General features: G+C 42.8%; 3 protein-coding genes and 2 long non-coding RNA genes across 5 annotated transcripts; all 5 read left to right on the top strand.

Annotated features, from left to right (window-relative positions):
- Window positions 1-15,535: 15,535 nt before the first annotated feature.
- LOC146755077 (kinesin-like protein KIF20B) lies at window positions 15,536-29,009 on the top strand. The gene is made up of 8 exons (XM_085526446.1): window positions 15,536-15,586; window positions 16,219-16,412; window positions 17,066-17,177; window positions 17,629-17,700; window positions 18,163-18,309; window positions 20,101-20,263; window positions 27,968-28,235; window positions 28,731-29,009. Exons 4-8 carry the CDS (start codon window positions 17,675-17,677, stop codon window positions 28,829-28,831), a joined length of 705 nt encoding a protein of 234 aa, XP_085382572.1. The 5' UTR covers window positions 15,536-15,586; window positions 16,219-16,412; window positions 17,066-17,177; window positions 17,629-17,674; the 3' UTR covers window positions 28,832-29,009.
- Window positions 29,010-29,817: 808 nt separating this feature from the next.
- Window positions 29,818-32,567, top strand: LOC146755076 (uncharacterized). The gene is made up of 2 exons (XR_014938459.1): window positions 29,818-30,007; window positions 32,457-32,567. It is a non-coding gene; the product is annotated as an uncharacterized LOC146755076 (long non-coding RNA).
- Window positions 32,568-33,497: 930 nt separating this feature from the next.
- LOC146755075 (kinesin-like protein KIF20B) lies at window positions 33,498-35,230 on the top strand. The gene is made up of 3 exons (XM_085526444.1): window positions 33,498-33,661; window positions 34,102-34,240; window positions 34,970-35,230. Exons 1-3 carry the CDS (start codon window positions 33,573-33,575, stop codon window positions 35,123-35,125), a joined length of 384 nt encoding a protein of 127 aa, XP_085382570.1. The 5' UTR covers window positions 33,498-33,572; the 3' UTR covers window positions 35,126-35,230.
- Window positions 35,231-37,403: 2,173 nt separating this feature from the next.
- On the top strand, window positions 37,404-39,185 carry LOC146755074 (uncharacterized). The gene is made up of 2 exons (XR_014938458.1): window positions 37,404-37,517; window positions 39,026-39,185. It is a non-coding gene; the product is annotated as an uncharacterized LOC146755074 (long non-coding RNA).
- A 21,793-nt stretch (window positions 39,186-60,978) lies between these two features.
- On the top strand, window positions 60,979-61,944 carry LOC146755073 (olfactory receptor 14J1-like). The gene has a single exon (XM_085526413.1). The coding sequence runs from the start codon at window positions 60,979-60,981 to the stop codon at window positions 61,942-61,944; it is 966 nt and encodes a 321-aa protein (XP_085382539.1).
- Window positions 61,945-71,426: the final 9,482 nt, after the last annotated feature.

Below are 71,426 nucleotides of genomic sequence, written 5' to 3'. Positions count from 1 at the left end.
TATTTGTAGCTGCACTCTACTGGTTTTTGCTCATAAGTCAACTTGTTCTCTGTTAACTTTACAGTTCTCGTCTTGTATTCTGAGCTGATCAGGACAGGGAATCTGTTTTCTCCTCTTCTTTCTTATGGCAGTGAACACATTGGAGCTTAATCCTGGTCAAGGTTTGGCATTTGATCAGCTATGTGGAGGAGCAACTGTACTGGGAGTCTACTGCCTTTCTGCTCACGCAGACCTGGTGTCCTTGCAGGGCATAGCTTGCGTTCTGTTCCCTTGTAAAGGTTGCAGTCTTTGCTCTCTCCATCTTGGGGCATTCTGCTCCTTCAGTCCCTGGTGTGCAATATATCTCTGCTCCTGTAGTAGACAGTTTTGCTGCTGCCTGTGGTGTAGACTCTAAACTATCAGCTTTTACGTTTCCCACACCATGTGGATGTGATTCTGGGGCCTTTGGATCTGTTCCGTGAGTTGTGTAGCTCATGCTTTTGGCTCAGGAAACTGGCAGTTTCAGCAAAGAGTGGATTACAGAAAGGGTAGATTTGGGAGGTATCTGTCAGAGAAAATGAAATATGAACGATTACAGAAAGACTATGGCAACAGCTGGAATCAACCAAGTTAATCCTCAGCAGCCAAAGCCAGCCCACATCTTATTGCAGAGGCGTAGGGAGAAAACCCAGCAATGTAGTGCTTTTACACTTGAATTTTGCTAGCTGAGGGCTATTATTAGCTGTTTGCCTCAGAAACCAAAGGTTTTCTGTTCTCTTTCAGACCGGATGAGCTCATGGCTGCACAGGGTAATGTAATACTTCCTCCTCTGCCATACGTGGAGAGTGCTTGCCTAGCTACCGTTGCTGTATTTCTCATGTTTACCACTGTAACATGACGTGCAAGTCCAGCACTCACTGCAAAATGATGTGGTGTGAAAGTCAGGAGGGATTATGAGTACTCTTGGAGTGGTTGGCTCTTTCACTACAGAAATCCTCATCTTACTAGCTTCTCCCAAAGTGCAATGGCTTCCTGAGTCTTAATTTCTCCTCTTACCATTGCACTCAGAAAGATTTTCAGGGTTCCTCTACCCCACGGTTCCACTGGTAGCACAGAACAATCCCATTTTAAGGACATGTTGAATGTTAGGTGCTGAGTGTTGAGCATTATGGGATGCAGATTAGACCTTCTTGCTTAAAAGAAACAAGTGCTGCACACCTTGGAAACCTATAGAAAACGAGAGTAAAAAGGGCTGATTCTGCCATCTCATTATCTCAGTATTTGTGGTGCACGCTGAAATCCTTATTTGAAGTGGGCCAAAGCTCCATTGCATTTGTGAGAAGTTTTGCATCACCTGGTTGGTCTAGGCCATGTTTGTTGTCTTGCTAATAAGCAAGCCTTCTGATCTTCATCAAATCATTGCGGTTGGAAAAGACCACAAAGATCCCCACATCCAGCCTCACCCCATCCCACCATGCACACTGCCCACGTCCCTCAGTGCCACATCTCCATGGTTATTGAACACTCCCAGGGATGGTGACCCCACCACCTCCCTGCAAAGCTGTGCCACCACATCACCACTCCTCTTCAGAAGAAGTTTTTCTTAACATCCAACTTGAACCTCCCCTGAAAACCATCAGTCAGAACAGGGGCTGTTGAAGATGGGTGGAGAGAATGATGCTTCTGCAGTCAATACAAGCAGGGAGGTCAAATGTAGAGTGTATCAACTGCATTCTTGCATTGGCTTGCTGCCCTGCTCCCTCGCCTTCAGTGGACTGCAGTGCTGGTGGTAGAGCTGTGGTGTGAATCCTGGGATTGCACGTACTGCAACGGTCAGCAGCACAGGAACTTGAGCTGAACTTACCCTCCTGGGCAGCTGCTGCCACTCAGAATTCAGACAGCATGCAGAGGAGAAAGTCATGAAGGAAGGGAAAGGGATGGCAGCAGAAGGCTTCACAGAGTTACAGCGGGGAGGAAGGAGATAGGGGACAGGTCATGGAAGGGTTTGCCATGACTGCTGGGGAGCAGGAGCCTTCCCGGTCACCTGAGCTGGGTATGCCTGAAGATGCTTGCATGAATGATCTGAATGAGTGGTCTTCCATGTCTCCACTGCAAATAAAAGGCAATGTCAATCCCCCTCACACCTGCTAGTCCTGCATTCATGCTTGGAGCCTCTGTCTTGGTATCAACATCAGGACCCTGGGATCTTTCCTGGGACCCAAACAAGCATAGGAAGCTTATTCAAAATTGCTCTGCTGTTAGAAGCTGGCTAGCACTAGAGAAGTCCATGATGTAAGTGCATCATAAATATTCTGCACTTCTACAGCCTTTTGTAGGGCAAACCATGGAATAGAAATGGAAGCCCATTTATTTAGGGTTTATCTGTTCTCCCACGCCTCAAATAGGAGCTAGCATGAACGCTCTCAGCGACCAGTTGTTGGTAAAAGGAGAATCAGATAAAACAGTCATTAAAGTAATCAATAAAAGATTCAATGTATCAATCGATCCCACTTAGCAAAGTGATTAACTGAATCCCCTTAACTGAAGTGTGTATGCCTAACTAATTATACTTGCTATCTTTCTGATGCTAACTCCATTTATTGACACAAAGGGTAAGGTGGGCTTTAAACACTTTATTCTATATGTGTTAGGTATTAAGAGGAGATGACCTCAGCCAGTTCTCTGAAGAATCAGGGGTTGCTGAGAGTAGAAAACCATGCTTTATGCATAAAACCGAGCTACAAAACCTAATGTAGGCCAAGTATTCACAATATTAAGGGCTATATCACTGCCATATGGTAGAGTCAAAAGATGGTTTTCTGCTCTTAAATTTCTATGGTTTCCTGATTTTGAGGTCTTCATAATTGAGCTGTATTTGGCTGCTCTCCAGCATAGAGTGGAGCAATATCAAAAAGACACACAGATGAAGATCTGTCATTGTCTTCATTAAAAGAAATCTGAAAATTAGGAGTCCTAGCTGATAGTAAAGACTACCCAGAGGGATGGGATGACCATAGGGACTGTGCTGAGATGCATTATAATGTGTGATAAACACTGTGAAGCAGTGTTGCTCCAGGAAATGGTCCAATACAACATAGAAGCAACTTTTAATGTCTTCCAGTCACAAGTTGTTCATATGTAATGTATATTTTACCCAGTGTTTTCCAGTTCCAGAAGCAGAGGATGCCTTTATCAACAAGCAGAAGGTGCAGAAGGAGGTGAAGGCTGTACTGACTCAAAATGCCACGCTGAGCTGCAAGGTGACCCAGGAGAAGATGGAGGTGAAGTGGTACAAGGAGGGGAAACTGATCACCTGGAGCAAGAAGTTCAAGGTGGAGTCAGAGGGCAAACAGCGTCGGCTGGTGGTGAGCCAGGTGGAGAAGAAAGATGCAGGGGAGTACAGCTGCGAGGCTGCTGGCCAGAAACTCACCTTCAAGATTCATGTCACAGGTGAGAGAAATTGTTTTGACTGTATTGAACCCCCCAACAAAGAAGGAGGGGAAAGTTAAGTGGTTTGACACATTCAACCCCAGCATTCAGTGATGTAGACGGTGCTTAAATTCTGTTTAATTTGTGTACATTCCTGTTTGCCTTCTGAAGCTATGAACACAGAGGACTTGGGTAGCCTCAGCTTAAGACAGGCTGGAAATAATTCGGGAATTTCCCTGGGGATCTCAAGTAGATGCAATGATAGCAAAATGAGAAGTCAATAATTACAGGGGAAATTAAAGAATATTAAAGGTATCTTCAGGGCACAAGCACACCCCTGCAAATGCTTCTTCCTAAATAGTCTCAGAGACAGCATTTGGTCACAATGCTAGACGGCAGCATTGGTGGTTTCTATTAAATTAAAGAAACCTGCAACTAAAAAGGTTTTCCCGTATTTTCTTTTGTTTTCTTCTCTATAGCAGGTACAAAAGAAATGCTTAAAAATAGAAAGGCTTCAAGCTGGTGCTTTTCTTTCCAGAAACGGAGGAAGACAGGCGTTCATTTATTAGGAGAGTCTGATAAGAAAGTGGAAAAAGGCTATTTACCAGGGTCTATAGCAACATAACAAGGGGCAATGGTTTCAAAAGTGAAGAGGGTAGACTCAGTTTGGACATGAGAAAAGTTCTTTATGATGAGGGTAGTGATACACTGGAACAGATTGTCCAGTGAAGGTTGTGGGTGACTCATCATTGGAGTGTCCAAGGCCAGGCTGGATGGGGACCCTGGGCAGCCTCATTTAGTGAATGATGTCCCTGACCACGGCAAGAGGTTGGACTGGATGATCTTTAAAGCTTCCTTCTATACCCAAACCGTTCTATGATTCCATAGGGGAAACCATTTTATTACTGCCTCTGAAAACTCAGGAGATATTAGAATTGTTTTCAGAAATAAGTAGGTGAGAAAAATACATTTCCTCACTATGACTTAATCACAAACAGAATTTAACCTTGACCCTCACCTGGCTTTTGCTGGCAAAGCAACTTACAGCTGTCAGCTTGTTTGAACAATGTAATGCCTGTCCCCTTGTAAGAAACAGACTTTTCAATGACTGCGTATGCTGGTGTGCTGCTGGACAGTGGGGAAAGGGGTGTTGTTTTCTTTTTGAAGATTTTGGAACATGTTACTGGTGGAAATGAAAACAAGTTTAGGGCTATCTAAGCTGTTTTGGTCTGGCAGGGAGGAAGTTCTTCACTGGCAATTGATATAGTTCAGATGTTGGCATTCAGTTCATAGCACTGTCAGGAAATGTGAGTGATAAAGCTGTCCTCAACGGTACAGTCCAAAGACTAATTTGGGCATTTGGGGAAGGCTGTGTAGAAAAGATTCATGTCTTAAATGTGCCCATTTGCCTTCAATTCCAGAAGCAGAAGATGCTTTATCAACAAGGATAAGGCGCAGAAGGAGGTGAAGGCTGCACCAACAGAAAATGCCACGCTGAGCTGCACAGGTAAGACAGGTGTTGTCTGAAATACAGCAGAGAACAGTAAAGTAAAATCTAGTTTCTATTATACAGTGATCCAGGTGCAGTAGTCTGTGCTGAGGTTTTTTCCCTATACTTGATTGCCTGGGTTTGTAGCAAGTATTTGGTTTTAGTATGGCACAAAGACCTGTTTCAGTCTGTCTGTAGAATAATAATTACTGATATATGTACAATGGAAGCAATATTCAAGATATTATTCAAATCTCTCCTGTGCCTGAGATCCCAAACTGTAATTCTTGTTCACCGAAACATTTGACTAAGAGAAGTATGTGCAGTGAGGCTGGAGTGCATGTTCTACGTGCAGCCTTTCGTGGCAGGAGAAGCAGGAACTTCTCCTAGTAGTACATTGCCTTTTTACTATGCCTTTATGTTGGAGGCTGCATCTGGATAGGTGAGTCTGCTACTCACAGTAAGAGACCTGGTAGAGCTGACTATTCCCAGAGCTCAAAGTAAGATAGATATCTGCAAATCACACACAAAGAACAAAGGACTGCATTGGTGAGCATATTTCCTTTGTGCCTTTGACAGTCACAGTTGTGGCAATGGTAGAGGCCATGAGGAGTCTGTTCAGGAAGCCAGGAGTACTGTTCTGGGTCATGAAAAGGCAGCCAGTGGTTTGACTATCACATGTTTATGTGTTTTGATGTTTCACAGTGGGTTTTAAGTAAAAGGAACTCAGGTTTTGGTTGCCTTCAGGACAGATGTTCTTTTGGGTTCAATATGCTTGCATAGTGACTTGCAACCATGGGACTGGTGTTCAAGGACCCTCTTGGTTCCTTCAGTTCCTAGGTTCTTTCTTGCCTAGATTTGACACTTTGTTTCAACAGAAGAGCTGATATTCTCTAGTGAAGGCTATTAGTTTGGGCACAAGTGATAACCTAAACCTGTTCCAAGCTGTACATACAGACCTGCAAGTTGGTCTCATTTCAGTCCCTCAGTCAATACTTTCTCTTTTCTTCCCTCAGAGCCAAAACCTGTGTTTATAAACCAGGAGAAGGTGCAGAAAGAGGTGAGTGCTGCCCTGGCAGCAAGTGCCTCCCTCAGCTGTGAAGTAGCACAGGATAAAACCGAAGTAAAATGGTACAAGGATGGAAGACTGCTTGCCTCCTCCAGAAAGTTCAGAATGGAATCTGTGGGCAAAACACGGCGTCTGGTTGTGGAGCAGCTGGAGAAGAAAGATGCTGGAGAATACATCTGTGAGGCTGCTGGCCAGAAGATGACCTTCAAGTTGGAAACAACTTGTGAGCATTCACTTTGGGAGCACTAAGCAGCTGTTTATGTGGCTTAGAGGAAGACTGGCTGTCTTCTACCCTGTGGGCACGGAACAGCCACAATTCCCCCCGGAACAACATCAATGACCCACACCACAAGTTGGATTCTCCTTTTTAATGTAGTGGTAGCGAGGTGAAAATCTGGCTGTGGACTACTTTTGACTAAGGAAATTCTACTTTAATTTCTAGATGCACTGAATTACCCTCTAGAGTGTCTTTCTGAATATATAAGCAACCACGGGTGACTATGATCCTGATTTATATCTAGGTTCTGGCTTACTTTTTCAGTTAGGTTAGATGAATAGTTCCGGAGAAGATAGGGAAATACAGCAGTTCACTGATACCACGTGTCAGAAGAATGCAGCTCAGTGCTGGGCAGTTTGCTGCTTCATTCACTCTTACAAGTTGCACCCAAGGCTGGAAAAGACCACTGAGATAGCTGAGTCCAACCCCTGCCCACCCTCACTGGACTTACTAACCACGTCCCCAGTGCCACATACCCGTGGCTCTTGAGCACCTCCAGTGACTGTGGTATATCAGTGTGGTTGCTTCAGTTGTGTGAGTTTTCAGCCACTGGCTGTTGTTCTAGCGAGACAAAAAACCAAAACTGATGGAACAGTGTCTATACAGGAAGCAACTGGCTGTCCTGATGGCTGCCAACAGTTTTGCACAAGGTGTGTCATGCAAGCCTGCATGAGTCTGGTTTAAAAACTTGCTGTTCTGATGGAAGGAGAGGATGTTGGTACAGGATAACTGCGGGATTTGTGCTCTCCCGACATCCAGTTGCAATCACAGCTTATTGTTGCTATAGAAAACAGCTTATCTGTAGACAAATTGAGTTAGTTCCATTAAGTGGCTGAAGCCCTAAGTGATCCAAGGTGAAGCATGATCCAAACTGGAATTTAGCTAATTGTACTAGGGAATCCAAGCCTTAATGAGATGAGTTATTTAAAATATGAGTCCTCCATCTAAAACAGTGTCACGGAGTTCTCTCTAGAGCTCACTCCGGGACAGTGGGCACAAACCCGGGGCAGCAGGAACAAAAGCCCCCCCCCCTTTTCTCTGTCCCTTCGAAACCTGAGGGTATCAGAGTGCACTGTGCACCGGTATCCACCAGTGCTTTATATTTTTGTGGTTCTGATGTGCCAGGCCACCGAATCCACACAGTCCAATACACTCTATTATCCCTTTCCCCCCCCTGGCTGAGGGCAGGGCCCCTCTATTGGTTGTCTGCAGCGGTAGAGGCAACCTCAGTAGTGGCTGACCTCTTTTGTAATTTTCTTACCCGTGCTCGCAGTACAAAATTGGGTTCGTCATGCCACTTCTTCATATCCTCTCCATGGTCACGCAGGTAGTTCCACATGGCACCACGTGACATAGGCTCACTGCGGTCCTTCACTCGGACAGGTGTGCGTTTGCGTCTGACAGCTGAGACTGCCACAGGTTCACTGTGGTTCCTTGCCGCAGACCAGCTCTTCTGCATGTTGTCCTGTCTTTTCTCCATTCGGTCCATTCTATCCACCATTTTACAGATGGCTGCGATGGTGGTACTGTGTGGCAGTAGTGAGTATTCGATATTTTGCAGTGAAAGGATGAGCTCAAAAATTTCAGGTCTCCTATCCAGCTCATCATACCTGTTAGAGTTCGTTAATAGTACACTGGAATACTTCACTGGTGCTGACCGTATGAGTTTCTTGCATATTTCCGGAGTACCGCTCACCTTTTCTGGGTCATGGTAATCCTCTGGGTCCCCAGGGACAAACGTGGGATCGAACAGCATTTCTGCCACAGCCATTTCTCTCAGGTACTGGATACCTTCCTCAGCTGTACTCCATTTTTCCAGTACAGGCTCCAAATCACTTTTGAGAAGACAGGTTGCCTTTACAGCTGATAGAATCCTCTCCCAGAGATTGGCGACTCCATCGAGACATCTGCTGATCCCTCTATCAATAGATGAGTCTCGAGCGATGTTTCCTAATTGACGAGCCTCATCGCAGCTTAGGGACATGCAGGAGGCCCCATTGTCCCAACACCGGAGCAGCCAAGTGACAAGGCGTTCACCTGGGAGTCGGTCAAACTCCTTTCTCGCACTTTGGATTTCAGTAATTTTCAGAGGTTTACGAGTAGAGGAAGCAGTGACTTTTCCCTCATCATCACTATCTTCTCCGCGTCTGTTAGTCTTCTGGGTTGCCTTCCTTGGTGGTTTTGGGGAGGGTCCCTCGCCCGGATCTTCCTCTACTTCCTCCATCCGTTCCAGATGTGAGGACACACGTTCCCATCTCTGGCCTTCCACTGGGGCGACTGACACTGATGCTGGTGCTTCCTGTGGTCGGCTGGGATTAACTTGTTGCCTTCCCCTTAGGATTTGGATCTCATTCTCGAGACTCTCTATCTTTTTCATAAGCCATTCGTTCTGAGATCCCCCTGATCTCCCACACTCACTCAGGGGTTCTATTAATTTCCCAAGGTCCCTCTGGTGTTCAGGGGTGAGATTACCTGATACTGGGGGTCCCGATGCTTCTGGCCCTTTTCCTGAGTCTCTCTGCACTATTCTTTGCAAGTCTCTCTGCAATTTATAGTAAACTACTACAATTAGAGAGACTAACAACACAGTATTCCAATTGACACCCCAGTCATACTTAAGGAATTCAGAGCATTCGTGAGCCAGTTCAAGCACGGTGCCTGTGATGTTCGTTAGTCTGGAAGGGAGCCAGGCAGATATCTCTATCCCTGCCAGCCATCGGCTTAATAAATCTACCCCTACCCCCAACATCAGGAAGTCCTTAAGCCAGGACCACAGGAACCTACGGACTATCAGTCCTACATACAGGGCTGCTGAAAAAAACCACCTAATTACTGCCCAAAACATTGCCCAGAGCTCTGCCCGCATTCTCCACCAAAAATGTCACGGAGTTCTCTCTAGAGCTCACTCCGGGACAGTGGGCACAAACCCGGGGCAGCAGGAACAAAAGCCCCCCCCCCTTTTCTCTAGCGGCACGGCGGCGCGGCCCGGCGCGGCCCAGCCACGTGCGTTTAGGGAGACGGGGAAGGGAAGGGAGATTGCGATTAGGTCTAACAAAAAAATGAGGGAGGAAAAAGGTGATCTGAGAACGAATGGCAGTTTAATAACCTAATAACACTAAACAACAACAAGAGAGTTTCAACAAAGAGAATACCAAGTCCCCAATCTCACCGATGGAGCTGTGGAAGGCAGGAAGGTCTGACCACATTGTCTCCTCACAGGGAGCCGGTCCAGCAACGCTGTCCCCTTCCTCCCTTCCCTTCCGGTGCCCCACCCCACATGCTCATTAAGGCAGTTCACAGAAAAAAAAACTTGTCCCCTTTACTCCCATTATTAGGCATGGTGCTCTGATGTGGAATACCAACACCAACCAAATTGCAAAACCATAACAAACAGCATTGAACTGTTACCCTGGTTTATGATAGAAGTGAGAGTTTAACAGCAGAAATCTGAAGTTATGCTCCATATTTCTCATCACTCAAGAGAATATTTGAATATATGAATTCCTTTGGCTATGTTAGAGCTCATAATGAGGTCAGCTGATGTTCTTTAAATGCTCGGAGTCTAGCAATGTGGGCAAGTGGACTGCTATTTGCTGTTGAGCTTTAGGCTGAGAAGCCTGATTTTAGAGGACCGTGGACTTCCCCTTTCCCTTCCCCTCTCCTCGCCTTCTCCCTGGACTGATCCTGCATGGTTTGAGAATGATTTCAGAGCAAGGTAAATGAGGAATAGCCATGTGAAAACCTGTTGTTTTACTGCACTGTAAAAGACACTTAGTCAAAAGACAAGTGTGTGTTCCAAGGTTAAGACTGCAGGAGATCCTAGAAACAACTCAGCTGCTCAAACCTGTAGTCTGGCTGAATATTTGATTGGCAGTTATGGTCAGGAGGAGATGCTTGAGTAAGACAAATAAGAGGTCATGGGTAAGTTGGTCCTTCTTGTGATATTCTTCTAGGCTTTCATCAGGGAAAAGCTTAATTAGTCCAAATAATTATAGCAGAAACACCACACCAAGAACATGTGAGTGATATTTCAAATTTCTTGACGTGAAGGTAAACTTTACCTGGTTCTGCCATTCCCCAAATGTTTGTTTCCTTATGACAAGAAGAACTTTGCAAAAGTAATTTTATTTTTTTTTCAGTCTTGTGTGCAACACAAAAAGGGGTAAAATCTAGGAGGCTACCTGAAATGTTTTTTCCATCTGGAAGGATCCATTTAAGAGCACCCATGGACCTGGTTATGAACAAGTTTTCTTCTTTGCAAAGGCTGTTGCTTAATTAGCAGATACTGTACCTGGGAGAGGAAGAGGGAAGTAACTTGTTTTGGAAGTCCTGATGCTATTCAAGCATTCAAGGCCAGGCTGGATGGGGCTTTGTGCAATCTGGTGTAGAGGGAAGCATCCCTGCCTTCAGCAGGGGGTTTGGAACTGGGTGATCTCAAAGGTCCCTTCCAACCTAAACCTTTCTCTGATTCCTTTGATGATTCTATTTCTCAGCTGCTGGTGTGAGATCTCCAGCCTGTCCCCGTTGTCTTTCAGTGCGCAGATGAAGCTGGTGAAAGGTCTGCAGCCCCTGGAATTCCCTGAGAAGGGAACTGTCATCTTTACGGTGGAGGTGTCCCATGAGGATGTGGAAGGGACTTGGCAGAAGGACGGCGTGCGGCTGAAGCCTGCACCAAATATCACGATGGGTGTCCAGGGTAAGAAACATTCCTTGACACTTTCTTCTGTGACCCTTGAAGATGCAGGACTCATTTCCGTTAAAGCAGAAGGCATTAATTCATCGGGGAGGCTCACTGTGACAGGTATTGGTTGGTGCAAGGTGTCATTATCTGCTCCTGTCCCAGATTACTTGAACAGCAGAACCAGCTTTCCTTCCAGCTGCAAAGAATGTTTTGCACTGGGCCATTGCCACCAGAGTATCCCTCAGATATCAAGAGGATTGTTGGAACGTTATTGTCCCTAGCACAAGTAATGATAATGTGCTCAAAACAATAGGTTTTTTTGTTGTCAATTACAAGTTCTAGTAAGCATGGAGAGTAGGCACTGCCTTTCATTATTCCTTCTGCCAGATGCTCCTAGAGACCTCATTCCCAACTAAATCCACATCCTTCTTTCTCCTTCTCAGAATTGCCTGTGAAAATCAGCAAACCATCGGCAGACATTAGCGTCACTCAGAAGGACAAGGTCACATTTGAGTGTGAGCTGTCCAGGCCCAAGGTGGACGTCAAGTGGTTCAAGGTATGGCATGTAATGGTATTTTCCTTTCTGACTTCTCTGGAAATGAATGAGAGCCTTTAATTTCACTTCCAAGGGATGCGAGTCTGAGCTTTTGCTTGATAGCTTTTGCATTGCTCTGTTTTCTTAGTGCTCTTTTACTTGCCCAGATCAGCACTCTTTGTTATTATGTCCTGAGTTCATTTATCAAGTTGAACTTGATATCAAGTTGTTTTGGGTTTATTGTGAACTCCTGAGGTCTTGCTTCTCAAAATATTGTTGGTTGGAGCACAGTCTTGAGCTTCAACTCTAACACAGAAATTCTCAGCCAGGATTTTGTAGCCTTGTTGTGAACTGGGTTTTAGGGTGAAATCTGAGTTTTCTTTGCACCTGACAGTGTGAGAATTTGCTCTGGCACTTTGTGTACCTCCCCGGTGCTCAGCTGTTCCTTCCCTTACTTGAGGATAACGTCATTTATTCAAGGTGATGTCCAAACGAGCTTGTTAACAGTCCTCCACAGTGCTTTAAGCTGTCATAAGTCAGCCAGAATTTATGCAAGTTCTATAGCCATTCCTACATGTTGAAAACACTGCACTGTGCTTAAGCTTCAGCATATGTTCCAGTAAGCACAGTTCCATTAATTCTAGGGGAGTGGGTGAATTAAGCATAGATCTGAAGGCTCCCTTTGCTCAGTGCAGAGATGGAAGGACTCATGGAGATCTGACTTGATATTTTCCCTTCTAGGATTGGAAGGAGCTCCGTCAAAGTAAAAGAAGTGGGCATTACTTCCCAGGGAAATAAGGGAAGTCTTATTATTCACTAGTGTGAATATGAAAATCAGGGAACATGCACATGCCAAGCAGCTGAAGACAAGACATCAGCTACCCTAAAGGTTCATGGTATGTTTAACTGAAAGAGCAAATAAATCCTATTGTGGTATTTTGCACCACAGGAAGAAATGCTTCATGGGCAGTTTGGGCACTTCTTGGTTAGTCCTTTTGGATACCTTTCACTTTCTTCTTTATGCTCAAGACAGATTTTCCCTCCATGTGTTGCATTGGTTAAACCCCAGTTTGTAGCTCATCACCGGGCTCTGAAGCATCAGACTGGTTACTGAACACACGGGTCTGCTTTGCCCTGGTAGATTCCACCTTCCTAAGGGACGTCTGAAAGGATGCTTTTTTTCTGATTTCCTACTAGCTGCTGTCCTCATGTGGCCACTTGGGTTCAGTGTTAGCATGAACATGAACATGTGTCCTGTCCCATGACTTTGGTGAACTCTCATTTTCTCTCTCAGTCTGCAACCAGGTTGGGTTGCTGTTTCAGTACTGGCTGTTTTATGCAGGAACTCTGCTCCTGAGGTTAATCTAAGTTGTATCCAGGCCCTTCAGAAGGAAAGGGAAATAGCAGCACAGAAATATGGTCTGATTCTGACGTAAATAAGTGCAGACCTGGAGAGTTAAAAGGGATTGTGTGATGTTCAAGGGATTTTGAAGCAAAGATGTCCCCTAGGTAAGATTTGTGGCTGACATTCCCCATACACTGTGGGCACACAAGCTAAGGAGAGACTAGTGATGAGCATGCAGAGAAGCCAATGATTCAGACAGGTTTGTAGTGACACGACATTGTAGAGTTCTGTCTAGTTCTCCTTGGCATAGTTTGGAAAATGAAGATGAGGAGATTGGTGGTAACCAATATGGCTTCCTCAAATTCAAGACATGCCTGACAAACTTGGTGGCCTTTCATGATGGAGTAACAGCATCAGTGGATAATGGGAGAGCAACTGACATCATCTACTTGGACTTGTGCAGAGCATTTGATCCCGTCCTGCATGACATCCTGGTCACCAAACTGGAGAAAAATGGTTTTGATGGATGGACCAGTTGCAGGATAGGGAACTGGCTGGATGGTCACACTCAGAGAGCTGCAGTCAATAGCTCAGTGTCAAGGTGGAGGGTGGTGTTGGGACCAGTGTTATTTAACATTTTTGTAGGCAACATGGACAGTGGAATCAAATGAACCCTCAGCAAGTTTGCAGATGACACCAAGCTGAGCGGTGCTGTTAATGTGCTAGAGGGAAGACTTGTAGATATTTATAAATAGGGTTTGTGGGACGAACGGAATGTTGTAGCAGAGACATCACTCTGGTTGTTATTTCAGGGTTGTTTCAGAGCGGGAAGGGAGCCTGGTAAACAGTTGAAAATCTGCACGTCTGTTAAATGTGGGAGTTTGCTGTGGGTTATTTTTTCTGCTTAAGGCTAAGCTTATGCAGAATATTCTGGCTGTTTTAAAGTGATGCCCTGTAATGTCTAAGGAATGGGATGTGAGCTGTTGCTTAAAGCCAGTATTTTTCAGGGAACAGTCTAGTAACACTGCAAACATTGCTTCAGACTGTAACTGGCCTCTAAATTCTTTGTGTATACTTTGAGATTAGAATCAGTTATCTTTGTCTTCATTTATGTTTATATGTTGCTTACAATAGTAACCTGGCCCTTCTTTTGTGTATTGCTTACAGGGACAGAAGATGATGTTGGTATTTTGCCAAGGACGATGGATATGTGGTTTAAAACTGTTGGAGGAAGGCTATACACAAAAATGGATCTGAAACCTATTCGGTGGAGAGATTACGTAAAACTGACTAATGACAAAGTGAGAGAAGAAATTGCTCTTAAAAATTCGTTGCTTCGTCTGACAAAAGAGGTAGGAAACTACTTTATAAAGAAATGATGAGTACATGCATCTTGTGATAGTTCAGTGTTATCCTTTCCATTCTGTAATGAAAGAGGGTTCTGTATTTACACACAGTTTTCTATTTGTCTTTCTGTTCCTGCTGAAAAAGAATGAAGCATCTTATTAGTGGTGTGCTACACCGCACTGGGGTATTTTAGTTGTGGAGTATGTTAACTTGATCTTACTGATGAGTTGGTTAAGTGTGGACTTCACAGTGTGAAAGGCAGGTGGCAGTAAAATTCCTTCTGAATTATTTCAAGAGCACAGCTGAGTATGAAGTCCGGCTCCAATGATCTTTAAGTATTTCGGGGAAAAACAACACCTGTCTTCTACATGAACCAAAGATGTGTAAAACTGTTTTAGGTTTAGTGAGTATGTGGAAAGAAAATGCAGTGGACAGCTATATGCTGATCTCATCCTACTCCATTAGAGAGTTAAGATGTGATCGTGCGATATAGGTGCCTCCTCTAGTTTCAAGAACCGTGTTCCTAGGTAAAATACTTGACCTTATAAGCTAAGTAGGTACAAGCTTTGCTGACTATACAAAGCCAGATCTGGGTGAGTGTCATGTAGATGAAAACTTCTATGTTAGAAGTTTTACTTCTAAGCATACTGTATCTGGTAGGTGAGATTCCTCCTCTTCAGTAGATGAGAATTTCTTTCTACTTTTGTGCTCTATAAAAAAGCAACACAACCTGAAGCCTGGGAACTGAGTATACATCTATGAACATCATGAGATCTACATATTGGGAGCTATTCTGTATTTTCTATGACCAAACTACTTAAAAATATTATATTTACAAAATTTAGTCATAACTTCATTTGTGTAACACTTTGATAGCCTGAGTTAAGAAATAATAAGCTGCTTATCTACATTAAGTGATCGAGTATTCTACCTTAACTTCCTTTTCTGAGAGTTGACCTAATAAGCCATAGGATATGGAAGTCCTGAATTAAGAAAATCCCAATAAGAAAAATATTTCAGGAGTCCAAGATTCATGAAGGGTAAAATGCAGATTATAAATGGGCTATTGAAAATCATCTTATTAAATAACTCCTTTTCCTGTTGGGGATTCTCTCCCTATTTGTTCTTTTTCTTTCTGAATCAGGAAGCTGAAGTGCATCAGATCTTATAGTAAAGGAATTGTCAGAAATGAGTAGTAAGGTGAAACCAGTCAAAATGTGTAGCCAGGATTTTTGTGTTGGCACCTTGGAACTATACTGTATTGTTTTGTGGTAGAGCAATACAGCAGCTTTAAAAAAATAAATAAATAAATAAATAAAAGCAACCAGTGGTGTATTGGTGCTGTACATCAATAATAAATCCTAAAGTCTCTGTTTTCTTTCGTAGGTAGACCATCACAACAGCACTAATGACAAATCCCCAGCTGATTCTAAGGGTATGTTTTATATTAAACAGTAGCAATTAGAAAAGCTTCTGTAAGGTAAACGACTGGCTTTTTGGCTAATGCTGAAAATAAAAGGATTATTTAGCTTTTATTTGTAACAGAACGGAATAATGGGCAGGACATCTGGGCAGAAAACAGAAGGAATAAAATGGCTAGGAGACTACTGGGACATCTATCATAACCTGGTTTTATGAGGTGAAAGTAAAACAAAGAAAAAGAGTATGATTTGTGATAAGATCCCTAGTGGTTTTCCGACAGGCCTTTAGGGCACTTAAGAACTCACTAAATACTTTTTTTTCCCTAAAAAGTCAGAACGAAGTGTCCTTACTAGTTCAGTTCTCTATATTGTAAAGACTGAAGAGTTCTGAATATTTCTAACCCAACTATAGATGTTAGATTGGGTTTTGGAAGTGAAAAAGCAAGCTTTATAGCAGGCGTGTCTTTGCAAATGTGTAGGGCAAGCGTCTTGACTTCCAGATACTTGGTGTTTGTATGAGAGGTGGGGGTTCTCTGTGTTTATGTTCAGGGAAAAGTTTTAAGCTGTAAGCTTAACTATTACTTATTTTTAAATGCAGCTATTTTTACTGTCTCTACATTGACTTGTAATATTTTCTACTTTGCAGGTGCAGAAAATCTCTCAGAAGGATCAGACCAACTTAGCAGATTATCTATAGATGATTTTGTGAAGTTCTCTGGGTTTCATTTTTTGAGATTTACAATGAATGTTTTTATGATTTACTGGCTCCTTTATCAAATGACAGAAAAAAAAGGACACTTCGCCTTGCTCAAGACATCAAGGGATATTCTTACGTAAAAGGTAACTAGAATACTTTGCAAACTGCCAAGCTTGTCATGGAATAGTGTAACAATGTTTCTTCTGAGATAGAAAACTCTTAAATGTGTTCAGTGTAGCTCTAGAAGTGTCTGCTTGAATGCGAAGGCAACAAGCTACATGTACGTATCTGCATCTTCAACAGTATTCTCCTTATTCCTGTACTTTGCCCATAAAGCCTGTGTGAACTCCACTGCCTTCATCATCCTTGAAAATGAGAGCCATACAGTCGTTATAATGCAGACAAAATCCAGATAACCCATCCCCAATAAAAACTACAAGCTAAAACAAAAAACTTCTCAGATTGACTTCTGCACCAGTGAATACAAACTTTGGGCTTCTGTAGTTTAAGAACTTAGCTTTTGTACTTTCAGTACTAAGGCTGCTTGCTTAATTTGGATGGAGCATACTTTAGTATACTGGTAGGATAAACTGTTGTGCTATACTATACCTTGCCCTTTTCTGTGGGAGGAAGAATCTTAGTCTTATCTGCCATCAGCTTGTCGTATGTTTGAGGCAGAGTTAATGAAGTATTTTATTGTCTTAACTAAATGTTCTTAGTTTGTATACCTTATTTCTTGTTCACTTTCTCTTTTGCTAACGAAGCTTGCAAAAATCACTTTTCCTTCTTTTGAAAGGTTTGCAGTGGGTTCAGATTTCTGATTCTAAAGAAGCTTACAGACTTTTTAAACTGGGACAGAAACACCAGAGTTTTGCAAGCACAAAGCTAAATACTTGCTCCAGCTGAAGGTGGGAACTTTCACTAACATTGGGTGTAACATAGTGTGGGGAAGAGGGATGAATGAAAATATTGTTTATGGCTTTTTTTCGGGGAAGAGGCTTTAAAAAGGCTTGATATCTAGTGTTCCATGTGATATTTTGCGACAGTTTGTGATTCTAGTGCTTTAAACTAGAAGGATTAGTCCTTCAAGCAGATAAGTGCATACAAAAGCTAAGTGTTTTATCAAAAACTCTCAACAAAACAACTAAGCCTTCTTCCATGTAAGTAATGGTGGTTCATGAGGGGGAAGAAAAGCAAAATAAACCAAGAAAGAATGTGTCTTTAAAAGGTTTAATGCATCTAGTAGAATTACTGTTAATTGAATCTGGAATAAATCCAGCAGTGTTTTGAACAGATGTTACAGATTTTAGAAAATGTGTGTATTTCTGGCTATTGACCTTGCTTCATTTCTCCTTTTAGCCACAGTATATTTACAATTAAGGTACTAAGAATCGGAGACCTTGAAATGCCACGAGTGACACGAGTCAATGAGTAAGTTCAGAGCAGAGTTCCCTTCTTCTTTTAGGATGAAATTGTCAGTTACTTTCAGTATTGATGTATTGATATTAGGCTATGGACACTAGGTTCCCTGATACAGCCTCCTGTATGAGTGGTGGTTCCCCATTTCCTGTCATTATGCAGTACTAAACCATCAAGTTGTAATGCTGTTCTATATCTTGTGCCCACTGTTCCAGACAGTGTTCCTTTATCCTTCTCACTCAACTTCTGAACTAATGTAAATCCTCAGAAGGAAGAATATGGCAGAAAAATGGAAGCTGTGTTGGAAAAGTGTTTGGCAGGAAGTAGTGTGCAACTTCACTAGGAAAGCAACATTAAAAAGCATGAAAGGGTTCAAGAAATTGTTCCTCTAGGAGGAGTGGTTGTGTTGGAAATGATAAATAATCAATGTACATTCAAAGGCAAGAAAACTTAATTTTCCTTATCTGCCTTCAGATTATCACTGTGTGATCTTGCTGGTTCAGAAAGGAATACCAAGACGTGCAATGAAGGTGACAGACTGAAAGAGAGTGGAAATATCAATGCATCTCTCCTAACTCTAAGCAAGTGTATTAGTGCACTCAAGATCAGTCAGCAGTCAAAGTAAGTCCTTGTACAAACTGTAAACTAGTTGTAGATTTCAGATATCATGTACAATGTTTAAACTATTGTTTAAAATGCAGAGTACGAAACTATGTTATGAGTGAAAACTATCTGTAGGCTTCTGCAGATGTGTGAAGACTTAATGATCTAAGAAAGTGATCTATAAACTTGCCTTCTTTTTGTTGTTGTTTTTTTGTTTGTTTGTTTGTTTGTTTGTTTTTTCAAATAAAACCATTCCATTTCTAAATTTCTGAATGTGTTATCATAGACTTAAGCAAATTAGCGTTGTGTTTTGGTTTTTTTTTTCTGGCCTTGCCTTCTCAAACAAGTCCTGGGGCAGATTATAAAATTTGTTTTCACTATTTTCACTTTAAATGTGTGAAATGTTAGACCTTTTCCTCCTTTGTTAGTTAGTTGCATTTATCATTTAGTTCTGCTGTAACAGTTTTCCTCAGGGATATTGCTGTGCTTTGTCCTAGCCAAGAGACATGGTCAGAATATATATATATATATATATATATATATATAAAATTTGGAAAAAAATTATATATAGATATATATAATTACATATATACATATATATATTTTTTTTTCCAAACCTTGATGCAACTTCATCATTCTTTCTGATCTAGCTAACCAAATTCAGAGAGAAGAAAGCCTGCTTGCTACTTCTGTCTGAGGTTGTGCTCTAAATGAGTGCAGACAGAGCTTTCTGTATTTTAAACAATGTAGTATTTATTTACAGTCACAGCTGGATATAATTGCAGAATTCTCTGCTGATTCTCATTTGAAGGTGTCTTTCTGTCCCAAAGATTAGGTGAGCTCTGTGTTCATGAAATGCCACACTGTGCCTGGTAGCCTATTCAAATTCTGTTATGCTTAAAAGTAGATGAAAATAGGCCTTGCTACTGGATTAGTCTCTTATCTGTCTGTCCTTTCTAGGGAAGAAGGATTCCTTAAAATTAGCTGCTGCTTAAAGTGCTTTGATTTATTCAGAACTGTTTTATTTGTTGGTCCTGATCACTTGAAATTTTAACAATATGGGGGAAATGTAGTGATGACTTTGATAGTAATTTTCTTTAAAATAAGAACTCATTTACCACTCCTGCACTAAAGCTACTTATGGGTCACGTGTGTTGTGACAGGAGCGTAGCTATGTGAAGCTTTTAGCTCTGTTTGCAGAATTCAGTAGCTGTAAAGAGTCCAGCAGGTAACCTCACTAGAGAACAGTGTGTTTAGTCACGCTTTAGGAGTTCTCTCCTAATTTTCTGTACATCACCAGCTGTTTGATTCAGTGGCTTAACCTTGGTTTAGGAAACACCAGAGATGTTGTGATAAGTATATGCTTCTTTATTTCCAAAGTATTTACTATCGTCCTTTCCTAGAGACAATATACTGAGAGAGTGGTTATCTCTGATTTTGTTGGGTACTGTTTTCTTAGAAGTAGATAGGTCAGTTTGCCAGATGTGGTAAGGGAAAGAGAAAGGTGAGAGAGAATTTAAGCTAACGTGAGGCTGTATGACCTATCTTAGGCTGGATGTTGAATGTACTTTTTGTTTTAAATGTTCTCGTGGGTTGTCTAAGAAGATAATGGCTGCATAGTAGCTGGAACAATCATACAACCTGTCTGCAAACTAGCAAAAAGATTAAATTCAAAACAACCCACAACTCAAAATGATTTAAAGACTAGTGCAGTTATTAATGTGTTGTCTTCCACTTGGATAGCTCTCACATTGAAATGAAGCTGTTAACTTCTGCTAATGGGATTTGTTGTGGTTTTTGTCTTCAAAGGGTGCAGCAGCACATACCGTTTGGTGAAAGTAAGTTAACACACTTTCTTCAGGGATTCTTCAGTGGAAAAGGGAAGATACACATGTTAGCAAACATCAGCCAGTGTGCTTCAACCTATGAAGAAACACTCAATGTGCTAAGATTCTCAGCTATTGCACAAAAAGTGAGTATGTTGTAGTCTATTTTGTTGATCAGTACTTATGATTTGCATTTAAAGAAAAAATTCTGTTCTTCTAAGAATATGAATCTATTTGTGTAGTATCTGTAGTGAATCTGGGTGTTTGTCTCCATACAGCAGTCAGGTTTTTTAATTTAGTGTTTTAGTTGAGCTTAATTTTCCTACAGAGTTTTCTAAAAATCTCTACTGGGGTCTTTGTGTTTCTTTGGGGTGTGAGGGCAGAAGCATCTTCTGAGAATCTCATTCCTAAAAAGTATTCAACCTAACAAGAAGCAACTTGTTACATCTGGAGGAGATTTTATGCTATTTACTTAATTTTTCTCTCTTCTCAAAATATGATCCCATGTAGGAAAGCAAATCCAGCTACACCATATGTTGCTGCTGTTGTAATTTTGAATATTGTCCAGTTCAAGTGTTGACAAAAGAAGTGGAGCAGTAAAGAGTTTGAAAAGCTGTGTTATGGCCATCAGATGCTTCAGTGGGAAAGTGGGGGTTAAGCGGAATGGGTAGGAGTGAGTGCTATGATATAACAATGAAGAAGTTAAGCTGTCAGATCAGTGCTACAGTCTTGATGGAAAACTTTGAAGTGCTGAGAGTTTGTGTTTGAAGCACAATTGATGGATGTGTGCCCTTGGATTGTGGCCTTATCTGAAAGAGGTTAAGTGTGAAAGTAGAGGGAGCAGCCTATGAGGGTGATGTGGCGCTGCAAGACAAAGAACTGAAAAGATGATGATCAGTTGCATTGAATGCAACTGGAAACTCAAAACATAAAAAAAGCAGAAATCTATGGCTGCATGAAGTGGCAGTTCTTGTACATTGTTTGCCTAGTGAAACTCTTGAGGTTAAAAGCAGGATTGGAGTCTGCAATAACTCCTTTGTACTTTCTTGAAAACTGGTATAAGTAGTGACCAAACATCAAATACTATAAAATATATTAGCTGTTACTAGAATGCCACTTATCTTCCCCCCATACGAATCACTGTCATGTTGTATGTGAATTTGTGAGGTGGGTTTTGAAGCTGAAATTAAAAACTTCTTGTATGGCTGTGTCATGGTTTTGTAATTTTGTAATTTTGCTCTCAGTATTCCACATCATAACATCATGTCAAGTATGGATACTTCTGTTGAATGTGCAGTCCACAGAAGAAGACTACATATTCCAGAGAACAACAGGAGTAACAATAAGTCACGGGACCAGGACTCTATATAATCTCGTTCCCAGGCTGGAGTGCCCTCCTTCTCTCGAACTTCTCGGAGAGTGGGAAGCGTTCCAGCCGTGTCGCCTAGAGTTCACAGTAGGCCTCTCGGTTTTCGGAGACTCTCTCTCTCTGTTTCGTTCGATTTGTTAGCCTTAATTATATTATATTGTGTTATCTTGTATTTCGATATCATATTTAGTAAAATAAGTTTTTCCTCCTTAGATTGTCGCTGTTTTATCCCACTCCCCTTTTCCCCCTCCTTTCCGGGCCCCGGGGGGGGGGCCCGTGGGGTGGCTTCCCCTGTCACGGGCATAGGTAAATCTAAGTAACCCGTGACAGATTTTTTGGTGGAGGATGCGGGCATAGAGCTTTTTAGCTTTTAGAACGACTCTCTCTTTGCTCTTAAAAAGCTTAGTTACGGGAGTTTTGGGAGTGCTATCTTTCCGTAGCTGCTCACGGAGAACATGACCTTGAAATACCAGACAAATTGTCAACATTAAGGGCTGCTGCACATTCTCAGCATTGCTATCTAACTTTTGTGTAGAAAACAAAGGGATTTCTTTCTCCCTTAGAGCAAAGCTAGCTAGCTCTGACTTTTACAGAGCCTGCCAGCTATGAATCCACTCTTCATCCCAGTTGCTCTGTTTAAGGGATTGAAAGCAATTATGATCTTCTTAAAGTATTGGTCAACTATTAACACCATAATTTGGTGTTGTGGAATTGTGCAGGTATATAGCCTAATAAGGTGGATACTGATGGAGACACCTGCCTGGTACTTTTATGAGATGTGGTATGGTCAGAATTTTGGCATCTACACCCCAGATGGAATTGTGAATCTTACAAACACTTGCATCCCAGATGGAACAGGCAATTTTACAAATACTTGCATCCCAGATGGAACAGGCAATTTTACAAACACCACCATGTTTAATTCATTGTACAGGCTAAATAAACCCTTTTTATTTAGGTTGTACTCTCAGATTTCCACACGCCTTTCAATAACTGAGATAGGGCTCATACTTGCATCCATGTTATCACTATCGATGCATGCATATATGTTCCTATGCATTCGTTCTATGCGGAAGTCTCCTCCAGAACCAGAGAATGATGACTGGCAGGGAATATGGAAAGGTTTAGGAAAAGTCTTAGAAGCATGGGGACCCGCAGTGTCATGGGATTTCACTCTTGAACACCTAAGGGACCCTAAGAAATTAAGTGAGTATTTGGGTCAGAGATCTAAGGAGGTAAATCTTATGTGGGGTTTGGCTTATGCATACCGTGCTTTGTATCATACTATTCTGGAGAGAGAGAGTTTCCGATCTGAGATTCAAGCCCAAGTTAATTCTGATCAGTCACAGGAGGCATCAGTAGCAATATCAGTTGCCCCTGTGGAAGGTAAGAAATGGAAACGGGTGTCCATGCGTCTAGAACGAAAAGAAGGAGAAGCACAGGGGGGGGCAGCAGAAGACCCAGGTGCCGGGCATGGAGCAGTACCGAAAAAAGCAAAGGCAAAAACCAAGAGGCACGAAGAAGAGACTGATGATGAGGAGGAAATCACCTATTGTCGACCTCTGAAGCTGACTGAAATCCAAGGCTCGAGAAAGGAGTTCACACGGCGTCAAGATGAAGGTATCCTTGCTTGGTTGCTTCGCTGCTGGGACAACGGGGCCAACAGCTTGTCTCTAGATGGTAATGAAGCTCGCCAACTAGGAAGCATTGCCCAAGATGCAGGTATCGACAGAGGGATTAGCAGATGTTCGGATGGAGGTGCCACTCTCTGGTTGCGGCTGTTAGAAGCCGTGAGAGAAAGGTACCCCTATAAGGATGCTTTGAAGCCTAAATTTGATAGTTGGAATACCGTCCAAAAAGGTATTCAGCGCCTGAGGGAATTGGCCATGGCGAAAATGTTGTACAGCCCTGATCCAAGCGAACTTGACCCTGAGAGAGTGAGGGCCGATCCTGACATGTGGCAGAAAATCACAAGCACAGCACCAGAGAGAATTGCACAGTCATTGGTAACAGGTTCTAAAGGGTTCGTGGACAGATGGCCCCGAGTTGTTGAGCTGATTATAATGCTTCAAACCACCGATCAGCAGCTCCCTCAACTGCATGCCGCAGTTTCTGCCATCTCACGCCTAGAAAACCGAGTAGATGAAATGTGCAAGAAATTGTTTCCATCAACTAATTGTAATGATCCCGTAACAGTATCAGAAACAACTGATGAAGGTCAATCCTCGTACGGGCCACCAGGTCTAATGAAGGATCTGATCAAACTAGTCCAGTCCTACTCCCCACCTGCATCATCAAAAGTCTCAGCTGTTAAACGCACACGCTTCCCAGCTCGAGCAAAGAACAACAGTACGATTGCACCGCGTGTTTCCATGTGGCGCTACCTACGTGACCGTGGAGAAGACATGAGGAAGTGGCATGATCAGCCCACTTCTGCACTACGAGCACGGGTGAAAGAACTACTAGACATACCAACCACCAGTGGAGTTGCTCCAGTCATCGCAGGTAACCAATAGAGGGGCCCTGCCCTCAGTCAGGGGAGGGAAAGGGATAATAGAGTTTATTGGACTGTGTGGATTCGATGGCCTGGCACATCAGAACCACAGGAATATAAGGCGCTGGTGGATACCGGTGCACAGTGCACCCTAATGCCCTCCAGTCATGAAGGGACAGAATCAATCCATATTTCTGGAGTGACTGGGGGCTCTCAAGAATTGACTGTGCTGGAGGCTGAAATAAGCCTCACTGGCAAAGACTGGCAAAAACATCCTATTGTAACTGGCCCAGGGGCTCCATGTATACTGGGTATTGATTACCTCAGAAGGGGGCATTTCAAGGATCCTAAGGGGTATCGATGGGCCTTTGGGATAGCTGCTGTAGACATGGACAACATTAAGCAGCTGTCTGTTTTGCCTGGCCTGTCAGAGGACCCGTCTGTTGTGGGGCTGCTACGAGTAAAAGAGCAGCAGGTACCGATTGCTACAAAGACAGTGCACAGACGGCAGTATCGCACCAACAGGGATTCCTTGCTCCCCATTCATGATTTGATTCGCCAGTTGGAGAATCAGGGAGTGATCAGTAAAACTCACTCACCTTTTAACAGTCCCATATGGCCAGTGCGTAAAGCCAGTGGAGAATGGAGGCTGACAGTAGACTACCGTGGCCTGAATGAGGTCACACCCCCATTGAGCGCTGCTGTGCCGGACATGTTGGAACTCCAGTACGAGCTGGAGTCAAAAGCAGCCAAATGGTATGCCACCATTGACATTGCCAATGCCTTCTTCTCTATTCCTTTGGCTGCAGAATGTAAGCCACAGTTTGCCTTCACCTGGAGGGGCATTCAGTATACTTGGAACCGTTTGCCCCAGGGGTGGAAACACAGCCCAACCATTTGCCATGGGTTGGTCCAAACTGTACTGGAACAGGGTGGTGCTCCTGAACACCTGCAGTACATTGATGACATTGTTGTGTGGGGCGATACAGCAGAAGAAGTTTTCACAAAAGGAGAGCAGATAATCCGGATTCTTCTACAAGCTGGCTTTGCTATTAAGCAAAGCAAAGTAAAAGGACCTGCCCAGGAAATTCAGTTCTTAGGTATAAAGTGGCAGGATGGACGTCGTCACATCCCAGCAGATGTGATCAACAAAATCACTGCCATGTCTCCACCAACTAGCAAGAAAGAGACACAATCTTTCCTGGGTGCAGTGGGTTTTTGGAGGATGCACATTCCAAACTACAGCCTCATTGTAAGCCCCCTTTATCAGGTAACGCGGAAGAAGAATGATTTTGCATGGGGCCCTGAGCAGCAGCAGGCTTTTGAACAGATTAAACAAGAGATAGCCCGTGCTGTAGCCCTGGGGCCAGTACGGACTGGACAGGATGTAAAGAACATCCTCTACACTGCTGCTGGAGAGAAAGGCCCCACTTGGAGTTTGTGGCAAAGAGCCTCAGGAGAGACCCGAGGCCGACCCCTGGGATTCTGGAGTCGATCATATAAGGGGTCTGAAGAGTGCTACACTCCAACTGAGAAGGAGATCTTAGCCGCGTATGAGGGGGTTCGGGCTGCTTCTGAGGTAGTTGGGACTGAAACACAGCTCCTTTTGGCACCTCGACTGCCAGTGCTGAACTGGATGTTCAAAGGACAGGTTCCCTCCACCCATCATGCTACCGATGTCACCTGGAGCAAGTGGATTACGCTGATTACACAGCGAGCGCGAATGGGAAACCTCAATCGTCCAGGAATCCTAGAGGTAATCATGGACTGGCCTGAAGATAAAAAGTTTGGAACATCACCTGCAGAAGAGGTATCACGTGCTAAAGAGGCCCCACCATACAACGAATTACCAGAAAATGAAAAGAAATATGTCCTATTCACTGACGGATCATGTCGCATTGTAGGGAAGCATCGCAAATGGAAAGCTGCTGTGTGGAGCCCCACACGACAGGTTGCAGAGGCCACTGAAGGTAAGGGAGAATCAAGTCAGTTTGCAGAGGTAAAAGCTGTCCAGCTGGCCTTAGATGTTGCGGAACGGGAGAGGTGGCCAATGCTGTATCTTTATACTGACTCATGGATGGTGGCAAATGCCTTATGGGGGTGGTTACAGCGGTGGGAACAAAATAACTGGCAACGGAGGGGAAAATCTGTTTGGGCCGCTGAACTATGGAAGGACATTGCTGCCCGAACAAAGAATATGGTTGTAAAGGTGCGTCATGTGGATGCACATGTGCCCAAAAGTCGGGCTACTGAAGAACAACAAAACAACCATCAGGTAGATAGAGCTGCTAGAATTGAGGTGGCTCAAATCGACTTAGATTGGCAGAATAAGGGCGAATTATTTCTAGCTCGATGGGCTCATGAGACCTCAGGCCATCAAGGAAGAGACGCGACATATAAGTGGGCCAGAGACCGAGGGGTGGACTTAACCATGGACGCTATTGCGCAGATTATTCATGATTGTGAAACATGTGCCATAATTAAACAAGCCAAAAGGATGAAACCTCTCTGGGAGGAAGGGCGGTGGCAAAAGTATAAATATGGGGAGGCGTGGCAGGTTGATTATATCACCTTGCCACGATCTCGCAGTGGTAAGTGTTATGTACTCACCATGGTAGAGGCAACCACTGGGTGGCTTGAAACATACGCAGTACCCCATGCAACTGCTCGAAACACCATATTAGGTCTTGAGAAACAAGTCCTGTGGCGACATGGCACCCCAGAAAGAATTGAATCTGATAATGGGACACATTTCAAAAATTCTCTTATAAATACTTGGGCCAAAGATCATGGCATTGAGTGGATTTATCATATTCCCTACCATGCACCAGCTTCTGGTAAAATTGAACGATATAATGGGTTGTTGAAAACTATGTTGAAAGCAATGGGTGGTGGAACATTTAAGCACTGGGAGAAGAATCTGGCAGAAGCCACTTGGTTGGTGAATACTAGAGGATCTGTCAATCGTGATGGTCCTAGTCAATCTAGCCCCCTACACACTGTAGAAGGAGATAAGGTCCCTGTTGTACATGTAAAGAACATGTTGGGAAAAGCTGTTTGGGTCCTTCCAGCTTCTGGAAAGGGCAAATCTATCCGTGGAACTGTCTTTGCCCAGGGACCTGGGTGCACTTGGTGGGTAATGCAGAAGGATGGGGATGTTCAATGTGTGCCACAAGGGAATTTGATGCTGGGGGAGTGCAGTCAATAATTTTATGTATCTATATATATATATATATGTTTGCATGTGTAGTGTATTTTAGTTATTATAGTTGTACATTTAGTTATGTTACATGCAATTCTACTATTTGGCTATCACAATTTTACATACGTGTATATATATGTATATATATGTATATATTAACCATGATGTAATAATGTAGAATAAGGGGTGGAATGTCATGGTTTTGTAATTTTGTAATTTTGCTATCAGTATTCCACATCATAACATCATGTCAAGTATGGATACTTCTGTTGAATGTGCAGTCCACAGAAGAAGACTACATATTCCAGAGAACAACAGGAGTAACAATAAGTCACGGGACCAGGACTCTATATAATCTCGTTCCCAGGCTGGAGTGCCCTCCTTCTTCTCTCGAACTTCTCGGAGAGTGGGAAGCGTTCCAGCCGTGTCGCCTAGAGTTCACAGTAGGCCTCTCGGTTTTCGGAGACTCTCTCTCTCTGTTTCATTCGATTTGTTAGCCTTAATTATATTATATTGTGTTATCTTGTATTTCGATATCATATTTGGTAAAATAAGTTTTTCCTCCTTAGATTGTCGCTGTTTTATCCCACTCCCCTTTTCCCCCTCCTTTCCGGGCCCCGGGGGGGGGGGCCCGTGGGGTGGCTTCCCCTGTCACGGGCATAGGTAAATCTAAGTAACCCGTGACAGGCTGTCTTCATAGTGGCCATCCAGACTATCTGTAGAAATAACAGCTATTATGTAGTCAGCTATTCACCAGTTTTAACTGATTATAAATTACGTTTCAGGGTGGAGAACATAGCATAGTGCCTGACACCTGTGTTGATCCTGAGGGCATTCTTGATTCTGTGCATTATGATGTCATGGATATTAAAGAGCAAGCTGAGGCAGCACATAGTTCCGTTGTATCCCTGGGGGACCCGAAGGAAGATATTGGCTGGTTTGAAAAGCAGCTGGAGAAAACTAACTTTGAACTGATGGAGACCAAAGAAGAGCTAACCGAGAAAAACACCAAACTACTTAAAACTGAAGAAGAGCTGATGCAGAAGAACAAAGGTGAGTTATGCGATGTGAAAGGTAGAAGACAGAAATAGTTCATTAATCTAAAAGAGAAATAACCAGTTTGAGTAGGAATTAGAGGAGATGTTCTACCTTTGGAACCATAGCCTGTAGATAAGTGATAGTTTGTTCCTTGTGTATATTCAGGTTCAGCAATTCCACGGTTTTTGGTTATTTCTTTTCTTTTTTCCCCCCTCTCCTTTAAACTGCAAGTAGCAGCTTTACGCTTTCGTAAGTATGGGGTTAAATGTCTATATCTTGATTTTTACTTTTATATTGTAATCTCTACTCTTCTTTATGTCTTGTTGATGCAATGTTTTCGTTCCAAGAAATATAGAAAACTTTTGAATCACTCCCAATAAGTGAAGACCACATGCAAATTAATTAATCTGTTCAAAAGCTACCTAAACATTAGAATATCTGGAAAAATTGATTACTTAATAAACTATCTATTGGCTACTTATGTAATACAACCTTTTCTGTGTGTTACAGACTTTGAAATGCAGATGATTAAATTGGATGAGTCTGATGAGCAACTTAAAGAAGCAACTGAGGTAACTTTATCAAGAAGATGTTGTGTAAAATTGTTTTAATACCAACTTGTGGTAGCTTAAAATGCTATGAATGCTCAGGATATCTCCACGTTCTATGCAGTCCATAAAACTTTATCCTGACTAATGTACTGCGAGCTACTGAATATGTGAAGACTAGCTTGATTGAGTATGTGTGCATACCACTTCTGGTGGTTTTTGTTCATTTTTTGATGTTTGGTAGCCTGAAGTAGCTCTGAAAACATTTATAGTTAATTCTGTCACTCAGATCTCTAACCTTGTAAGCTTAGCAACTTGACCCTTCTTAGTCTTTGACTGTCTGCATCACTGCAACTTAGTATTTCCATGGTGTTAAAGCTGACTGTGATGAGTAGTCATGTCCTCACCTATTACTTCTTCCAAGAACAAGGCTCCAACTCTATCTGTGAGATTGTGTGGCCTGAACACTTCTGAGGCTTTTCTTTTCATAAGCTACTAAAGATGAATAATCAGTCCTTGTCAGTGCCAGCATGGCTTAACAATCGTCATCTTGTAAGTAAGGAAGCTTCACTTGTGGTCAAGGACACAATCTAAAATATGCGTGACAGAGCTGACTAAGCTTTAAGGTTGGATTATATCTGTCACGATGAAAGTGATTTTAGCAGCTTAGCAGAAGTGTGATGTGATGAACTTGTATGAGAGCTGACCATTTGCTCTTTGACCATGTTTGTAATTTTGTTGACTTCTTGGAAACAGGAAATTCTTTGATAAACCGGTAAACTCTTGATTGTGTGCAAGTCTTTTACTTTGTAACCTGCTAGGCTCTTGCTTTCCCTTGTATACTCTACCGAGTATTGCACTTGTCATTATCTGAAGGTGTACTTGTTCTGTCTGCTATTGAGATTTGTAACTGATGTCTATAGAGTCACCGGGTAAATATTTTAGCTGTATGGTTTTGTGTAAATATTTGCCTACAGAAGATTACTGAGACTTAAGTGCTCCTTTTGTTAAGCTTCAATGTAACTGATCTTATATCAATACAGGAAAAGACTACCTACCATTTAACTACCATTAAAGCAGAACCGGCAGAAGAGAACACTAATAAAGGAACTGAAAGCAGCCAATTTTCAGTGCTTTCAGTTAAAGCACTGAAACAAGAGAAAACTGAGTTGGAAGTGGGAAGAAAGCACATTACTGACGAGGATAAGCCTACTGTGGAAGAGCCACCTCCAAAGAAAGGTACAGTTTCTTCCATCCTTGAACAGGGTGTCTTCCAAAACAATAAATTGCTTCCTATTCCGGATCGGAAGCAAAAGGCTGTGAAGCGCGTACCTTATGGTATAAGGAGAAAAGCCACTGTGTTAAACTGTAAATAGAAGTAACTGTTATGTAAATATCCCTTTTTCAGAAGGTCCTATGCTGTTCATTTTTGAATGCTTAAGAATAAAAGTTTTTTGCACTATTTTTTTCCTTTTTGCTGCTTTTTCCTCATCTGTTGATGCACTTGCAGATTTGGTAATAGTTTTAAAGCAGTTTCGTTAGGATTGTTTCAACTGCTGTTGCTGATCTTCTGAGTAGCATCAGCTGCTCAAGTGCTTTTTTTTGTTTGTTTGTTTTGTTTTTCCTGAAGCAACTATCAAAATTGTTGATGACCTGCTAATTGCTCGCTCATGGGCAATATTTGAGCAAAATGGTTTGGATAAGCTCTGATGCATTTAACTTCACTTCTGGGCACAGCTGAGCATCAGTGTTCCTAGAATTACGGAAAGCATATACAATGTAGAAGGGAAAATCTAAAACTTAGCTGTATTCCCTTCCTTTCTTGTATTCCTCTTGCAAAATATGTGCAAGGGAGAAAGTCAAGGCCTTCTTTGGATGAGATGCTGTTCTTGGATGATTTGTCCCTGCTGCCTTTATTTGGCATAAATATTGAATCCTAATGTGACCACTGAATGGCATCACATATAAGCATCTTACCAGAGAATGAGGGAGGGATGTGGACTCCTCCATACTCCAAATAGTAGTGGGTTTGTTCTAATCATATGACCAAAGCTCTCATTTAAAAATTAATGACAGCAATGCTCCACATAGGAATTAAAATGGGTAGCTGATAGTCACAATGTCAGCATGAAGTTTTCTGTTAAGAAGTACTGAGTATTCAATCATGTTAAAATTTTCTTCTATTTGTGAGTATTAATAGCGTCCAATTTCAAAAAACGCTTAATATATATTCTTTAGCTATGTTAAATATACACAGTAGAACAATGAGCACAGGTATGTTGTGCTGGTTCTTTTGTAGAATTAGTTATATAAGTAGCACGAGCAAAAGTGTTTTAGGAGATGCTAGGTTATCTCAGCTTCAAGTTCAGGGTATTTACACCATTCTCTGAGCTTTTAGGTCTTGTTTCCTATGCTCTGTAATAATGCTTTTTCCCTACTTCCTGTGTAAGGAGCTTCTAGACTGAACATTACACATCTTCTCCCTAGTCTTATTTATCTTGCTTTAGTGCTTGCTTGTTGTTTTCAGCATAAAGTATTTAGATTACTTATAAATCATATTCCCCTCACTAGTGTTGCTGGGAGCAGCAATCAAAACCAAAACCTGGTTTGGGGTGGAATATGCCACTGCTGTTTCTTCAGTATGACTTTTAAATCAGTTGAGGGCTGTATATAAAACTCCTTACATGAATTAAGAGGCTGTTTCCATGCAGTACATGTGAATCTGTATGTAATGCAGGCTGCACGTGGGCGCTATAAAATTCTGCATTTCTGTAGTTGTAGTAATAAAAGGACTGTACAAGAATCACCATGGAATATATTGTTGTGGTGACACAATCCCTAGTAAGTCTTGTCTTATATTTATTTTTTTTAATACTTAAAGTATGCATATTATGGAATGGACGTAACTGGATTCTAAAGCAGTGATGAAATACAGCAGAAGTCGCTTTTGATAGAAAGAAAATGCATGTGATTTTAGCTAATTGCTCACCAGTTAAAGAAAAAAACAGCCCCAAGCTAATGGAATATTTATGGAAACTTGAATCTGCAAATTTGTACAACTTTATGCGTGAACTTTATATGCAAAAGAGTAAGTGTGGACAGAAGTAGGAATCCTCATATTTTGTTTAGAGATCAACTGAATAAGAGAGACAGATATCAACACTTAAGTGATCAACTTGTCCAGGGTTTTATCTTTCGTTTGAAAGTAAGAGGACTGTGAGTTGGAATGAAATTTCTTAGAGAACTGTTTATCTACCATTTAGATGTAGATGGAGTGATTCCTGGCTGCCTTATAGGGATTGCTGAAGCAGGGAAGATAGAAAGAATATAGCTGTGAATTATCTATCTCGTTCCCTTGTTTCTTAAATCTAATTAGATTTTCTACTGGTGTGGAGTGGAAGGTTTGAGTAGTGCCATGGTAAAAGTGTTCTTCCAGACTGAAAACCTTTTGCTGTTAGTTCTGTATAGAAATCTGAGGCACCTGATTATGTGTCCAGAGGACTTTAATTCCTTCACTGGTATCAAATACTATGTGATGTGAGGGTATGGCTTGCATATTACGACAGTTTTTCATTTAGAAGTTGCTACTTAGTGTTGTGAACTGCTATGTAATAATGATTTTAATCAATCTGAGCTACATTCCTTTTCCCTTTTTTTTTTTTTTTTTGTTTGTTTGTTTGTTTTACAGTAGTTGTAAATGAGAGAAAGAAAAAGAACACTGTAGAGCAAAAGACAATTGAACACATGAAACAAAAGTGCTCCGCGTACCGAAAGGAAGTACTAGCACTGAGGGAAAGAACTGAAATCTTGGAACATCATTTAACTGTGCTTGAAGAACAATGCAGAAGATAAAAAAAATAAAAAAGAAGATTTCAGTAAGCAGGTAACAAGCCTGCGTATTCAGCTTTCTTTTTCTGAAGAAACAGCTGATGTCCTCCGTGAACAAATTCTGCAGGGTCAAGCTGACTATCGGGAAATTGCTTCTGAACTGGATGAACAGAAATCTATAAATATGACACTAGAAGACAAAAATGCCCAACTAACTAACAACATAGAAGTTGCCAAAGAATATATAATTGATAAAGTGTCACAAGTAAAAGAAATGCGGACCAAATTAGATGAATTATACAAATGTCACTTAGAGTTTCACGCCATCGGTACTGACTTTGTCAGTGTAAAGGATTCCTCAGACTCTGAAAAAGATGAGACAGGGATATGTCAATTTAGTTCTGCATGCACTCAGTCACAGACTTCTTCCATCTCAGATCTTGTGCAGGACCTCTCCTTTAACTATAGTCTTGAAAGGATTTGGGAAGTATGCAGAAGTATTGTTGATGTTTCCTCACAAAAAAGTCAGCACATCAAAGCACTGCTTCAAGACAATGAAAACCTAAAGGCGGGACTGAATAATGCTGAAAATCATAATCGTCAACTTGTAATGAAGCTATGTGAGATTACAACTCACACTAGTCAGGAAGATGATCTTGTGAATCAGTTGCATGAGCAAATAGAAAAGAAAACTCAGGAGTTTGAAGAAAAGACTGCAGAAGATCAGAGAGTGATTGCGCAATTTCAGGAGGAAGTTGCCAACTGTGAGGTAAAAATAAGAGAGCTTGAATATCTCCTGGAGGCTTCCAAGACAATGGAAGACAATGTGTCAAAACTCAATGAATTACTTAAAGAAAAAGAATCTATTACTGTTAATCTGGAGACAGTTACAGCAACTCTGCAGGAGAAGTCTGCAAATGCAGACAAAAATTTTGAAGACTTAATTAGCAATGAAGCAAATCTGATTCAAGAAGTTATGCAGCTTAAAAACAGCTTGGAGCAGATGAAACATTCTCTTCGGGAAAAGGAAAAGAGTGAAATGGAGAAAGTGCAACGTATAGAATCGTAAGTAACCACTGAGTTAACTTAGAGCCCTTTGAGAATGAACTAGAGTTAAAAATAGTTAATGGGAACATCCCTTCGACTTAATGCATCTGCATGCTTATCAATGGCCAAACTACTACTTTAGGATGCTTTGGTATGCTACTTGAGTTCCAAGGGAAAACAGGAGTGTGCAAGGAAATGAAGAATAATATGGGGATTGCTGGTGGTTTTGTTGTATATCCCTCAGAATAGCATCTGAATAATTTATTGCTTCAGCATCTGATTATGAGAAGCAAGCTGAAATTCAAAAGTAATTGTTTAAATCTTGTCACTGGTCTAGATAGATTTAAGAGTCTATTTACAAATAGAAACCAACAGGCAGGGCATGGATTAAGCTGTAATTGCTGTTTCCATGAGATGTGTAACAGTAATGTTCTTTGTCTCTTTATTTTTAACATAAGGCTAGAAAATATTCTTTCTGAGAGTTCTGCCCTTGTACTGAATTTGAAAAAAGATTTGCAGAGGAAAGAAGAAGAGTATGCAGATCTAAAAGACAAACATTCTGATGCCGAGAAACAAATTCAGCAAGTACAAAGCGAGGTTTGTAGTCAACAGAGATATTTTTTTCTGTAAGATTATGCTTGGCTTTCTGCTGTTAAAACTTCTCAAACTTTAACTATGAAGCTGGAAATTTCACACTAGTGTGGCTAGCAGCAAATCTTAGGTAAAGTTGCCATTGAAGCTCTAGAGGGGACCAGAAGTTAAAACATGGTTTCGCATAGATAATGAACAGAGGAAAGTAAAGTTGGTTAGTAGTCTGGAATAAGGTTTGTGAAGAGAATAGCTAATCTGCCTCTGGAGGGGACTTGTTATTATCTCTACGTTACTGGTGACTTGCCATTGGTATCCGTGGTAACTCCAAAGCCTAAAACCTAAGTCTTGTGAAAAAACGCTGATAACTGGGAAGAAGAATGCTATATACTTGAAGAGAAATAGAGTAATTTCCAGAGGCTCTTTAATATAAGCATGTATATTTTTTTTCTTCAATTTCAGCTTCAGTGATGTTAATAGTTAAAATTTAATTATTAAACAAGAAGATATCTTAAAACCCATTTTGCAGGTACTTAGTCTGAAAGTTTATTGGGTGTGCTTGGGGTGGAAAATTGAAGCTTAAAAATGAATTCATGTCTTCCTTGGTAACCTTGCACTTGCTGTCGTTTTCCTACTCAGCACTTGTTTGTGAATTCCTCTTTATTTAACAAAGAAGTATTTGGCCAGGTTGGATTACAGAAGTCTTTTAATGAACCGTGAGCTGTACTTACATTACAGGTGTCCACGATGCGTTCTGTGGAGGAATCCCTCAGGAACAAGATGGAAGAACTTGAAAGGATTAATAACCAGTTTAAGGATGAGCTGGATTATAAAGACTTCTATATCCAACAAATTAAGCAGGTATTTTACTTGCTCTTAATTTTTATTAAATGAATGATGCAGGTTTTCCAAGCAACAGGAAAAAGGTCAAAAAAAAAAAAAAAATTGGAGCAAAATGAAAGTGGCCAACTGAAATTAGTGGTAGACCATGAAAGATATTCAAATAGTCACTACAGAGCACTGGCAGATTGTTTTCAATACAATAATCTGCATAGTAAATACATATGTAATACATGCATGTAACCTGATCTTGTTGAGTGACATCACGATATGTTAATTGAAATGTCTTACCATAAACTCTTTCTATCAGCTTGAGTCCTTATTTATGCTATATGAAAAACTTATTAATTCTAGGCTGTCTTAAAGATTCTGCTTGTTTCTACTGTGTATGCTTTTCTTTCAACATGAAATATAGGAGCTGGAGGAAAGGGACCATAATATTCAAAAGTGGCGTGAGGAGAGAGATCAGTTAGTAGAAGCTTTGGAAGAACAGCTCAAAACTTTGGCTTCTATTGCCATACAAAAAGAGACAGAAATAGCAGAACTGAGACAATCTGCCTTAAAGGATTCAAGCAAGGTCAGCTCTCCTTTCCTCCTACCTGATTAGCTACCCATAAATTCTGTAAAACTCCTGTACCTGCTCTTTGTATTCTGGGTGTGGTTCTGTTCTTGAACACTGTCGTATTGACATCATGTGCAACTAACCAAAAAAAGCACTAGCTTTTATTTTTGTTCTTCAGAAACAGAATTTCTGTTAATTACTAAAATTTCAATTTTTTCAGTAGTTAAAATAAACAGATGTCAGTTTGATGCTTATGATCCTACAATCAGACTGGACATCTGTAGCTTTTTCTGATAATTCACAGCATTTCCGGATCCCAAGCTAGGCTCAATACTCAGACAGTAGTTCTGTCTCAGGTTTCTTACTTTCTTTGCTTTCTCTGAGGTAGTATCTACAATGGCTTGAAAAGACAGAAGGGGACATGGAGAGAGATTAAGGGAAGCATCAAAAAGCAGAGGGGAGATGATCTCTGGAAGTTGCATTTCTTATTTCAACATCCAGCTTTTAATCAGGATAGCCAATCTAAGCCGTAGCATAGAATTTCAGAAGCTAAACAGAAGACTAAATGAGTTGTGCTCTTTTGAGAATGTTTGGATTCACTTTCTCTGAGAAGAAAGATGTTCTCATAGCAAAACTTCCCCTACAACTGCCGACTTTCTCACAGTACCGAGGATTTGGGAACAAATAAAAGCTCGGGTTATTATATCTTAAGGGAGATGAAGGCTGAAGCACATAAGTAAAATAGAACAATCAAAATATATTGTATTACAACTTCCCAGGCAATTCTGTGACTACTGCACTTGTAACAGTGACCGTACAAATCCGTGAAATGTTACTGTTCTTGAATAGTTAAGTGTTCTAGCCTGTAATTCTAAAACTGATGCTACTAAGTAATTGCAATACTGCTTGTGTGTGTTAATTCCTTTTGCCAATCCCACAACTCAGCAGTTTTTACTGTTTATTAGGATAATGCAACTGTGATAGAAGAGTTAAGAAAAGAACTGGCTGACAAAGATGACTTTATAAAGGAATTAAAACAACGCATTAACCACAGTAGCCCTCAGTGTTTGCCAGAAATACCTTTACTTGAAGAAAGACAAAGTAGAAGGAATGACTCTGTAAATGAAAAGGTATGATTATATTTATAGAAAGTCAGTACTTAACATCTTGTTAACCCCTTTTTGTTCTTCTGTTTTCCTAGGAGATACTGGAGCTGGAATCATTTTTCTTAGCATATAGTCCTTTAACTACATATTCAGTGATGAGTACTTGTTGGTTCTTTTTGTCTTCCACTCAAGCATGAGCTCTCATCTTCTCAAAAATATTTTATTTACTAGAACACCATCTCTCTGTGTACATTATGGAACTTTTCCATGCAGTTTTCCATGTATTCGTATGTGGATGCTGAAGATTAGGCAGAGGTTTAGCCTTTGGTGTTCTAACATAGCAGCTGTGAGCGTGCAGAGTATGGGGGGAATGGATGACAAAACGACCAGTGTTACAGATTTTGTCCCTAAATAATGTCTCGCTTTCTCTCTTTTGGAGGCAGAATACTGCCTGAGACTGTTAGTGAGACCCAGTAGGGTGTATCTGAAGATCACACAATGAATAGATGTTACTACCTTCCCACACTTGTGCTGTGTTTCAGCTTACGTGTTCATGTGGCGTCTGAGCTTGAGGTTTTACACTGTAACTTTAGAAAACTCGAGATACTTTGGAGGTCTAATGCATGGCCTAATCTTTACTCCTTTTAAATATTTACAGCCTAGGAAACAACAAAGCAAAACTAAAACTGGAGAAAGTATTCCATTAAGATGCAAAGCTGAAGACAATTATTTGTCACGTCGATGTACTAGGAGCCTCGCTTCATTAAATGAATCTGAGGTTAGTATGAAACTTCAGATCTGAAAATGTTGTGATTGTATTGCTTTTGATAAGGAATGAGTAGGAAAAGATCTCATGTTCTCTAAACAATTCCCAAGTTTTAATTTATTTATCCCTTTCAAGGTGATCAGATCACCTGTTTTTATAGCCTTTGATAGGAATAAAAGCTGTTGAAACAATTGTGTGATGAATTTTTGTCAGGTGCTGTTGAAAACTCTCCTCGTGTTAATGCTTATGAAGTGGCTCATGATTAGATAAGTTACTTGGAAAAAATTCATGGAGCCACTGAAACGGGCACAGCAAATTGAACTTATTTTCTTCCTCTGCAGGATTTCTGGAGATTGTTTTGTTAGCAGATGATGTTAATCATTCCTATATAAGTTTTTAATTGCTAACTTTCATAAAATAGCAGTTACATATATTTTAAAAACAAAATGTTTATTAACCAACTTAATTCTTGGAAATACAGTGGGTGGTGATACTCCATTCAGATTCTTAGCAGAGCCTGATAAAGTGGCTCTGACTACTTTTTGTCTTTCTACAATCTTTGGTAACTTTTTGAGAGGAAGAAGACTCCCCTCAGGGGGTCGGAACAGTGTAAGTAGTAAAAGCTGCTAGTCTGTGTTTGGGACACTGGAGTTTGCTAGTTACTAGCAGCAGTAGAAGCAGCCATCTACCATTTTCTGATGCCCCCAGCAGCCTGTCTTCCATGTGTTCAACCAGCATCTGAACTCATTTTTGATATGCTAGCTGAATTCCTGCCATAGAGAAGGAGGAGTGCAGGTGATCTCAGTTCTGACTTTGTTGTTCCTGTTGAGAAAAACAGGATTGGGTGGATTGTGGACAGTAAGTGCTGCTGGGGAAATGCATACTGACATTTCCCTGTCACTTAGCTGTGCATTTGCTGCCATTTGACCATGAGCAGGTACATGATAGCCTTCAGCTTAAGTATGGTGTCATTGCTTGAATGTCTGTATTCTCTCCAGGGAAAAGATAGCAATGGAGTTCTTTAATGACTTGTACTGGGCTTGCACCTTGCCAGCTGGACCTTACTTATGTAAATAACATCTCTAGTGTAGAAGAGGAAGGGCAAATTCCCTAAGATTAAGCTGGAAGTTAATCGAACACTTGAATCAAATGCTCCTGTTCCTGCCCAGTTCTGACGCAGCAGAGTTGAGATGAAGAAAATCGTGTCAGTTCTACCACCATTCTCTATTAAAAAAAAGTGTAGTTGTCTGTGCCCTTGAGAAAAAATGACTTGTAAAGTATCAGGCTCAGTTTAACATGGAGAACTTTTTTTGTGATCATAGATTGGAAATAATTTTAAATGTAACAAGTTCTAGGAAAGAAGGGTAAAACTCTGCTGTAACTGAAATAGACTCCTTCTGTTACAAGTGTTCTTACAGCAGGAAAATCGAATGCTTACATATCCTTTTCCAGATGCTTTATAGCTTTTTAATCTCATGGCTACCTTAACACTTGCACTTAAAATTCTTCTGTGCTATCAGGAGCATTTGGAAACTGTCCTCGACTCTTCTGGAGTGTCCGCAGAAAATGGCAAAACTAGTCGGTTCCCAAAACCGGAGCTGGAAATCCCACTGACACCTCTGCAACCTGATAAGACGGAGATAAAGCAGCACGGCAGCATGATACCTTTAGGAGTGAAAATGCCTAAGGCAAAAAAGAAAAGAAGTGATGACATGGATGAGGTATGACCTAGACCCAACAGAAAACAAAATATCTGATGCCTTTTTACCATTCTCATTTAAGCATTAAAAAAATGCTATTTCTACCTCAGTAAAGTAGTTGAAGAATTTAATCAATGAACTGCTTTAATGAACAAAACTAATAGCCAAGCTCAGTGATAATGGTGTAAGAGAAGGGAATTTCTCTTAACTCCATTGTGTATTTTCTTTGAAACCTGTAGACATAAATCAGCTTTTTAGACATCATGAGATGTCTAGTACTGATATCTTAATGTCCTGTTTTTATAATTGAATGCTTATTTATTATCTGATTTACAGTGGAATAGTTACCACTAGCAAATACTTCCCTACTATTAGCAAAAGTGTTTAAAGTGTTCACTTTTGTGACATCAATTGTTCTTTCCAAAAGAATCATGGCTGAAACTTGTCTTATTTTCCCAGGATTTTGTGAAAAGTGAGAACACGAAAAATACAAAATCTGTCATGGCTTTTAATTCACCCTCTGCAAGTGACGAGAAAATGGTTGTTTTTTGTTCTAGTTTTGAAGCTAGCTTGGGACTTCCTGTAATTGTGTGGTCACACGAAAGAAGCAGTGTCTTATCCTTATGTGTATACCTGAATGGGAATCTTACCTGCTTATGAGCTCTTCCTATTAAATTCCATAAGCTAACCAAAGGGCAAGTCAGTCTGTCCCCAGAGCGTGTAATGGCTGTACTGTGTAATGATTTGGAGGGAAGGATATTGCACACTGAATAGTTGGGAAGAGAAGCTTTAGTGTATTACCGTGTGCTTTTGTAAGTGAAGCCCTTGTATTAACTAAAATTCATATCATTAATATGCATGGCAGTTATTAAAAACAGATGTTCACATGTGATAGCAGTATCCTTGGCATGGTCAGAGTAAGAGTAGTAGATTTTTCCCATATGTTGTTTCACATGTTCACATCTCTGTTGAACAGAAATCCGGAAAAGACTACTTCCTGAGAAAGCGAGTACATGCTTCAAGACTGACTAAAAAGAAGGATGAAACACTGCAAAAAGTTGGAGATTTTATTCAAAGCTCTCCTTCTATTATACACTCTAAAGGTTGGTGTAGAATAAGTTTTATTCCATGTTTTCTAGACATTGTAGAATGACTTGTTTCTGCTGTAGGCTATTAATGTATGTGTTCTTAGACTTGTCTGCCATGTTAAGTTGTCCTTTGATTTATGAAGTAAATGCATTTATTCGTCTCTTCAGAGATTCATTATTACATTTGTGAAAACCTACAAGTATACAGAGAAAGTTGGTTCTGTCTTGTGCTTCTGTCAGCACGAAAGTTAGGCCTGTTGTTTAACTCCTGCTGAAGTTTCTGACTTCCAGCGACTTCTGAGCCATGATTGTCTTTCATACTCCATTTTAATGCGTGCTTTAAGCTGCCGTACCTGAACCTATAAACTGTTTCAGCTATAGAAGCAATAAAGAACCTCGATGAACAAATACAATTTCTGAGTATTTTCACTTAAATTTTACGTGTCATTTATAAACCAAGTTTGTTACGAAGCTTTTTTTGCATTCATTGATTTAAAGACTCACAAAACCAGTAAGTTGATTGGTTTATGTATCAAAACAAATTTCTTCTAGCCAAGATGCTGATGTCAGCAGTAAGTTCTCCTAAATCAAACGAACCTGAAAGTCTCGAAGAAGGAGAGACCAAGCCAAAACGATGCAAAAGGAAGCTGTATTCCACTGTCGTTTCTGGCCCTCTAGATATACCTGCTTCTTCGGTAAGCGATTGTACTGTAGTCTTGGCTTAAAATCAACTACTAAGGAGTCCAAACAGACTGGAGGTTTCATCTATTTGCAGGAGGAGGTTGAAAGTACTGAGGTATTTCTTTATTCTACCAAGTCATTCTTGTTGGTCTTCCTGCTGTTCTGTTTTATTTTGTCCTCAAAGATCTCTGTGTTTGGCTGGCTTACAGTTTACTAAGTAGGTGATGTAGCAATCACGGAGATGTCTTCTAATTTGGAATCATAGATAATTTCAGTGTGTCGGAGTGGGATTATTCTACTACACGCTTTTCTAGAGCACAACTTAGAGAGCTTTTTAGGTATGCTTAAACTATGATCTCCTGTCTAAGCCAACTTGCAGAGGATCTGATGTGCCAGTTTCATGACTCTGTCGGCAGCTATTGTGCTAAGGACATTCTTGCTCTGTTGGAACTGCATCATTTAATTATATTAGAGTCCTTTTTCTGTTCAGCATAGTGATCATTTGCCCATACTGTAATATCCCTCTGAATTTTTTGATGATTTGACGAATGATAGGGGCAGAAACCAAAATGTTACTTTTTTTTGTTAGAGGATGAAGAAGATGAGAATTTCTTTTCTCACTGTAGTTCTGAGAACATGGAACTGAACCGAGAACTGAAATTCTGGGCAAGTCATAGCTACAGGGATTGAGGCTAAAAATGTTTTCTGAACGCTTCATGTTTCACAAAACAAGTATTATAATACTCTTTTGAAAACAAGCATTTCAAAATGAAAGCTGCCTTCAGGCTTTCCTCAGATGTGTGTGCTTTTTTAAGATAAACAGGATTTTGTACATTCTCCATATTTGTTCCTTGTGATTAAGCTGCATTAAAATGAACTCGGTATCCCATAGTTTTCTGAATAAAATATAATAAGCAAATGCCATTCTGAAATCCATTTAGGGGAAGAAATATGTTTGCGTGGGTCAAGAAGAGCTTGTCAGTCTTGTGTGAAAAGATGAGTAACTTTTGAAATGTTTTCTTCAGGAATCTGAGGAACAAAAGAAGGAAAGTGATCATCTGATCATCAAGCGACGGCTGAGATCCAGAACAGCTAAAAAACCTTGAAGAAGCGTGTTTGTTCCCCTTTCTCAGGACATACTTTTATCGTATTATTAAAACTGGTTGTTAATAAACAGTAACAGTTACTCCGTTGTGTTCTTAAATTTGTATATAGGTGTTTGTTGCAGAACGGCGGGAGAAAATCAGACGACCACACCTGTCATTGACATATGATCAGCGAATCTCATTTATTCCTTGGCTGCGTGTATCTTTATAATACGGATAATTAGCTCATACATATTGCAAAAGTGGAGCTCATCATTGGTTCCCAATTACATACTATCCCCGAGTATCTTAACAGCTTGTTGTTATCAACTGAAAGCTACTCCCTTGCTGAGTTCCCAGAACCATGGCTAGTTTCTCACCATCCCAGGGCATCCTGTTGTTCTTGCTGTCCTTGCAGGTGTTATGGCTGCTTGCTTAGCTGCACCATGTTTACGACCCTTCTCAGCTAACTAGCTGTAAAAAACACTCTCTACATTTCCCCCATTTTCTTTTAGGCTGAAAAAGGGTTTGATTTAACGACCGATTAATCATATTTAACAAGCAGTTTAGTTCATTTGTTCAATCAGTTCTCATGTAGTTTTATCCTGCTTTGTAGCTGCTGTTCTGTGAACTTCTCATCTGGATCCATGACGGACGCTCCGTAGAATTCTTCTTACAATACTGCCTATAGAATAGCAACACAAATTAATAACTTAACTATTATAACTCAATCAAGGCCTCGATTGACAATACTCTTAAAGTGAAAAAAGAGACAAGTCAAATACAACATAACAACATTACTGTTAAACCCACTAAAAAGAACAAACATGTTTGTACTGCAACCTAAGTTTCTGTAACCTGAAAATAAATCCATGAGGGTCCCATTGTGTTAATCTGTAACTGATCAGGAAAAGTCTTCAATTTTCATATACTCTGATATATTGATTTTAATGACTACTAAAATTTGTGCAATAAATGCTTTTAAGATGCTCATAACCATGCTCTACCGACTGAGTTATCCGGGCTAATAATTGATTAATGATCGTGCAATTTTATGAAGTAACATGTCAAATAGAACCAATTTTAGAGGACAAGCGTACTAGAGTATCACTAGGGGCATTATTACTTATTGACCCTTGAGAAACAGCAATTCATGTTGGTGGTGGATGCGACAGGTAGTGCCAGCAGGGCGTTCCCTGCTTCAAGGTGCACATTTCCTCTCTCACCCATCACAGATTCTCTCCTGCATTCAGGGTCTGAAGGATTTCTTCCAGTTGTACACCATATCCGCCTGGCCAGTGCGTGATATAGAGCCGAAGTGGAACACCTGCTTGGAAAACAGAATAAACTATCAAATTTAGTTCTATTAGTGTGCACTTTTGTCTAAAATGATGCATGGTTATATTTCAAAAATCCCAATTAGTTGGATGTAAGAGAGGTATCTATTCTATGATACAGGGTCATCTCTTTGTCTGGGATTCCTTTCCAGGTTTTGTCTTTGCAAATTAAGAAAAGCTAATTAATAGGCTAATAACATCATAACCAAACAGTACTAAAACATTAAATGAGCTATTCCTGTAGATTCTAGCATTGATTAGATCAAATCCTGTTTAATACACATCTGATCTATTACTAAAATAGAAGAAGCACACAACATCCTAGCTAATGCCTTAAATTCTAAATCTTGAGACTGCATTGGTAAAACAGAAAATCACACACTATGTCAAACTATTACCAATATTATCTATAACACAGCAAGTTACAAAGGAATATCACTAAGTAAGAAACACACAATTACAATTACTATGAAGGCTGGATGCTATTTTCTGCCTTCAGATGAGACCGAAGATATCATGCTGGAACCCACATAGGGCCAGTCCCTGTGGAAATATGAGCATATTCACGACCCCAAGTTGTCAGTGGTAGGGAACAGTCCCAAAGTCCTATGGCCATATTCCAAACATTAACCATAGGCTGTTCCTTTAGCACTGGGGAAGCCTCAAAATGACGATCCACATAAGCTGTATCTCTATGAACACGATTCAAAAAATTCAGCACAAACAAAACAAGCAAAACCTTACATAATATTTTCAAAAAATTCAGCACAAGCAAAACAAGCAAAACCTTGCATAATATTTCTTGTAGCGTGTCTCCCATATTCCCCCTTTTTTGTTTAATAATAATAAGAATGGATTTCAATGTTTGATAAATGTGATCAGTGATAGCTTGTCCAGTGGGAGAATGAGCAATGGCTGTAGTATGTTTAACACACCCTTCTTGGAGGAAAGTTTGAATGGCCTTAGAGGTATACGCAGGCCCATTATCTGTTTTTGTAGTATGTGGGATTCCCATAGCAGCATAAGCAGATAACCAGTGTTTACGGGTGTCATGACCGTGTTCACCTGTATGTGCTGTGGTAAATACGTAAGAAAAATTAGTATCTATTGTTACATGTGCATATTTTAGACAGCCAAATTCAGGAACTTGAGTGACATCTGTCTGACACAGTTGAAGAGGTGCTGTGCCACATGGATTTGTCCCAGTTTAAGGCAAAGCGGTATCAGTCAAATTATGTAGCTGGTATTCAGAGACAAACACGGTGTATTGCGTAGGAGAGAGGATCATCCTTAACACAGTTTTCCAATCGTGAGGGGTCATAGAATAACTGTCACTGTTTGCAACCAAAAGATTGTATGTAAAGGCTGACTGAACTCCATATGTTCTCACTGACTCCCTTAGCTCCTTCACTGCCTCACAAGGCAGGGATTCCAAATGGGGGACCTGATTAGGAAAGGTTTGCAACGTGTCAGCATCACCCCTTAATATTGTTTCTTTTCTGCACTGCTCTAAGACATCACAGTACGCTGTAGGGAAATTTGTCGTTCCTGCTCCCTTCGAAGTATCATCAGGAGGAAATGCGTCCGATTCTCTTTCTGGATCTACTGGACCGGGGTCACAACGATCCCCTGGTTTCAGTCCATCCGTGTCTTTAACCACGTTACACGCGGGCTGCACAGACGCAGCCGCGCACGACGAGGGGGGGGCGGCACGGCAAGGCGCAGAGAACGACGTGGGTGGAGCAGAGGGCGGGGGCGCGACGAGCGACGTAGGCGGACTGAAGGGCGGGGGGGCGTAGAGGCCGACAACGCGGCGAGCGACGTGGGGGGGGCGGCAGGCGGCCTCTGGCTGGGAACGGCTGGTTGTGTCGGAGCGCGGCCGCTGTTCTTTCTCGCGCTGGGCTGGAGGTTTCTTGACCGGCGACGGCAGGTGACGGTGTTGTGGTTGTCCGAGCGGCAGTTCTGGCACCACACACCGACAGCTTGGCAATTCCGTTGCAAATGTCCCTTAATGCTGCACCGGAAACATTTAACAGAGGTGCTTTGGCCTGCACTGGTTGCCGCAGACGCTTGTAAGGATGCAAGAGCTGCTGACACTTGATTCTGAGAAGCCTCAGCCTGTGCCTTTAATCCTGCCCCTAGCTCTTTAATAGCCTCAACTATGAAAGCCTGAGCCCCTGTGGGAACGCTCGATAATCTGTGTAACGCCTCCTCTATTGTCCAGTTACTCCTCAAAGTACTTAGAATGCCACGAGCTGTAGCATTACAATTCTGAAGTGCACAATGTTTTAGCATTATTTCCCTCATGTACTCTGGTACTCCAGCCTTCTCTATGGCTCCGGCTACCTTATCTAGAAACGCTCCAAAATCCTCATTTCTTCCCTGCTGGGAAGAAAATTGTTTAGCAGTATCTTCACCCTGTTCATCAATATACCATGAGAAAAGACCTTTCATCTCATCTCATTTGATGTATGTATGTTGCAGAACGGCGGGAGAAAAGCAGACGACCACACCTGTCATTGACATATGATCAGCTAATCTCGTTTATTCCTTGGCTGCATGTACCTTTATAATACGGATAATTAGCTCATACATATTGCAAAAGTGGAGCTCATCATTGGTTCCCAATTACATACCATCCCCGAGTATCTTAACAGCTTGTTGTTATCATCCTGAAAGATACTCCCTTGCTGAGTTCCCAGAACCATGGCAAGTTTCTCACCATCCCAGGGCATCCTGATGTTCTCACTGTCCTTGCAGGTGTTATGGCTGCTTGATTAACCGCACCGTGTTTACGACCCTTCTCAGCTAACTAGCTGTAAAAAACACTCTCTACAGGACCCCACAGATTACCTTCAGAATTCAACAGTTAGTTCTGTTTCCTTTCTGAGTGCATAACAACCTGAGAAAATGAATTGAATGACGTGGCTTGTTAGTCTGGTACCAACTCTGCTGTACACTGAAAATTGGTCCATTTGTAAGCAGGACTTTGTCCATCTCTGCAGGACAGCAGAAAACCCTTTGTGCTAATCATGATGCCAAGAAGCAGAATGCGGCAAATGGCAGATGATCCAACTGCTTCACGTGTTCATTTCCTTAAAACTGCAAATAATTTTGGACTGAGAGTTTGTAAGCAGAACGGAGCTCTTAAAGCTGTCAGAGATTATTTCTGCACTGTTCAATTCTATCTGCATAACATACATAGGATCTCAGAACTGCGTTGCTTGAACTGGTGGAACTTGTTGAAGTGAACTGGGATGAGCAAGTTTTAGAACATAGTCAGAGTGCTGTAAAAAATGGATAATCTCATGAGTATTAAGGTACAGGATTGCTATTTCTGCACTGAATTTGTTTTTATTTTACATGGCTGTGATCTGAAAGTTGCTTGAAACGCAGGTACCTAGGCACTGTTGTGTAACTGAATTTCACACATGATAGGTCCTGAAATATCCTGGAATCTAAAACTCTGACTTGTTTTAAGTCTGCTGCTTGAGTATAATCAGGGTCATAGTGTCTGTGTGCAGTGTTTCTTTCCCTGTAATGCTCCACATCATTTCATTTTGGGAATATTGAAGGAAATGGACTATGTACCATAACTGTTGTTAGAACAAAGTATGTCTGGTGTGATCTTATGCATAGGTTCTGTAACTGCTCTTCACAGCTCAGGTGTTTGACCGTCTTTTTGGTGAAGTGATGAAATACTGCTGGTTTCTATTTGTGCTTCTAGGCACCTTGAAGCTCTTAGGAATAGAACAATTGTCTCCAGTTCTTTTCAATGATATCAGTAACAGCTCGAGTGTTGCTCCCCACTAGGTAGACTCAAAGAAGCAGATTACAGTGAAACAACACATGAGCTGGACCTGCATGAGGATCACATTCAAGACAGTGGCTCTGTTGCTTGAAGCCTATTTGCTTCTTCCTGCCGCCACTCTATTACCAAGTATCAACAAGCGCTTTCATGATTCAACTTGCAAACGTTTGACACTAACCCTTGTGTTTCTATGCCTTCCTAGGTGATTCGAGCCCTTGTCAACCCCAAAGATCCAAACCAAGTAGTGATGTGCAGTGTGTTTCCATCAATGGAGAGTTTTTATTAAGCATGAATCGCTGCAATTCGGATGACAGCCTTCCACATGGTATCAGTGATGGACACAAGGGGTTCAACCACATTCATGCTCTCATATCTCCTGGCTCTGCTGAAGATGCTGACCTGAGCCTGCCAGACACAGCAGTCACCTGCCTGGATTGTGACCCAGCGCCTTTGCAGTGCTGCCCATCCCAAGCACAGCCCGAGTGCCCCAACAGCAGCACCACCAAGCAGGAGCAGGGCAGCATCAGTGAGGTGAAGCTGAGCATCTTAGATGGGGACTTAGAGTCAGGCTGCCAGTCCCAGGCACCAGGCAGCAGCACAAGCTCTGAGCCACTCTCATCTTGACAAGAGGAGTCCCATCTTCACCCTTGACCTCTCAAGCCCTCCTGTCTTTTATTGAATTAAGTCACTCTCATGCTCAGTCATCGCCTTGACTGCATTCCGAGTCTTCATTCACAGGGATTGGGATGAATGCAACAAACAGCAAGGCAGCTCAGCTTGCAACGCTATGGCTGTGGGGTTCGTGCAGGCAGAGCTCTGGGTTCCCATTTTGCCTGGCTTTGGGATGTCTGCAGCAAGATCTCTACCATTTTGTATGGGAGCAAATAATCTCTAGCATCCAGGTTGCTGCTCGTGATAATCCCAGTCTTCCTGGCTGTTGCTTTGTGATACTTTTCAAAGCCTTTTGATACTCTTTGATGCCTTGGCTGCTCCCTAACACCTCTGTCCTCCTGCCATGTTGACTCACGTCTCCCACTTTTAAGCTGGCTTTGCAGATCATCTCCAGCCCTGTCATCATCATGCTGCAGCAGGAGGTGCTCACCTGGCCCAATGTCTGGCAGTACTGCTTGTTCTGCAGATGAGCAGCTGCCTCCTCATCTCTTCAGCTACAGTAGTTTTTCTCAGGGAAGTTAGATGCCGTCATGCTCCTCTGGATTTGGTGTGTTAAATCCGTGCTGCATGGCAGCAGTCAGTGCAATACAAAGGTGTTCTGTGTGCCACAGCATTTCTCCAGGGGCTGCCAAAGGTAGAAGCACAACACAGCACCATCCTTCTGACAGTAATGTCTGTGAGTGTTAGACATGTGAGCACTGCATCATCCCCAGTGTGTCAGTGCTTTTCCACACCAACCTGACTCTCACACTCTCTGCACTGAATGTAACTCTGCTCTTGTGGAGACAAATGCTTTCTGTCACATCCTCCATCCCTGCAACCATTTGCCGGTAGGCAGCTCTTGCAGAAGAATCAAGCAGCAGAACCTTTTGCTCACCCTACAGCATGCAAATGATATGAAAGCAGAAATAACCTGGCGTGCTCTGGGTCTGCAAGGCTGCACAGATGGGAGAGGTAGATTGTGTTTTTGCAGTGGAGGTTTCCAGTATTTTCAGTACATAGTGTAGGCCCTAACTGAATGTATAACCCTCTTGTAAAACAGCTGTATAAGTAGTTTTTCCACCAAGAAAGTTGCTGAACGGAGTTAAGTTAAGACTGGGGGCATTCTGACATGGGGAGAATTGAGACAAGCACAAGATAAATACACAGGGTGGGTAGAGCCCAGCACAGGACAGAATGAATGTACTGACTTTTGGAAACATTGCCCTTCTCTCTCCACAGAAAAGTACAAGGCATACCTAAAAACAAGAGGTTGGTAATTGACCTTATATGGAAATTAATCCTAGCAACAGTCTCAAGGAGTCTGTGAGCCTGTGATGCTCAACCAATGAGAGCCATGAGAGCATCACCTGCATTGGGTTTAGTGCACAGAACTGAATTGATTTCACTGACTGGTGTGCAATTTCTCCCTTGCCAACAGGGGATGTGCGCGCAGTATTGCAATAATGAATAAGCACTGCTGCTATCGCTGCCATCTTTGCCTGACTAGAAATCTTTGACTTTGAGAGTTTCTCACACAAGGGGAGAGGGTAAGAAAGTAAAGAGGCACAGAAAACTAAGGGAAACTGGTCTTCTTTATCTTATCTATAAAAATTGATACAATTGATTCTGTCGTGCATTTTTTTAATTATTATTTTTAATTTTTTGCCAATGTCAGATTGTTTTAAAATATCCACACACCAAAATCTGACTAACAAGCAAATTTAATGAAAATGAAATGAAGGTGAGTTAGCGGAAAGCACAAGGCCATATTATATTAGGCTCTAGCAAATTTACAGGCAGTCACTGCACGAAGAGGTAGATCTGAGTTGCACATGATACGATTTCCAGAAAGATTAATGAAATCTGAAGCTTTCAATATATTTTTTTATGCTTTTTTCATTTCATTTTTTAAACACCTGACCCAGACCCCAACCCTCACAGGAGCTGTAAAGATAACAGCATTAACCCGCAATGTAACTCTAATCCTAACCCTTACCCTGATTCTAAAATCGTCCCTAACTCCAAATGTAACAACAAAAATGATGCTAGAAGTTTGTAGCAAAAGGAACCTTTACCCTGATCGTAATCCAAAAAACAATCATTAAGGTAACAATAATCTTTACCTTAAAAGTAATATTAATCAGAGCCCAGATGATGCCTGCATCCAATCAGAAGCATGCTTTGTATTATTTAAGAGTTGTATTTTTTCCAATGAACTCTCTCTATTATCTCTTTTATAAAGTAACAGAGTCTGTTCTTTTTCTCCTGACACTGTGCCTTACTCCTGACATCCCCTGGAAATGACCCAGATAGGGCACCATCAAAGTAATGCTAATAGTAATGTCAATCCTAAGGGTATCTCTAGCCTCAGTGTTAATGGGACGCTAACAACAATCCCAACAGCCTTAAACATTCTGGTGGTGTGAAAGAGGTGCTGCCTTGCACATGCTGGGCAGTCCCATTGCCTGTTAAATGCAGGCGGCAGCGTAGAAACATGATGCCCGTGGTCAGAATGCCCTGTGGCAGATCCTGGCACCGGAGAACTGACCGGAGGACCATGAGAGAACTGACAACAAATCACTCGACATCAGAACCGACCCAGTGGTTATTTACAAGCCTTGGGTGACCCAGACAGGATCTCAGAGTGGTGAATGTAGGTACAGAAGTTGTTACTACTCTGTTTTCTTCTAAAAGCTGCTCAGCTGCTTTGCGTTTCAGACCATCCCTGGCTTCACTGTGTGCATCTGTACAATTGATACCAGGTGTTTTTTCATCTCGGAAGTTGGGGGGAGCGGGGGAGAGGGGAAACAGACATCAATTCAATTACTCATTTATTTATTGACAGAGATTCACGTTTGCTCCGTTTGGAGAAGTTTTTATTTGTTTGCTGTGGTTTGGTTTTTTCTTTTTTTCTTTTTTTTTTCCCCCTTCCCTCCTCTTCCATCTTTGTGTTCTTCCCCTATAATCAAAAGAGAACGGATCCCCAGGGTCTGTCCTGCAGACGTTCTTTCCGTGGTCTCTGCTGCCACCTGCTGGCCAATACACGGAACTGCCACTGTTGGGCGTTTGGTGCCGCAGGAAGCACAACGCAGATCTGAGTTCTGACCGGTCTACGCAGCAAATCCGCCAATCTTTATTGCGATAAGCCCTCCACATGGCATTGCGCATGCACTCAAACACGCAACAGGCACAGATTTCTCCTAACTCCTTGAGGAGCAGGCAAGCAGAACAACTGAGCGCACCACTGCTTGTGATTGGGCCACCCCCATCATAGAGATGTGTGTTAGATCTTTTACCCACCCCTGGACTGGCCTTGTTGTTTAACGATAACCTCTGAAATCTGAGTTACTGGTTCTACCACCTGTAGTGTAGAATAGGTAGCCAATAAATGCTTTTCAACTGTGATGTATCTTTATTCTGCTCCATGCCAAACCTGTGACCAAAACCTCATGGGGGTTCACAAAGAACTCTGGCTCTGCCAGAGCCCCCATCCAGACCCTTCCTGAGTTACATTCACATCTAGTTTGGCTGAAAAGGTTGGACTGAAAATACTCAGTGCTTGGGCCTGTTTAACAGATATTTTTTCCTGATTATGCTGTCCATCGATCTTTTTAAACTGAACTCCTGCTCTAATCTGGTCTTTAAACATTTGTTGTCTCAAGACCCTAATGGGTCCAGACTGGATTACCTTAGGGGCTGGACGCCTAAGTCATGGCAGCAGATGGTTCTCTGACCTTTTCACCACCATTCAGAGCCTGCATCTGGCCGTAGGCACTCTTGTCTCCCCATCAATTTGGCAGCCTGTTGTATTACAGCATCTGAGGGCCACTGGGGGGTTCAGTATGGATAACATAGACCCATCCTGATGTAAAGGTGATGGCTGTAGGATGAGATCCCTCGTTCCTGATGAAAAATTTATTGACTGGGCTCTCAAAATCATCTTCATAGATTGCCTCTTTCATGCCTAATTCTCTAATATAATTTTGTTAGTCCTCCATAGAGGACCACAGGCTCATATTTAATGGTATGTCATTCTTATTTGGCCATGTTATATGACACACAGCCATAAATCATTCACTGATCAAATGGCTATCCTCATTATGTTGGACAGAGCATACAGTCTTTGACTGAGGGCAGGGTGAGTAGTAATGAATGTCAGTTTTGAAATTTCCAGTCCATTCACCACAGCGCTTTCTGCCTCCATGTCCCATAACCAGAGCAGCTATGCTGGCATGCTCTCTTGGTTTCTCTCTAAATCACTGTACTATATCCATCAGTTCAGCTGCTGTATAATGGGCAGCAGGGTTTGGGGGGTTGGACACTGGTCAGGGCACTCCCACCAGCCTATCCTGCATTTTTTTTTTTTTTTGGGTTACAATCAGTCAGATCTCAAATAGATCTAGTCCAAATGGAACCTCAAAATCTGATCTTTTAGTGCCTTCATTTACAGAGTCCATTTTATACAGATTCCCTGTACAGGGTCCCCATGGTCCTCCAGACAGTTGTTACTGATCTTCCATAGGAGAATGAATGAATTAGGTTTTTCCCCCATCAAAAGTGCCACCTGTCTTTCCAGTTTTTCAACACTGTCATTCAATAGCTGATTTGCATCAGCCTGAGCCTCTTCTGTTATGTTCAGACAGTTCAAGGCCATCAGCAGTGGCCATGCCACCATGAACGCAGCTAACTCTCATTCTCAAGTTGTAAGTATGTCTTTGCTAAGACCATGGAAATACTCAGTCAGGTGGGCCAGGGACTCATGGACCCTCCCTCCGTCCCACACAGGGCCCCATTTTTCAGTGACAGAAGCAGTGCTGCATTTTGAGGATCCTAGGAATCCCAGGACATGCCCTGACAAAAGGTCATTCAAAGCAGTAGTCTTTCCCCATCCAAACCACCCCATTGATATTCACAGAATCACAGAATTGTAGGGGTTGGAAGAGACCTCCAGAGACCATTGAGTCCAACCCCCCTGCTAAAGCAGGTTCCCTACACCACGTCGCACAGCTCGGCATCCAGGCAGGTCTTGAATATCTCCAGAGAAGGAGATTCCACAACCACACTGGGCAGCCTGTTCCAGTGCTCTGTCACTCTCACCATAAAGAAGTTATTGCACACATTAGTGCAGAACTTACTATGGTCCAGTATCTGTCTATTTCCCCTTGTCCCGTCTCCACACATTGCTGAAAAGAGTCTGGCCTCACCACTATGACACCCACACCTCAGGTATTTATAAACCTGGATCCTGTCCCCTCTCAGCCTTCTTTTCTCAAGGCTAAACAGACCCAGTTCCCTAAGTCTCTCCTCATAGGTGAGATGCTCCAGGCCCTTCACCATCTTAGTGGCCCTCCGCTGGACTCTTTCCAAGAGATCCCTGTCTTTTTTGTACTGGGGAGCCCAGAACTGGACACAATATTCCAGATGAGGCCTCACCAGGGCAGAGTAGAGGGGGAGGATCACCTCCTTCGACCTGCTGGACACGCTCTTTTTAATGCATCCCAGTATGCCATTGGCTTTTTTGGCTACAAGGGCACACTGCTGGCTCATGGTCAATCTGTCGTCCACCAGGACGCCCAGGTCCCTCTCAGTAGAGCTCCTCTCCAGCAGCTCTTCCCCCAGCCTGTACTGGTGCATGCAATTATTTCTCCCCAGGTGCAAGACTCTACATTTGTTTTTGTTAAACCTCATCTGGTTTCTTACTGCCCAGCTCTCCAGCCTGTCCAGGTCTCACTGAATGGCATCACAGCCTTCAGGCGTGTCAGCCAATCCTCCCATCTTCGTGTCTTCAGCAAACTTGCTGAGGGTGGTCACTATCCCCTCATCAAGGTCATTGATGAAGATGTTGAACAAGACCGGACCCAGCACAGACCCCTGGGGGACGCCGCTAGTTACAGCCCTGCAGCCAGACACTGCACCACCAACGACAACCCTCTGCACTCTGCCAGTCAGCCAATTCTCAACCCACTTCACTGTCCTCTCACCTATCCCATACTTCCTCAACTTTGGTATAAGTATGTCATGGGAGACTGTATGAGTTATAGAGGTTATAGAGTTCAATTCCTGTAGTCAATTTGGCGGCCCAGGTGGGACCATCTCTGTTCGCTGCAGGACCAGCTGAGAGGGAGACACTTTTGGCGCACCCTGAGATTTCTCTGAAGGACTCCCTTCCTCACCTGATCACTGCAGGGACAGACAAGGACCACCCCTAGGTGGACCAGGTATGTGTATGGTAAGTGGAGCCCATATGTCTTGAGGAGACATCCTACACAGTTTACAGCCATACGTGCTGCTCCCAGGGAGGTGAGCTCATGGCTTTGGTTGCCAGCTGGGGTAGGAAGACTCCTTGGGTGAGTTCCTATGAAAGGGAACTGTATGTCATATGAATGGAAACAAGAACAAATACTCTCTCCCAGGTAGTTGACAATAGGAGGGACCTAGGTTGGTCTCTCCTACGGGTATGGGATATAGTGGATAGCCTGTCAAATGGTAGCCTGGGTTCTCCAAGGTGTAATCATGGGGCTTATAGGTTGTATGTTCAATATTATCATCTGCTTTAAGTGTTTGGTACCGTGTGTCAAGCCGACTCTGGGAAAAACATTAATGTTTGCAACTGGTCGACCAGTGTATGAGTGATATTAAGATTCCAGCTAGAAAACGTTGTCAGCATTGTGTAGTATGAATAAACCATGGTTTTTGATCTAAATGTCAGATTGACTGTGGTGTGAGTGAGACACAGAACAGCTGCAGGGTGAGTGCCGAGTCCCGATCCATGTTTCCTTCCTCCTGTGAGGGAAATGGCCGGACACGGACAAAGTGAAAGACTGTGTTGTCTGTCCACTCATATGTACTTTCTGCTTGTATGTAAGAAGATGGGGGTTTGCACTCTGTAGATTAGTAAGATTGTCCCGAGGAGAGGTGTACATTCCACCACCAATGAGTGTCAACCCATTTATGTAATACTATGTACTACTTGTGAGGAAGTGTGTGAGGGAGGTGGTTCAATCAGTGCTGGTTCTGTGGCACAGTGTTTATAACTGAAGAATACAGACTGTATTAAGGGAGTTTATGTGCACTGAAGAACTGTACTGTTTGACAAACTGTTTTGATGGTATAAGAATGTGTAATTGTTAATGATATATGAAAGTGTACTTGAGGGAATGTGGAAGTGTATCTGAGCATACAAACAGAGGAAGCATTTACAGAGGAAAAAGGGTTAAAGTGAGTTTACCTGCACTGACATGAGAGCAACACCCTGCACTGCTGCCCTGTGAGCTGAGCAGAGAATAGTGGAGACACAGTCCCCGTGTATCAGGTAGTGTTATTCTGCTTACCAAATGAATGAGTTCACTACAAAAGAGGCAAATCTTCCCCTCTGCTCCATTTGTGGCATACTCTGGAGTTCAAGGCATTGCAAAGCTATGGCACATCTACTTTCTTTCAATGATGACACCTTAGTATGCTCTGGGCTCTCATTTCAATTGCATCTATAGAAGTCTAGGGTCATACCAGCTGACAGGAAGCTGGAAAATGTTGTCTCATTGTAAGGAAGAGCAAGAAAGATGACATGGGCAATTATGGACCTGTTAGTCTCACTCCAGTGCCTGGTAAAATTATGGAGAAAATGATGGTGGGATTTATGGAAAAACAGCTGAAGGACAATTCTGTCATTGGTCGCAGCCAACACAAGTTTGTGAGGCGAAGGTCCTGTTAAATTTAAGCTCATTCTGTGACACAGTTATCTGTTTAGTTGACCATGGGAAGCCAGTTGATGTAATCCTTGAGGATTTCAGTGGAAATTTTGACAGTGTTTCTCACAACAACCTTCTGGACAGAATGTTCTGCATATGGTTAGACAGAAACACAACGTGGTGGGTGAGCAGTTGGCCAGTAGGTCAGTCCCAATGGATTATAGTCAGTGGGTTCCATCAGGTAGATGGTCACTGTCGGGGTCCCCAGGGTTCCATTTTGGGGCCACTTTCCTTTCATGTTTATGCAGATGACTTGAATGCAGGACTAGAAGACGTTCTGAGCAAGTTTGCTGATGATACCAGATGAGGAGGTGCTGTTGCCTCCACTGAGGGTGGAGAGGACTTGCAGAGAGATGTGCACAAGTCAGAGAAGTGGGTACCAGTTGGTACTAAGCACCAAGTGCATAAAGTATAACAAGAACAAGTGCCTGACTGTGCACCTGGGTAGGGGCAACGCTGGACATACACACTGACTGGATATGGGACACTGGAGAGGAGTCTGACTGGAAAGGATTGGGGTGCTGGTCAGCATCACACTGAATGTGAGTCAGCAGTGTGCCAAGGCAGCCAGGAAAGACAACAGTCCCCTGGAGTGCATGAAGCAACTTATTGTCAGCTGGGTGAGGGAAAGGATCATCCCTCTCTGCTCTGCATTGCTACTGCCTTACTAGCAGCACTAGGTGCACTTCTGGGCACCGCAGAACATAAAGGACTTCAAACTCTGGGAGAATGTGCAAAGGAGGGCACTGGAACTGAGAGATCTGAAGTTCAGAGTTTTACAGGGATTGACTGCTTGTTCAGACTGGGCCCTTCTCACATCCCACATCCTGCGATGAAACATAGGTCTCATATGGGACATGAACCTCACAGCGTCCTTGCACCCCATGCAGAGCCTGGGATCTTCTGTCCCCATGTCTATCATTTAACATCATACAAAATTCCAACCCATTGCCCCAGGAAATGCCCGGAGCCAACATGAGATACAGGATCTCTCTACCACTGGTCTTGTAATCAGGGCTTGACCTGTCTGCTTCGTAAGGCAAAGGAGAGGTTTCTTAGCATGCCAGTGCCTTTGCCTGTCTTTAGTCATGGCTTCCAGTTATCTTCTCTAACAAGTCCCTTGGGAAGCTTGCTTGTTAATGTTCCTCAGTGGGCCGATTAATACTCCAAGAAACTTCACTGTTACTTCTGACTTTGTCTTGTTGAGCACTTTGTGCAAACTTCTCTCTGCACTGGAGGTTGATCGACTCAGCATCAAATGCGCCCTGGGGCAATTATAACCTAAAGAATCTCCTGTGTTTTATGCCATCTTGTTATCTTCTTCAGGTTATGAGAACTTGTTCAGCAAAAAGGAGGGATATCTGGAGAGAGCTTAAAGAGAAAGAATCCATTATAAATTTATTGTCTCTTTATTTATAGCTGGGTTTAAAGCAGCACTGTGCAACTGATACAAATCCAGGTTGTCCCAATGAGTTCTGTACTGTTACTGTGTTGACAAAGGTCCTTCTCAACCTCCCTACCCAATTTCTGCTCACAATGGACCTATGGGACTTGCATCACTTTTCTTCACATCACTCTTCTCCTCTGCATTCATCCGCTCAGTGTTAAAACTGCTTTGCACCAACTCCCACTGGCTTTCCTCAGAGAACCAGCTACACATGGAAAAGGAAAGATTTCTCTTTTTTATCTGGCCAGCAAATGGAAAGAAAGGTGATGCAATTGAATGAACAGTAAAACACAGTGATCAACTGCATGCCATGTTCAAGCTGCATCTATTGAAATTTGTCTTTCATATGGAATACTTTTAAAAGAAATGATTTATACTGAGGTAGGATAGGATAGATTGAATCACAGTGAAGGAGTTGACAACAGAGGCCATCAGACTCTGGTAGATAGAGCAAATTCCAGTAATCTCCCTGGGATAGATCAGCCAGGTAGTTGAGAGGTATCAATTAAAATTGAACAGGACTTGTGAGTATTTCACACATTGAGACGAGTTAACATATTCTCACTGATTTCTATTTTTGTCTCCAACTCTATTTTACACTTTTACTGACATTAATGAACATCTTTCAGACTTCGTGCCTTAATAAAAAAGAGACAGTGATTGAGAAAAAGAAAAATTATAAGAAGAAAAAGAAAAAGAATAGATAGGAAGGGATAGATCAAATCACAGTGAAGGAGTTGACAACACATTCCATCAGACTTTGGGGAGATGGAACAAATTCCAGTAATCCCCCTAAAAGTCAGAAATCAGACAGATAATTGGGAGGTATCTGACTGAACAAAGAGCAAGGGATGGAGAAATCTGGAGGGCAGTGGGAGTAGTGTGTGCCCAAATGGCCTGCTGAAAACATGCCCTTAACCATGGCCATTTATTTAGGAGAGCTGAAAAAACTTGGAGGATGAGACACATCAAATAGGCAGCAGGGAAGAGTAGTGCTGGGCACCGGGCTATAGTCACAGGGCATTGGCACTGGCACTGCTGTCTGTGTCTCTGAATCTGAAGGCATTTGTGTCCAGCGAACACAGTTCTGGAAAACATTGCAGTTTCAGTAAAAGAAAAAAAAAGACATCAAATCACCTCAAAGATTCATATTTAGAACTTAAAATGGAACAAGACTCATGAGAATTTCTCATGTTGAGAAGGGTTAACACATTTTCATTGATTTCCATCTTTGTCTTCAATTATTTGTTTCAGTTTTATTGACATTTATTATCAACTATTAAGCTTACAGCCTCAAAATAAATAAATAAATTAAAAGAGATACATTTGCATCTTGCACATGGCCTGATGCCCCTTTGACCTTCACAGTTCCCACAAGTCCTTCCATGACAGAAAGTATGAGATCCAGCAGAGCACCTCTCCTCTTTGGTTCCTCCATGGCTTGGTCAAGAAGCTGCCATCTGTACTCTCCAGGGATCTGCTGGATGGCACATGCCCTGCTGTGCTATCCCTGCCGCAGATAATGGAGTGACAAAGGCCACCAAATGGGACAAGGGACAGACAACATCAGATTCCAGTCTGTCTGCAGAGGGCACCTTCCATTGACTCTCCCTGATCAGGAAGACAGGAAAAGACACTGATGGTCTCCTCTGTTGGCCATTTCCATTAGCTCTGACCTGTCTGCTCTTCCATCCCCAGGCAGAGCTCAGTGCACTCTCACAGAGGGCATTCACCCTTCTTTGTCTCCTCGCCCATCCATCCTAAAGACTCGGTATCCCCCTTGTGCTACAGTGCAGTTGTGGAAGCCATTAAACTGTGTCCCCATGGTCCAAACAGGAGCTCAGGCCTGCAGCTCTATCAAGATTTCTAGCTTACTGTTTGTTGGTGTTTCCACTAGTGCAAAACCACAGAAGTAAATATCCTAATTGGAAAGCATCACTGTACATAGCCTGACTGGATAGCTCATCTATGGTATCAGTGTGCAGAAGGTGGCACACAAACATTAGACCGATCGTGGGTCTTGGAGGTGACGTAGCAGCACGGACACACCATGGGCATGGCTTTGCTGAAGGCCCTGTGCTGCTCTTGCAGCTGCATGTGAATTCAACAGACAGCCGGTGCTATCCCCTCTCTGGCCCTCAGCTGATGCCCAGGAAGGAGCTGTCTATCTCAGGGATTTCCCACATGGTTTACAAGCTCTGGCACACATCAGGAGCAGCCCAGGCACCTTGGGCATCACCCAGTGTCTGTGTGTGAGCAGCTGCCTCCCTGCTGAAGGGCCAAGGACTCAGAGCAGGAGCTCACATGCAGGCAACTCCTTGTGCACTTCTGAACTGAATCAGAGGAATCCCAGCTCCTGTGGGTGTGTAGGGAGCTGAATCCCATTTCAGCTCCAGGATTTCTGTCAAGGGATGAAACTCCTGCACTGCCTCAGCTGGATCACTGCCCTGCACAGGGAAAGTTCAAACCTTCCCGTCCTTGTCTGGGTGCCCTTTTTGCTTCATCAAATGAAGTCTGGTAGTACTCGCTATATGTTTCCAGTCACTCACTGACCACTGGACATGTAGTGGTTAACTGAGCGAATTTCAAAGCACAGTCATGATGCTGTTGTCTTTCAGGAGCTGTTGGCCATGAAGACCCAGGGACGTGTCAGGGGAGATGAGTGGGAAGGATAAAAATGACATAATCTGCGGCTTGCTTGTCCTGGCACCTGGGACACAGGGAGCTCATAAAAGTGGGAAGAGATGCAGAGAGACAGCTGTGCCCAGGAGCAGCTCTTGTGCACAGCACAGCCTGCAGGTGACAGAAGGAGAGGAGAGAAATTGGAGAGAGCTTGCAGGATGTGTGTGGTGTGAGGCGGGCTGTGAGCTCTCTGCAGGAGCATTGCTCACAGACCATGACAGGGTAAGTTTCAATGCAGACCATGAGCTGCTTTTCATAGAGGGTCAACTTAATTTGGGATATCCCATAGCAGATCTGGATGCAGGCACTGCATGTTTCTATACTGTGGAAAAAGCCTTCTGCTCAAGCTGAGGGCTTCCATACTGCAGTATGAAATCACAGTCCTGAAGGCTGGATGTCCCAGCACGGCTGCAGGCTGTGCAGCCGGGGCTGCAGGCGGGTGCCCAGGGCTGTCCTGCAGAGCAGGGTCCCTGCTGTGCCCCAGGGGCTGTGTGCCGGGTATGGGACTCTGCCGCCTGCCAGGCTTAGCACTCAGCCTGCCCGGGGAGCTGCCCAGGGCGCTGCGGGGAGACGGGTGGGGGGAAGGAGCCCCCGGCAGGGCTTGTGCTGCCACAGCTGCTGCCTGGGGCAGGGGATCACAGCTCCACTGCACAACAGTATGTTTCTGAGGGTACTTTGCAAGAGCAGAGCCAATGCAGCGGGTTTCAATTTCCTGTTCTGGGGGAATGCAGAAAGGATTGGAGGCAGAAATGTAAAAGGGGCTGTCACAGCTCTGAGAATTTTTCTTCAATCAATTGCTTGTTTTGAGAACAGTCACACATGATGTGCTCTCAGTATCCCATTTCCTGAAGGATGGAACCAATTGAAAATATCCCTATTTTCAGTAGACATGAATAATTAACCTGCAAGCAGGCAGCTTTTTAGAATTTACACAGAATGGCACAGAGGCTGTTTTGGGGCTCTAAGAGCAGTTGGGTTAAAGATATGAGACATGAAGCACATGAAAATATCCAGGGAGAAGGAATAAGAAAATAAGAGGAAGGTTAGAGCTCCATATACAGCTTCTGCTTAAGAAATGCTGAACAACATGAAATTAAATGCAAGTAATGGTGCTAAATGTACACTGTTGTAGGAGAATGAAAACATTTCATATTATAGCAGGAGGAGTGTCTCTGAGAATGGTCTGGGCTTGTCATTATCTTCTGCACTCTGAGCAGGACTCCAAGCCCAACAACAACAGATGTCCAACAGCAGCTCCATCAGCGAGTTCCTCCTGCTGCCGTTGGCAGACACGCGGCAGCTGCAGCTCCTGCACTTCTGGCTCTTCCTGGGCATCTACCTGGCTGCCCTCCTGGGCAACGGCCTCATCAGCACAGCCGTAGCCTGCGACCGCCGCCTGCACACCCCCATGTACTTCTTCCTCCTCAACCTGGCCCTCCTCGACCTGGGCTGCATCTCCACCACTCTCCCCAAAGCCGTGGCCAACGCCCTCTGGGACACCAGGGCCATCTCCTACACAGGATGTGCTGCACAGCTCTTTTTCTTTTCCTTCTTAATGTCAGCAGAGTATTCCCTTCTCACCATCATGTCCTATGACCGCTACGTTGCCATCTGCAAGCCCCTGCACTACGGGACCTTGATGGACAGCAGAGCTTGTGCCACCATGGCAGCAGCTGCCTGGGGCACTGGGGTTCTCTATTCCCTGCTGCACACTGCCAGTACGTTTTCACTGCCTCTCTGCCAAGGCAATGTTGTCAACCAGTTTTTCTGTGAAATCCCCCAGATCCTCAAGCTCTCCTGCTCAGAATCAAATCTCAGGGAAGTTGTGTTTCTCATTTTTAGTGTCATTTTAGCCTTTGGGTGCTTTGTTTTCATAGTTGTGTCCTATGTGCAGATCTTCCTTGCTGTGCTGAGGATGCCCTCTGAGCAGGGACGGCACAAAACCTTCTCCACGTGCCTCCCTCACCTGGCCGTGGTTTCCCTGTTTCTAAGCACTGGCTTTTTTGCCTACCTGAAGCCCCCATCCATTTCCTTCCCATCCATGGACCTGATGGTGGCACTTCTGTACTCAGTCGTGCCTCCAGCAGTAAACCCCCTCATCTACAGCATGAGGAACCACGAAGTCAAGAATGCTATGAGGGAAGTGATAACCAGATGTGTTTTAAAGGCAGTGAATTGCTCGTCTATTGGAATTCATGACATATAATGCAGCTTTTTACTGTTGCAAACTCTTTGTTTTGTTTTCTTTTAATCGGTTTTTATAAGTGTAATGTATTAAATATTATTCCTTTTTTTTTTAAATACTGTAATGCTCTTTACTAAAATGTCATTATTCAAATCAATTCCTCTTCAGCTTGTAACTTTTTAGTGTAGCCCAGATGCACTGTACATAATGAACCAGGCTCTCCATGAACCTTAAAAGAATTAAGGACGTGCAGTTACTCTGTCCTCCTTCTTGAGTCATTTCTGGAGCAGTCGGGGTTGGATGTTCTCAGAAGCCCACAATCCAGCAGGAAGCGCACAGCTGTTCATCAAACTGTGCGTTGACTTCAGCCTGCAACCGTTTCCAGCTGGTCCCTTGCCCAGTGTTCCCCATAACGCTGACAGTGGAGTTTCAAAATATTCTTTTCTCATCTGACCTGACATCCTGCTTACCCAAGCCCCTCTGCAAAAGTTAAGCCTTAGATTGTCCCCTCGTTTGAACTCAATCCCCCTTTTCTTGGACTTTGTAAATACATTTGCTTGATTACTACATTCTGGGAAAGGGAAGATTTCAAATAACTTCCGCTCTCCACTTTCTGTCTTAGCCTGTTCATTTTGTATTCTTCATAGCTATTCCCACTGGTTATACACTGCCATAATACACACCTCATTTCAACGTACATTAAAACAAGCAAGATGATTGCAGTAATACAAAGCAATAAAGAGTTGCTTCAGCCATGCAGAATCACCCAAATGTCTCCACAGAGCATTTAAAGGCAATGGAGCTCAGGTAGGCTCTCTTGGTTTCCCTTCTGAATTCTGCTAGGTTGCATCGCTTGGTAGCTCTCGGAAGCTGTCAGTGGCCACAGACTGGAAAATTGCAATTGGTCTCAGTTCACACAGCTGGCTGGTTTGTCTCAAGCTAATCCTGAACTGTCTCAAGCGACTGCTTTGGGGCTCTACAGAACAGCAACTTCAGAGATCTCTTTCTATTACTAAGTTTTTGAAAGAGCAATTTGCTCTGTTAATTATCCATCATTTTTGTGCAGTCTGTTTTGTCAGACTTGTCTCTAGATTCCAAGTTGTATGTGAAGAGTTGTTTGCACTGTAATGCACAATGTACTAAAAATTGAGAGATGAAAATGTGAAGAGATTTTCCAGCTTTGATTTCATGTCTGGAATTTTGGAACCCACTACTTGCAGTTGTTAATCTGTCCAAACTGGTCTGGTTTGGGATGCCCTCGTACTTCTTGAATCGCTCTGCTGTTAAAGGCGGAGCAATTCCTACAAGTGTCATGGCCCCATTGTTGTTCTAATTCTTGTTTCTTTGTTTTCCACACGCTGCTTTTCAAGCCTCCTTTTTCTTTACAGTCAAAGTGAGAATTGCACTGTGAGGTGTCTGAACCTTGTTGTGCCGATACATAAATAGAACAGCAGCAAAGCCAGACAGGTGACTGTGCTGACAGCTCTCATATCCAGTAACACGTAACTGTGCTAAATCCCTTGTGACGGCTTTGATTTTATTTTTGCCAGTGAAATCCTTGTAAAAGGAACTGCAGCAGTGTGATGAGCTAAGGTGAAGATGCTGGTTTTAGTAGTGCTCTAAGCTGAGTGGAAGAACAATTGAATGAGGGTTATATGCTTTCTCTGGGACGATAAGGTTTTTTTTTCCTGAGGGAAAGAGCCAGCTTTTCATGGGCTATATGTGGGCTTTGGCAAGGGCAGACAGCACAGTCTGTCAGGAAGCCATTTGAGGTACTTCAGGTTTGTAAGCTTGTCTTTTTGTTTTTCAGGCAGATATTTGGAGCATGGGTGTAGTGCTGTATGCTCTGCTGTGTGGGTTTTTCCTTTGGATGATGACAATATGATGGCACTCTACAGGAGGATACCAGTGGGTATCAGTGGTGCTAGAATACACTGAGAAGGGAAATAGCTGAGCTTGACAAGAGGCCTTGCTTTTCGGATGGCAGAACATGCTGAGCTGTGGGTAGAAAGGCCTGTCTGCTGAATATTGTCCCTGTTTTTGCTGCTTTGTCTACCAGTATTTTGTGGATTTGGTTCTACGCTTGTTTGGCCTATGTGGCACTGTAGCCTTATTCTATACCATGATAGCATACGGAATTTAAGGAGAAGTATTTTCTTGCCAATGGGCTGGATTTTTTTGTATCTGGTTCTTCAACTGGCTGCTCCCTATACTATCTGTAGTAAAAATACAGACACATCATTTGATTTCCCAGAAATCAATGTTCCTATATGTCATCTCTTCTCATGTCTACGAAGAGCAAAGTTCTGCATTTGCTATTAGAATTTCCTCTTCCAGAATCAGGAGGTAATGTAGGACCCCACAGATTGCCTTCAGAATCCAACAGTTAGTTCTGTTTCCTTTCGGAGTGCATAACAACCTGAGCACATGAATTGAATGACGTGGCTTTTTAGTCTGGTACAAACTCTGCTGTACACTGAAACTTGGTCCATTTGTAAGCAGGACTTTGTCCATCTCTGCAGGACAGCAGAAAACCCTTTGTGCTAATCATGATGCCAAGAAGCAGAATGCGGCAAATGGCAGATGATCCAACTGCTTCAGGTGTTCATTTCCTTAAAACTGAGAATAGTTTTGGACTGAGAGTTTGTAAGCAGAACGGAGCTCTTAAAGCTGTCAGAGATTATTTCTGCACTGTTCAATTCTATCTGCATAACATACACAGGATCTCAGAACTGCGTTGCGTGAACTGGTGGAACTTGCTGAAGTGAACTGGGATGAGCAAGTTTTAGAACTTAGTCAGAATGCAGTAAAAAATGGATAATCTCATGGGTATTAAGGTACAGGATTGCTATTACTGCACTGAATTTGTTTTTATTTTACATGGCTGTGATCTGAAAGTTGCTTGAAACGCAGGCACCTAGGCACTGTTGTGTAACTGAATTTCACACGATAGGTCCTGAAATATCCTGGAATCTAAAACTCTGACTTGTTTTAAGTCTGCTGCTTGAGTATAATCAGGGTCATAGTGTCTGTGTGCAGTGTTTCTTTCCCTGTAATGCTCCACATCATTTCATTTTGGGAATATTGAAGGAAATGGACTATGTACCATAACTGTTGTTAGAACAAAGTATGTCTGGTGTGATATTATGCATAGGTTCTGTAACTGCTCTTCACAGCTCAGGTGTTTGACCTTCCTTTTGGTGAAGTGATGAAATACTGCTGGTTTCTATTTCTGCTTCTAGGCACCTTGAAGCTCTTAGGAATAGAACAATTGTCTCCATTTCTTTTCAGTGATATCAGTAACAGCTCGAGTGTTGCTGCCCACTAGGTAGACCCAAAGAAGCGGATTACAGTGAAAAAACACACAAGCTGGACCTGCATGAGGATCACTTTCAAGACAGTGGCTCTGTTGCTTGAAGCCTATTTGCTTCTTCCTGCCACCACTCTATTACCAAGTATCAACAGCCTCTTTCATGATTCAACTTGCAAACGTTTGACACTAACCCTTGTGTTTCTATGCCTTCCTAGGTGATTCAAGCCCTTGTCAACCCCAAAGATCCAAACCAAGTAGTGATGTGCAGTGTGTTTCCATCAATGGAGAGTTCTTATTAAGCACGAATCGCTGCAATTCGGATGACAGCCTTCCACATGGTAACAGTGATGGACACAAGGGGCTCATCCACGTTCATGCTCTCATATCTCCTGGCTCTGCTGAAGATGCTGACCTGAGCCTGCCAGACACAGCAGTCACCTGCCTGGATTGTGACCCAGCGCCTTTGCAGTGCTGCCCATCCCAAGCACAGCCCGAGTGCCCCAACAGCAGCACCACCAAGCAGGAGCAGGGCAGCATCAGTGAGGTGAAGCTGAGCATCTTAGATGGGGACTTAGAGTCAGGCTGCCAGTCCCAGGCACCAGGCAGCAGCACAAGCTCTGAGCCACTCTCATCTTGACAAGAGGAGTCCCATCTTCACCCTTGACCTCTCAAGCCCTCCTGTCTTTTATTGAATTAAGTCACTCTCATGCTCAGTCATCGCCTTGACTGCATTCCGAGTCTTCATTCACAGGGATTGGGATGAATGCAACAAACAGCAAGGCAGCTCAGCTTGCAACGCTATGGCTGTGGGGTTCGTGCAGGCAGAGCTCTGGGTTCCCATTTTGCCTGGCTTTGGGATGTCTGCAGCAAGATCTCTACCATTTTGTATGGGAGCAAATAATCTCTAGCATCCAGGTTGCTGCTCGTGATAATCCCAGTCTTCCTGGCTGTTGCTTTGTGATACTTTTCAAAGCCTTTTGATACTCTTTGATGCCTCAGCTGCTCCCTAACACCTCTGTCCTCCTGCCATGTTGACTCACGTCTCCCACTTTTAAGCTGGCTTTGCAGATCATCTCCAGCCCAGTCATCATCATGCTGCAGCAGGAGGTGCTCACCTGGCCCAATGTCTGGCAGTACTGCTTGTTCTGCAGATGAGCAGCTGCCTCCTCATCTCTTCAGCTACAGTAGTTTTTCTCAGGGAAGTTAGATGCCGTCATGCTCCTCTGGATTTGGTGTGTTAAATCCGTGCTGCATGGCAGCAGTCAGTGCAATACAAAGGTGTTCTGTGTGCCACAGCATTTCTCCAGGGGCTGCCAAAGGTAGAAGCACAACACAGCACCATCCTTCTGACAGTAATGTCTGTGAGTGTTAGACATGTGAGCACTGCATCATCCCCAGTGTGTCAGTGCTTTTCCACACCAACCTGACTCTCACACTCTCTGCACTGAATGTAACTCTGCTCTTGTGGAGACAAATGCTTTCTGTCACATCCTCCATCCCTGCAACCATTTGCCGGTAGGCAGCTCTTGCAGAAGAATCAAGCAGCAGAACCTTTTGCTCACCCTACAGCATGCAAATGATATGAAAGCAGAAATAACCTGGCGTGCTCTGGGTCTGCAAGGCTGCACAGATGGGAGAGGTAGATTGTGTTTTTGCAGTGGAGGTTTCCAGTATTTTCAGTACATAGTGTAGGCCCTAACTGAATGTATAACCCTCTTGTAAAACAGCTGAATAAGTAGTTTTTCCACCAAGAAAGTTGCTGAACGGAGTTAAGTTAAGACTGGGGGCATTCTGACATGGGGAGAATTGAGACAAGCACAAGATAAATACACAGGGTGGGTAGAGCCCAGCACAGGACAGAATGAATGTACTGACTTTTGGAAACATTGCCCTTCTCTCTCCACAGAAAAGTACAAGGCATACCTAAAAACAAGAGGTTGGTAATTGACCTTATATGGAAATTAATCCTAGCAACAGTCTCAAGGAGTCTGTGAGCCTGTGATGCTCAACCAATGAGAGCCATGAGAGCATCACCTGCATTGGGTTTAGTGCACAGAACTGAATTGATTTCACTGACTGGTGTGCAATTTCTCCCTTGCCAACAGGGGATGTGCGCGCAGTATTGCAATAATGAATAAGCACTGCTGCTATCGCTGCCATCTTTGCCTAACTAGAAATCTTTGACTTTGAGAGTTTCTCACACAAGGGGAGAGGGTAAGAAAGTAAAGAGGCACAGAAAACTAAGGGAAACTGGTCTTCTTTATCTTATCTATAAAAATTGATACAATTGATTCTGTCGTGCATTTTTTTAATTATTATTTTTAATTTTTTGCCAATGTCAGATTGTTTTAAAATATCCACACACCAAAATCTGACTAACAAGCAAATTTAATGAAAATGAAATGAAGGTGAGTTAGCGGAAAGCACAAGGCCATATTATATTAGGCTCTAGCAAATTTACAGGCAGTCACTGCACGAAGAGGTAGATCTGAGTTGCACATGATACGATTTCCAGAAAGATTAATGAAATCTGAAGCTTTCAATATATTTTTTTATGCTTTTTTCATTTCATTTTTTAAACACCTGACCCAGACCCCAACCCTCACAGGAGCTGTAAAGATAACAGCATTAACCCGCAATGTAACTCTAATCCTAACCCTTACCCTGATTCTAAAATCGTCCCTAACTCCAAATGTAACAACAAAAATGATGCTAGAAGTTTGTAGCAAAAGGAACCTTTACCCTGATCGTAATCCAAAAAACAATCATTAAGGTAACAATAATCTTTACCTTAAAAGTAATATTAATCAGAGCCCAGATGATGCCTGCATCCAATCAGAAGCATGCTTTGTATTATTTAAGAGTTGTATTTTTTCCAATGAACTCTCTCTATTATCTCTTTTATAAAGTAACAGAGTCTGTTCTTTTTCTCCTGACACTGTGCCTTACTCCTGACATCCCCTGGAAATGACCCAGATAGGGCACCATCAAAGTAATGCTAATAGTAATGTCAGTCCTAAGGGTATCTCTAGCCTCAGTGTTAATGGGACGCTAACAACAATCCCAACAGCCTTAAACATTCTGGTGGTGTGAAAGAGGTGCTGCCTTGCACATGCTGGGCAGTCCCATTGCCTGTTAAATGCAGGCGGCAGCGTAGAAACATGATGCCCGTGGTCAGAATGCCCTGTAGCAGATCCTGGCACCGGAGAACTGACCGGAGGACCATGAGAGAACTGACAACAAATCACTCGACATCAGAACCGACCCAGTGGTTATTTACAAGCCTTGGGTGACCCAGACAGGATCTCAGAGTGGTGAATGTAGGTACAGAAGTTGTTACTACTCTGTTTTCTTCTAAAAGCTGCTCAGCTGCTTTGCGTTTCAGACCATCCCTGGCTTCACTGTGTGCATCTGTACAATTGATACCAGGTGTTTTTTCTCATCTACGAGGTTTGGGGGGAGAGAGGGGGGAGGGGAAACGGACATCAATTCAATTACTCATTTATTTATTGACAGAGATTCACGTTTGCTACATTTGGAGAAGTTTTTATTTGTTTGCTGTGGTTTGGTTTTTTCTTTTTTTCTTTTTTTTCCCCCTTCCCTCCTCTTCCATCTTTGTGTTCTTCCCCTATAATCAAAAGAGAACGGATCCCCAGGGTCTGTCCCGCAGACGTTCTTTCCCTGGTCTCTGCTGCCACCTGCTGGCCAATACACGGAACTGCCACTGTTGGGCGTTTGGTGCCGCAGGAAGCACAACGCAGATCTGAGTTCTGACCGGTCTACGCAGCAAATCCGCCAATCTTTATTGCGATAAGCCCTCCACATGGCATTGCGTATGCACTCGAACACGCAACAGGCACAGATTTCTCCTAACTCCTTGAGGAGCAGGCAAGCAGAACAACTGAGCGCACCACTGCTTGTGATTGGGCCACCCCCATGATAGAGATGTGTGTTAGATCTTTTACCCACCCCTGGACTGGCCTAGTTGTTTTAACGATAACCTCTGAAATCTGAGTTACTGGTTCTACCACCTGTAGTGTAGAATAGGTAGCCAATAAATGCTTTTCAGCTGTGATGTATCTTTATTCTGCTCCATGCCAAACCTGTGACCAAAACCTCATAGGGGTTCACAAAGAACTCTGGCTCTGCCAGAGCCCCCATCCAGACCCTTCTTGAGTTACATTCACATCTAGTTTGGCTGAAAAGGTTGGACTATAAATACTCAGTGCTTGGGCCTGTTTAACAGATATTTTTTTCCTGATTATGCTGTCCATCGATCTTTTTAAACTGAACTCCTGCTCTAATCTGGTCTTTAAACGTTTGTTGTCTCAAGACCCTAATGGGTCCAGACTGGATTACGTTAGGGGCTGGACGCCTAAGTCATGGCAGCAGATGGTTCTCTGACCTTTTCACCACCATTCAGAGCCTGCATCTGGCCGTAGGCACTCTTGTCTCCCCATCACTTGGGCAGCCTGTTGTATTACAGCACCTGAGGGCCACTGGGGGGTTCAGTATGGATAACATAGACCCATCCTGATGTAAAGGTGATGGCTGTAGGATGAGATCCCTCGTTCCTGATGAAAAATGTATTGACTGGGCTCTCAAAATCATCTTCATAGATTGCCTCTTTCATGCCTAATTCTCTAATATAATTTTGTTAGTCCTCCATAGAGGACCACAGGCTCATATTTAATGGTATGTCATTCTTATTTGGCCATGTTATATGACACACAGCCATAAATCATTCACTGATCAAATGGCTATCCTCATTATGTTGGACAGAGCATACAGTCTTTGCCTGAGGGCAGGGTGAGTAGTAATGGATGTCAGTTTTGAAATTTCCAGTCCATTCACCACAGCGCTTTCTGCCTCCATGTCCCATAACCAGAGCAGCTATGCTGGCATGCTCTCTTGGTTTCTGTCTAAACCATTGTACTATATCCATCAGTTCAGCTGCTGTATTATGGGCAGCAGGGTTTGGGGGTTGGACACTGGTCAGGGCACTCCCACCAGCCTATCCTGCATTTTTTTTTATCTTTTTTTTCATTTTTGGGTTACAATCAGTCAGATCTCAAATAGATCTAGTCCAAATGGAACCTCAAAATCTGACCTTTTAGTGCCTTCATTTACAGAGTCCATTTTATACAGATTCCCTGTACAGGGTCCCCATGGTCTTCCAGAGAGATGTCCCTGATCTTCCATAGGAGAATGATTGAATTAGGTTTTTTCCCCATCAAAAGTGCCACCTGTCTTTCCAGTTTTTCAACACTGTCATTCAATAGCTGATTTGCATCAGCCTGAGCCTCTTCAGTTATGTGCAGACAGTTCAAGGCCATCAGCAGTGGCCATGTCACCATGAACGCAGCTAACTCTCATTCTCAAGTTGTAAGTATGTCTTTGCTAAGACCATGGAAATACTCAGTCAGGTGGGCCAGGGACTCATGGACCCTCCCTCCGTCCCACACAGGGCCCCATTTTTCAGTGACAGAAGCAGTGCTGCATTTTGAGGATCCTAGGAATCCCAGGACATGCCCTGACAAAAGGTCATTCAAAGCAGTAGTCTTTCCCCATCCAAACCACCCCACTGATATTCACAGAATCACAGAATTGTAGGGGTTGGAAGGGACCTCCAGAGACCATTGAGTCCAGTCCCCCTGCAAAAGCATGTTCCCTACACTACGTTGCACAGCTCGGCATCCAGGAAGGTCTTGAATATCTCCAGAGAAGGAGATTCCACAACCACCCTGGGCAGCCTGTTCCAGTGCTCTGTCACCCTCACCACAAAGAAGTTATTGCACACATTAGTGCAGAACTTCCTATGCTGTACTTTCATCCCATTACCCCTAATCCCGTCCCCACGCATTACTGAAAAAACACCAGCCTCACCACTATGACCCCCACACCTCAGGTATTTATTAACCTGGATCCTGTCCCCTCTCAGCCTTCTTTTCTCAAGGCTAAACAGACCCAGTTCCCTAAGTCTCTCCTCATAGGGGAGATGCTCCAGGCCCTTCACCATCTTAGTGGCCCTCCGCTGGACTCTTTCTAAGAGATCCCTGTCTTTTTTGCACTGGGGAGCCCAGAACTGGACACAATATTCCAGATGAGGCCTCACCAGGGCAGAGTAGAGGGGGAGGATCACCTCCTTCGACCTGCTGGACACGCTCTTTTTAATGCATCCCAGGATGCC

Source organism: Coturnix japonica, chromosome 36 (assembly GCF_054131305.1).
Source record: "Coturnix japonica strain WE chromosome 36, WE-NBRP24, whole genome shotgun sequence".
Lineage (NCBI taxonomy): Eukaryota > Metazoa > Chordata > Aves > Galliformes > Phasianidae > Coturnix > Coturnix japonica.
Note: the sequence above shows the minus strand (reverse complement) of the source record. Positions and strands in the feature narration are given on the sequence as shown.

Coding starts and splice junctions, on each gene's coding strand:
- LOC146755077 (XM_085526446.1), top strand. CDS start 17,675: ATGCCACGAGTGACACGAGTCAATGA. Junction 17,701..18,162: donor CGAGTGACACGAGTCAATGA/GTAAGTTCAGAG, acceptor ATCTGCCTTCAG/ATTATCACTGTGTGATCTTG. Junction 18,310..20,100: donor AAGATCAGTCAGCAGTCAAA/GTAAGTCCTTGT, acceptor TTGTCTTCAAAG/GGTGCAGCAGCACATACCGT.
- LOC146755075 (XM_085526444.1), top strand. CDS start 33,573: ATGCAGCTTAAAAACAGCTTGGAGCAGATGAAACATTCTCTTCGGGAA. Junction 33,662..34,101: donor AAAGTGCAACGTATAGAATC/GTAAGTAACCAC, acceptor TTTTAACATAAG/GCTAGAAAATATTCTTTCTG. Junction 34,241..34,969: donor TTCAGCAAGTACAAAGCGAG/GTTTGTAGTCAA, acceptor CTTACATTACAG/GTGTCCACGATGCGTTCTGT.
- LOC146755073 (XM_085526413.1), top strand. CDS start 60,979: ATGTCCAACAGCAGCTCCATCAGCGAGTTCCTCCTGCTGCCGTTGGCA.